General features: G+C 48.1%; 1 protein-coding gene across 1 annotated transcript; it reads left to right on the top strand.

Moving 5' to 3' along the window:
* Nucleotides 1–40,423: 40,423 nt before the first annotated feature.
* Nucleotides 40,424–50,926, top strand: LOC104865435. Its single transcript, XM_033763179.1, is given in 5 exon segments — nt 40,424–40,604; nt 40,883–40,995; nt 49,751–49,927; nt 49,929–50,658; nt 50,661–50,926. Coding segments are annotated over 5 exon segments (1,467 nt in total).
* Nucleotides 50,927–72,089: the final 21,163 nt, after the last annotated feature.

Genomic DNA, 72,089 nt, shown 5'->3' with positions numbered 1-72,089 from the left:
AAATGTACTACAAATATACTTCGAAGCCATAGTAATTAAAACAGTATGAAATTAGGATAAAACAGACATATAGACAAATAAAAAGAATAGAGGCCAGAAATAAATCCACTAATTTTTAGTCAATTAAACCTCAAATTATCAAGAATACACAAAAGTGAAAAAAATGTCTCTTCAAATAAATGTTGTAAGGAAACTGGATATTCACATGAAGAAGAATGAGATTAGACATTTATGTCACTGTATGCAAAAATGAAATGAAATAGAATAAACATCTCATTGTAAGAATTGAACCTATAAAACTAATAAGAGAAAAAAAAGTAAGAAAAGACTTTTGGATACTGATCTAGAAAATAATTTTCTGCAACAAAAGCAAAAACATACAAATAAAATTACATCAAATGAAATTTCTTCTGCAAAGAATAAACAGTCAACAGAATGAAGAGATAGGTACAAGGTGGAAAAGAACATTTTTCAGACCATGTAAATAAAGTGTTGATATATAGCAAAATATAAATAACCCAATTGAAAAAAATTGGCTAAGATCCAGAATAAACATTTCCCAAAGAATATCTACTGAAATGTAGTTGAAAAAATGTGGGACATCATTAATCATCAGGGGAATACAAATCAAAGCCACAATGAGATATCACTTCCCATCTGTTCAGACTGACTACTAACAAAAAATCTAAAGGTAAGTGTTGGCAAGAATGTGGAGAGAAAGCAGAACTAGTGTGCTTTTGACTGGAATGTAAATTAGCAAAGCCATCATGGTAGATAGTATGGAGGCTCCTCCCAAATCCAAAGTGGAGCTACATAGACTCCAGCAGACCCACTAGTGGGTGTATGACCAAAGGAAATGCAGTCAGACACTTAAAGAGGCCTCTGCGCTCTGAGGTTAGTGTGACTCCAATAGCCACAATGTGGAAGCAACCTAAGTGACCATCAGAAGATGAATGGAAGCCGGAGTGGTGGTACATGCCTGTACCCCCTGCATTCTAGGAGGTTGAGGCAGAAAGATTTCTACTTCAATCCTAGCCTGGGCAGCTTAGCCAATAAGCAAGACTTTTTCTCAAACATTTTTTTAAAAAGGTCTGGTGTCATAGTTAATTTTCTCATTGCCAAGACCCAATACCTGACAGGTTAAAGGAGGAAGAATTTATTTCAGCTTACAATTTGTAGAGGTTTCATTCCATAGTCAGCTGGTTCCAATGCAGGGCAGCATGCCAGAGGAGCATCACAAAGGAGAAACAGACTGTGGCAGAGCAGGCAAGGGGCAGCAAGCAGCATAGAAGCAGCAAACCTTCCTCTGCCTTTGATCCCATCCAGGCTACAAGCCTTTTGGGTGGTGCCACTTATACCAGGGTGGGCCTTTCCATTATCCACACCCAGAGCTAAGTTAAAGCCATTCGTGGACTGATCCAGTACCACACTTTCTTACCCCAGTATCACACAGCCTAGATCCAGTGCGTGATGCTTTACAGGGAGCATCTAGACACAAGCCACATGAGGTGGGGATTGTAGTTCAGTGCAGAGGCCCTGGCTTCAATCCCCAGTATCACAGGAGAAGGAAGGGAAGAAGAATAGGGAGAAGAAAGAGAAGGGGAGGAGGAAGCACAAAAAATGAAGAGGGGAAGGCAAATGAAAATGTGGCATATACACACAATGAAATATTATTCAGCCTTAAAAAGAAGGAAATTCTGTCATTCTTGACAGCATGGATGAGTATGGAGGACATGGTACTAAATGATATAAATGGAGCATGGGCAGGCAAGTACTACATGGCCTCTCTCACATGGAATCCAGAAAAGTCAAGTTCACAGAAGACTGAGTTGAATGGTGTTCCTGAGGCTGAATGGTGGGGTGAGGCTGGAAAGTGGGGAAATGTTAGTTAGACAGTGAGCAGTTTCCATTATACAGTAGGACTGCACTGAGCATGGTGACCACGGCTCATCATAGGGCCCTGCAGTTCTGTGGAGTGGCACAGAGTAGCAGCAATGTTCACTCTGTTCACAGAGTGTGGCAAGCAGCAGCTTAATGCTTCATCCTTGGATCCCTGGAAGCCAGAGCAAAGCCTTTGAGTTTCACTGGAAACTGCCCATGTCCTTCTGGTACCTGGGCTTTACAGATCACTCTGCTGCTGGGTGTCCTCAAGGGGAATCTGCTGAGAGGCAGCTGGAGACTGATGGGTCCTCGGCCCTGATCTGATGCCAGTGTGGGTGAGAGGGATGGGAGTAGATAGAGGACAACCTGGATGGAGAAGTGGGAGCACCAGGGGCAAGGCCTCTAAGGACTGCACCAGGAGAATAAGAGAAAGGAATCAGAAGTGGTGCATGAGTCAGAGATGTGGGCATGCAATGAGGCAAAAGAGAAGCACAGCAGAATTGGAAGGAAGGGACAGGACTGTGTTCTGGGCAATTGTGTTTGCAAGGCCAGGGAGGCTGTGGTCAACAGGACACTAGCTTTGGGGCAGAGGCCTAGACTAGAAATCACAGTGAGGAGTCATAGTGGATAGACAAGCTCACCACACAGGACTTCCTGGCTTTGTGGACACCCAGGCAAGACACTGAGCTTCTCAGAGCCTGGTTTTCCCGACTGGGATGCTGCAAGATCAAGAGGGGAGGACTTGAGAACCACACAGTGGCCCCAGGACTGAGTTTTGAGAGGGCAGCTTACCCTCCTCTCCAGTTTCCTCCTGGTCTCTGCTCCTTTCCTTCCCTCCATTTTCCCTACCTCCTTGTCCTATCAGGTGGCTCAAGAGCAAAAGACCAAAGCTGTCCGAAGATACTTGCTCTCTCCTAAAATACTAGCAATCTCAGTGGACTCAGTCCTGGGCTCTGCAGGCACTGAATCTGCCTCAGCCTGGGCTTCGGAACACATCCAGAGAAGGTAGAAGTGAGATCTGCTGCCCCAAATGTGAATAGCAGTTCTGTTCAAGTCCAGCACAACAAATGCATTTAGAAAAAGGTCGGGGAGCAGTATTGCTCCTCCCCGGTCAGCCAGGCAGTCACTGCCAGGTGTGTAATTTTACCTTTCATCAACAAATGAAAATACTTGGCTCCTTTTACACCAATTTTACTTCTTCTTTGGCCCACCTGGGACATGTACAGCTTTTGACATGTCTTAAAGTAAGTTTGCTTTGCAAAATTGATGGTAGTTAGGATGAGAATGGCAGGATTCATGAGAGCAGGCTGCACACTGGGGCTTGCTGTGTCCACACAGCTGGACTGGAGAGGGTGGAGCCACAGATCCCTGGTCCTTGGCCAGCCCAGGCACGGTAGCCCACGTGTTTGCTCTGGGTTTTTAGCATGATTTGTTGCTGGCCTCTGCATCTGCACCAAGTTAGGTCTCCACGCTTGGACCCAGTGTCTAGGAACTGCCTGCCTGTGTCCTTGTGCAGAGGCAGCCAGTCACACACAGCTAGAGAGAGTGAGACTGCCTTTAGGAGGGTCAAGATAACGCCAGACTCAGTGCCCCTGCACCATCCTCCTCTGTTGCCCAACACTAGGATGCCAAGGCACAAGGGCCAGGGCCAAGAGTGGAAGAGAAACCAAGTTCCAGGAGGTCTGTGTTGGCTTCCTGAGAGCCAAGGGCAGCATCCAGAATCCCCCTGTGCTCTTGTACCATCCAGAAGTGAATGCTGAATTCATCCTCAGCCTTTAGTCACATTTTTCTGCCAAAATGTAGATGGGGGGAGGGAGATGGGGATCAACTTAGATGGTAGAAGTACATTTTAGTGTGTTTGAATCACAGCAGCACTTTATTTTCTTCCTGTTGAGTGATTTGGCATGAAAGCTCTTGACTTCCTCCTACACACAAGAGAAAGCACCATAGCAGATTCCTCCAGATCCAAGTCTGGCCAAGTCTCTGGGTCACACAGCAGACAGAGGCCCAGAGACAGGCTTCATGGGCAGGGCAGGTGTCCCATAGAGTGGCATGACCATGTTTTCAGGCACTTGTGTGGCTCCAGCTGAGCCCTTGTCTCCAGGAGAAGCTGCATGGAGCCATCTAGACTCTGCCTTCAAGCGCTTCTTTCATCTGGCTGTGAGGAAGCTTCATGGTAAATTACAGTTGTTCTGAGCCAACTTTTTAATTATTTGATAAATATCTAATGAAGTCTGTATTTCTATCATAAAGGCATAGAGCCTCTTTGCCAGGAGTTTATAATGCAATCCCAGGTCAAGGTTTCTGAGCGCATGTTGTGTAAACATCTGGTGTTGGGCCAGAAACTTCTGGGGGCCAAAGACAGAGCTAGTCCAAAGCCCGAGGACACTGAAAGGCCCTGTGAGGTGAGGTGGCAGTGGTGCAGTGGGCTGCAAGTCTGAGAAGCCTCCTCCCTGCCGCTTCTCCACCCCTTCCCTGCCTACTGTCTGTGTGGCCTTCATGGGGCACTCATCTCTAGCCACGACACTCTCAGGCCATGTGGCGTGGCTGTGAGAAGCCGGGCTGTGCCTGTGGGCCATGGGTGGGTGCGTGTCACAGCTGTGGGATACCAGCCCTGCAAACTTGGCTGTTCTTTGTGACACTGAGGTAACCACCAACCAGAAGTGTGGTGCTCAGGGCTGCCCACAAGGGGCCTAGCACGGAGCAGCTGCTCAGTGAAGGAGCTGACCCAGGCAGGAGCACAAGTTGGAGCTCTACTTCTGATCTAACCTCGAGGGTGGGACTCTAAAATTCAGAATGGCCCATTACAAGAATTTGCTTGGGAATGACCGTACTTGACCTTTGATCCCCACCCACTCCTTAGCCTGCCCTCCTTCTCCAGCAAGAAGCAACTTCAGTTCCTTTTTGTCATCTATGTGGCTCACTCAGGGAATGTTCTAGAAAGACTGCATTTCCCCTCCTTGGTTGCAGACTTGTACTTCGTGATGGGAACTGCTGAGCGCCCCCTGCTGTACATGTAGTGCAGCAGCGCCCTTTGCAAGTGGTCCAAACAGATGCAACCTCAGGTACTAATAGACCACTGCCAGTCTGCCACTGCAGAACCAGATCTCCACAGTTGTGTGACGTTCTTGCTGTAGTCAGTGTGGTGTCACGGAAAAGACACAAACCTAACCAAAGATGGGTCTGAGAATGATTAACATTCAAATCTTCTGGTGGACACACAAATAAACATTTACACAGCAATATATCAGCAACTGCAAAATGTATAACAGAGAAAATTAAGCATGTTACTTAGGAGTGTGGATGGCAAACTGTCAGGGTGCTGCTCGGGGTGGCTTGGGAAGGAGCTGGACTTCCAGCTGGGAGGAAAGAGCCCTGAGCTGGCATGGCCAGGAGATACAGCCCCTGCACCCGGCCTTCAGCATCCTCATGCTCCATGTGCACAGGCAAACCGGGACACCATGCTACAGTCAGGCTTATGCACAGACTCTCTTTGAGACCCCCAAACTTGGACTGAAACTGTGAAGTCCTGTGTGTGTGTGTGTGCATGTGTGTGTTCCCCAAAAAGTAATTTTGTGTAAATGTTTAAGACTGAAAAAGATCCTATTTTATTTCTGAGTCACAGAAAAGGGTGAACACCCACAGTGCTTCGGGTCTCTTGATATAACTGAGAGAGGAGTGTGGACCCCTTGCACCTGACACAGCTAAGGGGAGGGAATGCGGAGTAGCAAGTTTACACAGCTGACCTATGCCAGATAAGGGGCAGGACCAGGCTTGGGGCTTAGATTCGTAGCCAAGGACTATGATCATGAATTTAAAAAAAAAAAAAAAAAAAGCCCTGCTTTGACAACTCCTCTCCACTAGCCTTTCTCTCTGTGTAAGGGAAATGTTGCCAATGAGACAAATAGACTTAGCACTTCACGCATGTATACTTAACCAGGTATGGGATGGTGAATTGTATGTTGTTTTCTTTTTTTTTTTTTAACTACAACAAAAAGTTTTTTTAAAGGAAAGGACACTTCCCAGGTCCTGAGCCAGACTGGGGTCCACTACTCCACTCCTGAGGGGCAGGACTTCCCTCCCACAGGACACACAGAGCCCTCTTCCAGCTGGGACCTGAAGGACAGCGGGGGCTACAAGCCACTCTCCCAACCAGCATTGCATGCCTGTGCCCAGCTGCAAAGCAGTTATTCTTGGGTAGTTTCTGCAATTTTCTGACTGAGCTCCTAGGTTGTCTCAGGCAGTCTTTCCCACACTGGGGAACAGGGGACAGGAGCAAAGAAACAGGAAAGAAAGTGAGCCTTGTATTTGGGAAATAGGAGTTTGGCGTTTGACTCAGTCTGCTGCTGTTGCTATTAAGCAAATCCCTGAGATTAGATAAGTCACAAAACAAAGAAGTTCAATTTTGCTCGTAATTCTGGAGGCTGCAAAGCCCTGGCCCGCCCGGTGACCCCATCTGGAATGGGAGGCTTGTGCTGCCCATAATGGAACTTAGAAGAGGAAGCACAAGCAGGGAGACAAGCCAGTCTCATGGTGACTAAGCCAGTCCCAAAGGCACACGAACTCACTCCCTCCCCCTGGAGAACTCACTCCCTGAGATACCCCAAAACACCCAGAACCTGGCTCCACCAGGCCGAGGGGCAGAGAGGACCCAGCCCATCACCTGCATCCTGGCACATGGCTGCAATACTCTACAGCATTGGAGTCAAAAGTGAGACCTGCAGGAAATATTTTTGAAAAGTGGTCGACAAAGGTCCAGGACTTAGAGTAACCACAGCCACTTCCACAGTGGGAAAGGAAAAGATGGTAGAGAAATGCCTTCAAACAGCTGGTGGGAAATAACTCCTCTGGCAGGAAATCTGTACCTAGACCAATTATCAGTCCTATGAGGCAAAATAGGAAGGTTGGGCCCGAAGATCCCAGAGAGGTCACTTTCCACCATGTCTCCAGGACACTTCTGAAGGTCAGGCTCCACCATAAGAGGACAGGGTAGAAAGGAGCTATCACACCCACACTTTGTGGGGGAGGCCCCAGGGATGATCCAGCGGGGAAGGTTTCCACACCAACCTGTCCCCCTGCCAGCACCCTTTCCAACCCACTGGTAGCCTGAGCTGGCTGGTGTTTAGCCCCTGTGGCCCCTGAAATGCAGATGTTCGAGCAAGACAGTGTTTGGGGCCAGGTCCTTGAGGGCAGGTGAGAATCAGTGAGGCTATGGGAGTGGGTGTAGCTGTGAGTTCAGAGGTCTGGTCTTTCCTGGAGGAGGAGGAAGGGCCTCCAAGCTCTCATGCTCTGCACACACTAAAGAAAAGCTGGTAAGGACCCAGGACAGGGTGACAGTCCACACCCAGGAGCAGGGAGCCCAGCCGTAACTGTAGTGGCCTGGCACCTGGATCATGACTTTGGACCCTGGCACTCAAGAGAAAAGCCTGGGGTGCAACCCTGGACAGGATGCACTATTATGGCAGCTGAGCCCACAGAGGTGGTGATGGTGTGCTGCTCTGAGCTGGGGGTGGCCATCTGGTGCAGGAAGGCAGGAGTCATGGAGTATGCGTCTCTAGCCTCAGTTTTGTCAGGTTTCCAGGATGGGCTCAGGACTGGGCTCAAGAGAGTGCCCTTAATGGAGTGGGCTCAGGTTTTCCACTTGAGTCCTGCGGGCTTCTGTCAGCACCCAAGGAGACTGGATGTGGGATGTCAGTGGCCAGGTCCCTCCCGGAGACACTTGGTGGTGCAGGACACGTCACCTTCCTTGTGAAGCACCGCACAACCCATGTTGTTCTCCTTCTATAGCAACTGCGTGCAACTAATTGCTAGAGGCACAGTGAGTCCCTGGGTTACAGAAAATAAGGGAAACTGAGTCCAGTATCATTTAGAGGCAATGTCCTCTTTTTGTCAAAATGCAGGAAAGCCAGAGCCAGGGATTTAGCCCAGTGGCATCGCATCTGCCTTGAAAGTTCAAGGTCCTGAGTTCAACCCCTGGTAACCCCCCATGACTCCCCCCAAATAAAAATCCAAGAGAGCCAAAACTTAATCTCACCTCTTAGCAGGTCAGAAGGAAAGTGGAGACACACCTTTCACAATGGGACAATGCTTTCTATTTTCTTAAACGTAAGACCAAAATGACAAAAGACTGCGGAGCAGCCTGCAATGTCACCTGCCTTCTTGGCCTAGAGGTTCTCTTGCAAGTGACTTATCGACTCAGTAGTCTGGAGGCAGCCAGCTCAGTGACAGCACTTGCAACCCAGCCTGTGTCCTGTCCCCTGGGAAAGGTGGAAATCAGTGATGGCCGAGCCAGTGAGCGGAGAGGGGCAGAGGCCGCCCCAGTGGGGCGCTTCGCAGACTGCTCCCTGTCTGCCCTCCTGGCTAGCTATCAGACCACACTGGAGCCTTGAGCATATTTTTAGCATTTCTTATAAATAGTTGAGTTAAATCTTTATTAAATTTCATATGATTCACTCCATAATTATAGCTCAGTAGCTCTCAATGAATCGTTCAATGCTAATTTCTGGATTTAAAGGAAAACTTACAGGTACACTCAGGGTGTTCACCTAAGACAGAGGGACCCAGTATGTCATAGGGGTTGAGATCCTGGTACAAGGCTGGACAGACAATTACCTCAACTACACGGAGCCAGGGCCCATACAAGCCCCACTCACTGCTCCTCCAACACAGTCCTCAGCTGGGCGCCATGGTGTTTCTCTTCTGCCTTTCCTTTTTGTCACAAAGATTTTGAATCCCAGCCTTCCAGTGTGGAAAGAGTGGAAAGAGTTTTTCTAAAGAGGTTAAGAAAAACAGTAATTACACTTTGGGACAATGATGAAAGAAAAGCTGGATGGATGGCATGTTTTGTGCCAGCTTCACATCTAATCTCCAGAGGTCAAATCTGGGGAAGCCACAGGCCGTTCAGAGTCAGGCCACACCTGGGCACCACGAGACAGAGGAGCCAGAGACACACCGAGCCACTCTGAGGTTGCATCTTCCTGGCCTCTCACAGTGAAGAGAGCCCTTTCCACCGACCTGGAGAAATTTCGAGCCACTCTCACCCTTTGTTCCCTGAAAACCTGTTATTCCATCTCTACCAAGTCTGTCCTCTGTCCAAAGCAAACTTTTGAAATGACCCCAGCATCGAGCAGCCTTGATGGCTAGCAGTGGCTCCACTTCTCGAACGTTCTGCGGCAGGAGCAGGGCATGGAACTTCCCACAGGGTGAGCTGAGAATAAAGGAGAGCATGCAGCGGAAAGCAATGCAGAGTGCACAGGGGATGCGCAGTACCTGCCATTGTTGCACTGGTCTTGTGGCTTACTTGTGTCAGATTCACCTGACCTTCACCAATCACTGTGAGATGAAGGACAGTTCTGTTTTACAGAGGTGAAGGTGCTTGCTCGACTTACAACCACAGGTCGACAGCCTTCCCTCATGAACCCAGGGCAGTATCTGGTAAGAGAAGGTTGAGGGGAACCACATGAAATGGCAGACTGAGCCTGGGGAGATCACACTGCATAGGGCCCTTTGCAAGTCCCATGTCCAGAAGCCATCCTGGAGAAGAGGCAGTGGGAGGCAGAGGGGAGGGATGGAACCCTTGGCCAGTGCAGCAGCCATGCAGGGCTGAGCCAGCCTTGGCTCCAGGGCTCCACAGTATGTCCTACAGCACAGATTCCATGCAGGAGGAAGCGTGGGTGACCATCTGGCTCCAGGGATGCCTGAGGTGGAGGTCAGCACCCCTCCTTCCCAAGGATAAACACGCTCCCTCCCTCAAAGATGCAGACAAGCTCTGCTAAGTAGTCACCCGCAAATTTGTTTTCTTTGAAGGACACAGGGAACAAGTTTTCTGTTGTATAAAACCAAATCTGTAGCCCTTGATTCCCAGCTGAATCACTGAGGAAACCCACCTCCCTGCACATGCTGTCCTCTCCCTCTGCCTCTGGAAGGGCCAGCGGACACAGCCCTCTAACGGTGCTGGCCAGCCCAGGCTGGGGCCACCATCCATCCTGCAGCACATAGCAGCACAGTGCCCACCAGCATGCAGAGGGCAGCCACGTTCCTGGGTGGTCCCTGCAGTGTCCCTGCCAAGGCTGCACAGAGCTCTCCATGGCCCTGCCCAGTTTCATGGTCATCAGCGCCATCTCAGTCTCCCCCAAAAGCAGAGACAGTGGAACCATTCATGTACGTGGAGACCTCTCCTTGATGTTCTCAGGTCACAGGGAAGAAGTGCTGCCTAGGGAAGCAGCTCATGTGTTAGGTGTCCCTGTTCATGGGCAACTCCAAGTTTTTGAAACCATAAGAGGAGCCGATGGAGGATTTAGAGGTGCAGCCAGTGCAGCAGGGCACAGGACAGGGAACAGCCACTGTCTGGTTTGCAGCCACCAAGATCCCACAGCCCATTGCTCTATGTCACTGCTGGCCTTCGTTCTCCTTAAGGGCTCCTTCCATGGTTCAACACAACAGACCCCACCAATTATGGTTTGTCTTGATGGAAAATAAGTCAACATGTCCTGAACAGCATATCAGAGATCTACAGGGGCCAGCTACCTCCTCAAATCTGTGGCCCCTCTCCCCATTCCACAAGTGACCAAGGCTTGTGGCCCTGTGGTGTCTTCCCACAGCTTTCTCATGCACAGACAGGGAGGTGCAGGCACAGATTTCTATTCTTAGTCTGTTTTACTCTAAAGATAGCACAATGCGTGCTTTCTTTAAGACCTTGCTTTTTCCGCAAGCGTGCAGGTGAACTCTGCGAGGTGAGACTATCGGGGAAGGGGGCTCTCTATGCATCTACACCTTAGAAACATGGTGCTGGATCACCGCTGTAGGGAAGGGACAATCAGCCATTTGTCTACTGACATGAAAGTTAGGGAACTTAACACTTTTATATTCCTAGCCATGGCCCTTTGTTCCTTCCTCCCATTTTTATTTTATTTTATTTATTTTTTTTGGGGGGTACCAGGGATTGAACTCGGGTCCTTGCACTTGCAAGGCAGGCCACCGAACCTCTGAGCTAAATCCCCAGCCCTTATTTTTTCCTCCCAATTTTTGCTAACTGCTGTGTTTGAGGCCTCAGCTGTAGATGGTATCTATTGTCACCCACTTCATAGTTCAAGGAGATGAGTACAGCTGCCTTCTACCTGCAGCTGAATCCAGTCTCACTTCTCTTCTCTTCTAGGAGACTGCAATTTTTGCTAAAATAGTTCTAAACACGGAAAGGGGAAATGTCACTGCTATTTTGTCACTTTATCAAAGTTACTCACTGCAGAGTAAGTAGCTTGACAGTATTCCCAAATTAGATGATTTAAAGAAAGATGTTTTGCCATGAAGTCTGAATGGATATTTTTTTCTCTACACTTTACAGCTGCTCAAAATCAAGTAGGGTTTTAGTGTGCTTTAGACACTCAGTAATTCACTGCACAAATATTAACTGTGCCTTTGTGGAGAGCCAGGTCTGTGTACACCTTCATTAATAGGCAGATAACATACTCCACCCTCTGAGCTCATGTTCTAATCGCATATAAAAAGTACAGGCCTCAGACAGAAGAAGGCAAGAGTATGGCCCATGTGAGTGCCACATCACTGCAGGAACGAAGATGCCCCTAGACGTCCCAGAGAAGCTCCCATGCTCAGAGACATCCACAGCAGACGACACCACTGTCATGCCCACACCCACAGGCCCAGGGATGAAAGGGAGGCTCCAAACACTGCCAGTGGCCCAGTGGTTCCCAAGCCCATGCTGTGGTCACTTCCGTGGTCCCAGAACACAAAACTGGAATAGACGTACTGAGAGCTGCTGGCAGAATCCCCACATCAGTTTCCAGATCGGTACATTGTAGATGGAACAGTAGAGTAGAAGCCACCAGCACTACCTCTACCCAGGGAAGGGGTAACTCAAGTGCAGCATGGCACCTGGGTGACTGCAGGGTTAGTGCCCCGGCCAGGAACTTGAAGGACTTGGGTGTGGTGACTGGTGACTGGCACCACAGCCCCACTCAGCTCCCTGTGTACCCTGTGCAGGGGATGGGCTGCTCCCGGAGAATAGCCATGGATTATGATAAGCTTAACCAGTGGTGACTGCAACTGCACCTGCGGTATCATATGCCACTTCTCTGCTTAAGCAGATTTACCCACTCCCTGGTCCCCCACACTGCTATTCATCTGACAAACACCTTGTTCTCTGTGTCTGCCCAGCAATACCCTGTCCCTGTCCCAACATCGATTCCCCAGCCCTAGGTCACAGCTGAGTTCACAGTGTCCAGGGCTGTCTCTCCCTCCATGAGGTACCAGACCAAGTGGACAACAAGTGCCAACTAGTCCGGAGTCACTGGTGAGACACTTGTGGGTCAGATGGTGGAAACGAGATCTGACAAAACATCAGAGGCCTTCTACCTCAGTGAGATTTCTAGGAAGTCTGTGGTGCGGGACATGTCCAGAGGGCCTGCAAGGTGAGGGGGTACCTGCCCCCACTCGCATCCAAGAGTCACAGTGTGCAACAAGCCTCTGGATCTGTAACAGAGGATCTGTTACAAATTTTCTTCACTGGGGTGTGTTACTCTGATCCAGTAACTGTGTGGACCAAACAGCAGCTCATTCTTACTGTGGCCTAGAACAGAGAGGCTCTGCCACCAGCCAGGCTGCTGTGCAGGCCGCTCTGCACTTGAGCCCCAGGGCGGAGGAGAGGGAGCTCTGCTGGAATGCTGGGCAACACTTGGAGGCCTTGGCCGACAGCTGCAGGTGAGTCAGGTGCACACCCAGGATGTTTTCCTCTGTGAACAACTGCTCCCTTTCCAAAAGAGCTCCTGGCCTGCTGCTGTTGAACCTTGGTGGTGATAGGATGCTTGACCACAGGCCTCCAAGTTGCCATCTCCTGGAGCTATGGTTCACAAACTGAGAGTCACCGACCTTCCAGGCCATTGAGGTGCATGGATTTGGTGGCATGCTGCCAAACGCAAGTGGCATATATGTGAACAGCCTACACAGCCTGGAGGCATAGAAAAGTTCCATGGAGAAGCAGCTGGATTCCCACAGCTGCTACTCCTGATGCAACTGATTTTCTTCCTCCCAGCCCTTACCTAAGCCTTCATGGGGTGCCCTGTGGTTCCTTGAGAGAGTGAGAGAAGACTAGGCCTGCTTTATAGTTGTTACTACTCTGTAAGCAGGAACCCCGCAAGGGGACAGCACAGCCCTCCAGTTCCTCTCTGTCTCTGAAGGTCAGCAGTAAAGGAGCTTCTTCCTGGTGCTCACAGCACAGGGCTGTGTACTTTCCCAGCAGGAGAAACTCTAGGCCAGCAACTGAACAGCAACTCATGCTTTCTATTCAGCTACATGGTCAAAAGGGACATGATTAGAAAATTGAGGGGAAGAAATTTTCAGGAAATAACTTGTACATACCACTTTGATCAAAAAATGAGAAGATGTTGGGTGTCACATCAATGTCACCAAAGAGTGACTTCAGCAGAGTAGGACTTTAATAATCTGGTGCATAGGAGGATCCAAAAAGACAGCAGTCGATGGACAGTGAATAGATCACTGCCATCATGGAAGAACAGGATCTTGTCCTCACTGGAATAGACACTCTGGGTATGGGTTTGCATTCCACGTATACACTCTCAAAAGTGCCTTTGCTTTACTCCCAGGAGGCCTCTCTACCCTCATGATGTTCCACACAGCACTGCTTCCAACTGAATATACTTCACAAGGAGCTCATGCTCCTGTGGAAGTCCCTGGCCTTACCATGTCACCACCACCTGTGAAGCCACTGGCTTGGCAAAACCACACAGTAGCCTTTTGAAGATGTTGTTTCTGCATCAGCCAGGGGTCAACAACTTGCAGAGCTGGGCAGGGTTCTCCAGGAGGCTGTGACTGCTAAATCCACTTCCAACATACAGTGATGTTTTTCTCATAGGCAAGATTCATGGATTCAAGAATCAAGGGGCTGAAGTGGAAATGATTCCACTTGCTGTTAGCCCAGCCACCCACTCAGAAAAGTTCTGTCCCCTGTTGCCATCGCCTTGCACTCCTCTTCCTTACAAAGGAAGGAATGCTTCTACCAGGAGACGCAATAATGACGCTACTGACATTGTGAGGCCACTTCCTCTTCAGGCTCCTTCGTCCCCTGACTTGCAGGCTAAGAAGGGTGTTCTGGCACTGATAGGGGGATTGATTCTGACTACCCAGGGGAAATGAGGTGCTTTTCCACAGTGGAGGAAGGCTATGTCCCTGGGGTATGGGAGACCCCTTAGGGAGTCTGCAGTCGAGGTCAGCGGAAAACTACGAGCATCCATTCCAGGAGAGTCACCCTAAAGGTACAGCGTCACGACAGCTGAGGAGCCTGATGCAGGCAAAGGGCATACAGAGTGGGCAGTGGTGAAGGGAGCTACACTGCCAGGTGTGACAGTATGGTCAGCTAAAGAAAAGAGGGCTGAAACTGCCAGGAGTGCTTCATCCCTGTTTAGTTGTGAGTGTGTGGGCACATATGCATTTCCTTAATTAAAATGTAATCCCCAAGTAAGGACATAAGGTCATATTTCTGCTTGTGACAGATTAGTAACAAGATATATTTCTTTTCAGCCTTCTTTTATTCCCCCTCAGTAACCTCACATGATGTTCGGACTTTGTAGTACAGTATTTAAGCTTTGTTTCTCTTCTTCTATTATTAAACTTATATTATTAACAGAATCTCAAGGAGAGTAAACATCACCCAAGGACTTCACCCCTCTTCTGGGAAAGGAGTTGTCATATTTTTGGTGGTACTCAGGAAAGTTGTATCATGGTAGGCAGAACAATGCGCTTATTCTTCTCTTTCTTGGAAGTGAAGTATGGTGGAAGGAGATGTGTGTGTAGACGCCAGACTCCCAAGGGGCGGGCTGGTTGTGGTTAATTTTATGTGTCAGTAGGCTGGGCTGTGGGGTGTCCGGATAGTTGGACAAACATTATGCTAGGTGTGTGTGAGGGTGTCTGGAGGAGATTTGTGCTTGAATCCATGTTCTGAGTAGAACAGATGTGCTTATGATGTGGGTGGCCTGGTCCAACCAGTGAAAGGCCTAGGACAGAGGCTCAGGAAGAGCACAGAGGACACTCCTGGACTATGGAGCTGGGACACTAGTCTAAGTTCAAAGATTTGAATGTCAGATTCTCCAGAGTCTCCAGTCTTCCAGCTGTGGCTCTTGGGAATTCTCAGGCCCACCACTGCATACCCCATACATTATAGTAAACAAATACACCACTAACATCTTTGTTCTCTTTTACCTGACAACCCCGATGTATGCGACCCACAGGAGGTGCATGAGGAGGTCTGAGCACTAAGCCACGCTCCTGCCCAGGTTACAGGCAAGGAGGGGAGAGGGCAGAATGAGGCTAGGAGACAAGGACCAGTCGGCTGGAGGAGCACAATGTAGACAGGCTGGCTGCACCTCAAGTGAGGAAAGCATCTCAGAAGGGAGTAATGACACCAGATGGTAGTAAAGAGGCCCACAGAGTGCATGACTCTGGAATCAGCCACAAAGAAGCCTTGGACACTCTCATCTGAGCAGCTTGGGCAAGGGGGTCATGAAAGAATGGAAGCAGAAAGCGGGATGAGTAGAGGGTAACTCTGCAGGGTTCTGAGGTGCACATCAAAGGAGATGTGAGACAGGAAGGAGAGAATGCGAAGTCTAGAGGAAGACTGTCTTTCAGAATGGGAGGAAAACAGAGCTCTTCCACAGCAATGGGAGTAGTCTTGTGTGGGGATAGCCATCAGGGGAGGCAGACGTGGGCAATGATGGGTGAAATCCAGAGGCAATGCAGGAGGGGCTGGAGCCTGGCGAGGGTGGCTGGAATCCAGTGCACAAGGAAAGGAATATTCCTGAGAGCTTTCTTTGGCTAGAGGTTTTCGTGGCCTTCTGCCCATTGACACTACAGCCTTCCTCTACCGCCCCTCTGGGCTCCCTATCATGGATACCTTGATGCAGCCAACTTCCTTTGTGAGGATTCTCTTCCATGGTCTCTGACTGCCCCTTCCAAGAGGGTAGGTGGTGTTTCAGACTCCTTGCTCAGTCTCCTCCTGCTGGCCTTTTTCCAGCTGCATTTCTGAATTAATTCTGTTTCTGCTTAAGTAACACATCCTTCATCGGTTGGGAGTCCTTCTAGGATTTTCTGCAGATAACTGGTATTTTTTAGATCAGTGTGTATGTACAAGCTAAAAATTTTTTTTTTAGTTGCTCTAAAAACAGTCTGATTTTTTTTCTACTAACACTTACTAAGAGTTTGTTGGGACACTGGTTTTTTACAGCAACATTTTTCTAAGGCTGATTCTTATTTTCTTGAAGGTAGCACTTTTTCTCCTTCTGCACACTTTAGCTCTCTTCTGATTGTCCTTGAAAGTCTAAGGGTTACCAGGCTGTGATTAGTTATGATCATTCATAGTTTATCTTCTCCTGAACCCAATGAGATCTTTCAGCCTAGCACTTATTTCAATAGTACTGGGGCTTACACCCAAGGTCTTCACACCGAGCTGCAACACAACTCCTTTGTAATTTTTTTTTTTCCTCTGAGACAGGATCTCACTAAGTCACCAAATTGCCCAGGCTGGGCTTGAACTCCCAGTCTTCCTGCTTCAGCCTCCCAGAGTTCTGGGTTTGCACACCTGAGCCACCATGCCTGGCTTCAGGTTAGGGTTTATAATTCCCTTCGAGTGGGAAATTTTGTTCTACTATTTGCTAATGTTTTCATAACTTCTTTTCTTTTGTTGCCTCCTATCGCTCTTGTGAGAAACACACCAGGAACCCTACCTTAACTAATCACAGTTCTTAATATTTTATATGCTTCCATCTCGCTTTCTTAGCTCTTATTCTCACAATCTGACTTTTGTCTTCCATTAACTAATCAAATCATTAATTATTCTCACTCTATTATTTTGCACTTTGGGGGAGTTTAAAATTTTCTTTACTGACATGTGCAGGTTCCAGCACTGTTTCCTTATTTTCTTGTTATTCTGTTTATGAAGATCCTCCTGTCTGTCTGACATGCTTACATGCTGGTTTACTCCTGGTCCTCCCTCCTGCTTCCTCTGCTATGCGGTCTCCTCCCTTTCTACAGCTGAATCACATGGAGTAAGCCCTGGGATGGCACCATGCTAAGAGGAGACACAGTGCCCACCACCTTGGTCCCCAGCTGGACACTCAGTTCTCAGCAGCACTCGGCCTCTGTCTTTCTCCCAACTTCTTGCTCTTCCTCTCCTTCTTCAGTGGTGTCAAGACTCCCATGTGGTCCTCAGCTCCCTACGCAGAACAACTCAGGCTCTCCTGCCTACCACTGGGCCAGGCTCCCCAGCCTTGCACTTGCCACAGACTCCACTGGGTGTCGGCCTGGACGAGGTCACCATCTGGTCTTGACAGAGGCCTTGGACACTGTCTTTCTCAAGAGGTAATCGTCCCATTCATAAAGCACTTCCCCTTCACAGCTGGCAAAAGAAGGCCTCGAATATCCCGAAGCCAAGTGCTAAGCCTTTCCTAAGATCCTCTGCACAAAATAGGAGCACAGGGCTCCCTTTGCTCACCAAGTCATCCAACGCTGTGTTAATTCTTTTCCCACCTTGGGTCTGGACTGGCCCCCAAGCCTGTGTGTGGAAGGCTGGGCTCTCAGGGGGGTGCTGTTGGGGTGGCAGAGCCATTGGGAGATCTTCGGTTCACTGAGGGTGGGGCCTCAGGGGACTTGGGACCCCCAGGCTCTCTCTTGCTCTTTCTCTTTGCTTCTTCACCATGAGGTGAGCAGTTTCACTCTGCCCTGACCTCCTGCCACAATGTGCTGCCTCTCCAAAGGCCCAAAATTATGGGGCCACTACATCATTGACTGAGACCTCCAAAGCTATGAGCCAAAATAAACCCTTCCTCTTTGACAAGCTGATTGATTTGGGTATTTTCGTTATGGTGATGGAAAACTGACTAATGCATTTGCTGATGCTGACTTTGCGTCAGTGAGGAGAGTTACTGCCCTCATGCCCTCTTGCATAGAGTGGGAAGGAGGCAGAACACACATGGGGTTCTGTTAACTTGTTGTCCTCTGTGGGTCTAAGGGTTTGAGTGTAATCTCTTATATTTCTGGCAACAGAGGCCTCAAATATAGCACTCTGGAGAAAGCTCATTAGCCTATTCCCAGGTTAAAGTATAAAGTTTAGTACTTTTGGGGGGGGCAGTGAATCAGTATATATTAATCTCCTGTAACATCTTGAATGCATTGTACAAAGATTGATAGATCCCTGCTGTTCCAGCTGATTTGCAACTCCGATCTATCTCCTGGAAAAGGCATTTTGCTGATCACAGAGGACAGCAGATAAAAGAACACAAGCAGAGGAACACAGAGCCTGCATTCTGGGAAAGATGAGTCTGCATAAGTTGAGTGCTGGTTTGTGTATTGCAAGACAGCAGTGTTTGTTGACAGGGCGGTAGAAATCTTTGAACCAGTACACATTCGGTTGCCAAGGCGACCTGCATCAGATGAGCTTGTTGAGCCTCAGGCTTTGCTGGGTGGTCCACAGAGGGGCTCTGAGGGAGCATGGCATCAACCTGCTCCATAGCGGCCCCCTTGTGCATTAACCCCTGCACCCTGAGGTGTGTCGGCTTGAGCCTGTCCTCTGCAAGTGTGGTTTCTGTGCACTCAGGAATGGCCCATGGAAGATCAGTCTATTGGCTTCAGCAGTGGCCGGGCTTGCTGCAGCTCGATCAGTGGCACACCTCCCAGAGCTCCACTCACAGGAAGCATTCGGAGCTGTTATCACAGGGGCTGGGAAAACCAGCAGGCAAAGTCCCCTCGTTCAGGGCCCCAGGTTGTGCCTGCAGGTCCCTTAAACATGTTGCTTATAAAAGTGCCTCTGTGCCTTCCCAGACTCACCCAGAGGTTCTTGTTGGTAGTATGTTCGTTTCAATGCCAGGATACGTTCAGACTCTAAGATCTGTTTTACCTATAAGTCCTGTCTGAGATCGAATTTTCACTACTGTGACTATCCTACATGGGAATAATCTCATTGTCAGGAATTCCCCAGCCAGGAGTCCCCTGAACAACAAGTGTCCAGTTGTCCAACAAGAGGTTAAGTGGGTATCTACGGTGGTGCCATCTCTGCCCTGGGCTTGATCAACCAGGAAGTCCTCAGACAGCTGCCTGAGACTTTGGTTCCCAGTCAGGAGTGTGTCTGTGTGTGTGGTGGCCTCAGCACACTTCATGAACCAACACAGGCCATTGGAGCAAGCCCTGAGAGATGTTGATGTCTGTGTGTCCAGAACAGAATTGAATACTTTCTGCTCATCATCTTAGGAAATGTTGAAGGCATTTCTGCTGATACAGACTTGACACATACCTTTCCACAAAAGCCACTAAGGATGGAGGGGCTGGACCATGGCCCCCGCATGACATGAGCTAGGGGGACCTCTCACCCCAGGAACTGAGATTGTGACTCGATTTGGACACAAAAGCTTGGCAGAGGCTATCGAGTCACAATAGCCTCCCCCACTATGACTGCCATCCTTACACACAGGGCACAGACCTTCCTACACACCCCCAGAGGGACCCTGGCTCTGCTACCACCCTGACCCCACACTTCAGGCCCAGGGATCTGAGAGGACCGACACCAGCTGTTGACAAGCTGTGGGCTGTTGTCTGCCTGGGCTCACCTCTTGTCCCAGGGATGCACCCCACCATCCTTTCTTAGTCAGGCAGCTTGAGCAGACATTTACTGTTCACAGTCCTGGACGCTAGAATTCAGAGTCATCATACCAAAGAACTACATCCTGGGAAAAGTCCTCCTCTTGGTAGTGTCTGTGGGGATGGCCACCATCTCACTGTGACCTCCTCATGTAGGGACACTGGGCCTTGTTGTCTCTTTCTTCTTATATAGGCACTAATCCTATCAAAGGACTCTACCCTCATGATCCCATCTGACCCTAATCCAGAGGCCCCACATCCTGCTACCACCACCTTACAAGTGAGAGAACTTTAGTCTTTGACCTTGTCAGGACACAATCCAGTCCCTCACAAATCCAGCCAGCCATAGTCACACAATTGTCATCTCCCTGTGTCTGTCTGTGTCTCTCTCTTCATGTCGTGAGGAGAAAGTAAGGATCCACCTTACCCTGGAATGGCCTTATTTTGACTAACTACATCTATAGCATCCTGGTTAGTCCATATGCTCGACACCCTGGAGCTTAGGACTGCAGTGTGGGTTTTGAGGGGACACTGGCCTTCTGCTTAGGCAGGTGGGTTCTGTACTCAAGTTGTCCAGCACCATTGGGAGTTTGAAATGACAGAAGTGATGGGAGCCAGCCCTCAGCTGACCAGGTCACAAGCTCTAGTGTTGACTGGAGACAGAAGTTTCCTGGAAGAGAAATGAAGGGGGCAATCAAACTAAGGGGCCCTGCGTGGACCAGCTGATCTGCATCAGAGGCCTGAGCTCAAGCCGAGCAGTGAGGACAGAAGAGCAGGTCCTTGACAGTGGTGGGAGAGTCTTCAGAAGCTGCTTCCCCAGACACAGGCAGGAGGAGGCTGGTGAGTCTCCCTGTGGCACAGCCCTTGGGAGGAAGGTGGCTGCTGGGACAGCCTGATCTATGGAGATTGACACCAGTGTGAAACTGGGTCAGGACCTATCTACTGGGAAGTCCATTACTGAGCTATTGCTGAATCCATGATATTATTATCTATTAAAGAATCCTTTACACTATTAATCTAAGATAAATCTGCTATGCCACTTACCTATTGGTGAATCCACTATACAATTAATCTGTTGATGACTCCATTACACCATTAATTTATTTGTGAATCCATCATGCTATCAATCTGATGTATCCATTACCCCATTATCTACTGATGCATTCATTAATGTATTGAATCTAATAATTTCACTATTGCTTTATTGGTCAGTCCATTAAGCCATTGATCTATTTATGAATGCATTATATCCACCATTGGAATTAAATAGCCTCTACAGCATTTAATCATGAGCCGATTCATTCATTTAGTTCAGGGCTTCTTTTAACTGTGGATCAATTCATTCACCAGAGATCACTGTGAATCAAGAGATCTGTATGGGCCTCCCATAGTCTTTAGTTCTAATAATAGGGCCATAATGAACACACTGTTGGTATTTTTCAGGACCAATGACATGAGATTTGTCAAGGCATGATAACTAAGCTACAAGAGAGACAGTATTCCTGTGTCCTGGTGTAAAGCCCACTGTGATGGTAACAAACATCCAGAAGACCAGTGCTAATGGGTGACCAGCCCTCTGACCCGGGGCATCTACCAACCAGCCCACCAACATCACTAGCACCATGCACGGGCCATACAGAGAGAGTGGCCCCAACTGCCACCACTGGTCGCCATTAGCCCCAGCAAGTTGCTGTCTGCAGGCTTCTGTGACTACATCTCATGCCGGGCTGGACAGGACAGCTGCCGGTTCACTTGGCTTGAACGTCCAAAGGCTCCCATGAAGCCACTACCTCTCCACTCCCTGCCCAGGAGGGAGCAAAGCAGAGACAGGGATGACCTGTGCTGCCTGCAGGAAAATGTGGATTATTCCAGGCCCAGTTGAGCCCAGACAGCTGAGCTCAGGATTTGCTCTCTGGCCACAGAGCTAGAGAGTGGCAGGGGATTCACCACATCAAAGATGAGAAACAGACCAGAAGGTATCAGTTTTCTCAAGGGCAGACAATGGATGAGCACAGTCCACCCCACAGGGACAGCTAGAGACGTGGCTGGAGGAACACAGACACCCATGTCCCCAAGGGCTGACTTCCCATAGACTAGGATGTGAAATATATAAATTTATTTGTAGACTTAAGATTTTATCTCTGTGACACCTATGTTAAAAAAATACACTGAGGAATTATTTGGTATTTTGTCTTCACATAACAGAAAATCTGCACCCTTGAGAAATGGGTACAATCCAAGCATGCTTTTCTCATACTCAGGAGGCAGGGTCATTAGTGTCATCCACCAGTTGCTAGAAACTGGGCAGTGTGTGTTCACATCTCTATAGCACAGGCATAGGCCAAGTAGAAAGGGAACCAAGAGGCATCTGCCTGGCCTTCGGCCAAATAGGCACCCTGTTCCCATTGGCACTGGATTCTGCTCACTGATGGCCTTCTGCATGACAAGCCACACAGATGCCTAGTGATCATCTCACCATGCCCATGGTCAGGTGGCCAGGGCCGCTGCTCTCCCAGGATGAGGTGGAGGTGTCAGTGGCTGAGATTCTCAATGGGGAGTCGGGGATACCTCCCAAGCACTTTGGTTATTGCTGGCATTGGGCCCTCAAGGTTATAGGATGGGTGGCTATTGGCAGGGGCACTCTGACTCTGAGGAACCACGCAGGCCCACAATAGGGAAGTTCAGGTTTCCCAGACTGACAGGAGGGGTTGCTCAGGTGTCTCCTCTCCCCCACTGGCTTTCCCATGGAGGGCCTCACCTGCCCAGTGGTTGGCCTGACTTCACCCCACATGTATAGGTTCTGTCCACAGGGGACCATACACAGATGGGGCTCTCCCATCACTTCAGAGCTCTGACCCACAGGCCATGTCGAAGCATGGCAGGACACATGAGTAAATTTTTTTTAATCATAACAGAACTAGTGATTGTTCTCAAAGAGTCAAAGATATTTCCTTTCTTGGGACAGAGCTAACCCTAACAGAGAACAGTGGCCCTTGACTTACAAACTCAATTTGTTCCTGAGAACTGGTTGTAACTCAAGTTGGTCAGCTGAAGACTCAGTCTCTTTTCCACAGCTTTGCAAGCCTCTCTCCTGTGTACAGGCAGATCTCAGTGTCCTTAGAGACACTGGCCCAGGATTTCTCAATGAACCCCACACAGGAAATGATGTTGTCATGCTTCTTCAGAACTCTTTATGGATTAAATCTGTATCTGAGACCATCTGGAAGCACAAGTGGCCAGCATTTGGGTGGTAACTCAAGACCAGTTTTAAATTAAAACTAAATTTCTGGTTGTGACCCAAGTTGTCCATATGTGAGGCTGGTTGCAATGCAAGGATCCACTGTACCTTTTAGTGAAGTGCTTTAACTTTTCCTGAGCTCATGACCCAGAACATGAGTGAACAGTGCAGTCTTTGGTGCCAGACTTAGGTTTCTGGGATAGCAGGTGAAGAGCACAGGTGGGCTCAAAGCCCCAGGTGAACACCCTTCTGGACATCAAGTCTGGACCAGAGGACCTGTGGAAATGTGCTGAGCAGCAGGCAGACTCCAGAAGAGTGCTGCTTTTCTCCCCAAAAGCATCTTCTAGCTTTTTGAAAGCAACTTGCAAACTATTTATACAAACTAGGGACTTACTTATAATGGGAAAAATATTCAATCTGCTTCAAAATCTACTTTCCATCATGACAGATGTACTCTGAAACCTTGTTGGAAGCCTGGCCCGTGTAACAGGGGTCCAGGAGGGCAGTGCAGCAGGGTACAGCCTCCCACTCTGATCACAGGTGACACAAACCCCAGCTCCTCAGCAGGTTTGAAAGTCCGCATGCACACTGAGCACATATGGAACAGGATCCCAGCAAAGATGCATGCTTGCTTCTGATTTATTTGCATCTACTTCAAGAAATGTCAGAGCTGTTTAATGTCCATGATGGCTCACAATGGCCCTTTACTCCTCTTCTCTTAAAAGCAGAAGCTTGTGATTTGTTTTGAATGAAACAACACAAGACATGCAGACCGTCCCGGTTTGCACCTCACTTGGGAGCTCAGGATGGCAATTGTGGCCATCTATGTCTCCACAGCAGCTCCCCCTTGTTCCTTGTGGTGTGAGAGGGGACAGCCCCACCATGCACCTCCCCGTGGGCACTCCCAGTGTGGAGAGCAGGCTGCAGACTCATGGTGGGAAGAGAAGGACACATTGCAGTCAGGGGACCACATCAGGCTTACTCCTCCACACGTCGCCACCTTGGGCTCTGCAAGGCCATGCATGGCTGCACGGCATCATCCCAGTTCTCAATGCTGTCCTCACTAGGCAGTATTAGGCAGGACAAGACCGCTCTGTTCACATGCATCCTGCATATTGTGGCCTTGGCCCACTGTGCCCATTCCACTTTATCACAAAATAAACATGTCCCTTCAGGCTGCCACTGTGTCCCCTCTTTTCCTGGTTTCCCTAGCCCCACAGGAAGGAGGATGGACAGTGGGAAGAAGAGGCAGGTGTGTCTAGGAAGTGAACACATGGGCAGGATCTATGGATGTCAATCAAACCATCAGGTGTGACAAATCGCCACCTGTTACAAAAGCCTCCCTTGTCCCGGCCCCATGAGACCTGCCCAGGGGCAGGTGCAGAGTCTGAGGCCCTCCAGAGAGCATGTCCAGCCATGGTGTGACCCTCCTTCACATCCAACCATTTGAAGTAATTTTACCTATTCCTGCTGTTTTGGCTCTTCTATGGAAACAAGGGCTCTGTCTGGTGACAGACACAGGCAGGAGCTACCCAACATGCTTGACATCTGGGGGCACTGCCAAGGTGAGCAGAGGTGTACTGCATGAGGTGTACACCCTCCTCATACACCTGAGACTCCACAGCCAACATGGCACACCTGGCTCCAGACACCTGGGGGCTTCTCTTTCCTTTTCACAGTCTGCCATGTTCAAGGAAGACATTCAAATGTCCCAAATAGCAAGCTCCACTCTCTTGTTTTTATCAACATCAGGAGAGTTTTAAAATTTAAGAATATATGGACAAAACCAGGATCATGAGGAAGAGGAGAAGGAAGAGTTTGTGCCACAATGGGAAGAGATTGAAGGGAAGGGAGGCGAAAGGGAGTGGGAAGTCACTGACAAAGACCACACTGTTCTGTCCATGTCAAATCTTACTTTCTCGGTTGCAAAAGGAAAGATCACTGTGGGTCTCCATGGAGGGAATGAGATGAGGAAATCATTTCCTGGAGGGTCACAATGAGCTTCGAGTCTGAGATCAACTCTGAGACTTGGCCACATAGTGCCACAATCAGATGAATGCAGCTCTGAAGAAATCACTGGTGATGTCCTCTGACACCATGCTCTTCCATCCAGGTGGGAAGGAACAGTGGTCCAGGAAGGCCTAGTAGTGTTGGCAGTATCCTTGGTGTCCTTTGGGCAAGGTGAGGAGGCTGTGGGGGTGTCCTCTTGCTGTCCTTGTCAAGCCACAGTGACTCGGGCACCCAATCTAGGTGATGACGTCTAAGCTATGGGCAGCAGAGCAGCACTCCCTCTCCATCATCCAGGGACACACAGTAGCTTAAAACGCCCTTCAGATGTCCACACTAACTAGGACTCTGTCCTTCACTTACAGACCAGGCCATCAGAATGTCACCAGCCGGGTCTAATGTGATGGGTGCTTTAAAAAGATGCCTGCAAATCTTCCCAGGGCCTTTTCCTGTGATGAGCACATTTCCTGCCCATGATAATGTTTACATTTTGGGGGTTTTTTTTATGGGTACCGGAGATCAAACTTGGGATTTTGCACTTACAAGGCAGGCGGTGGAACCACTGAGCTAAATCCCAGCCCCAATATTTACATTTTGTATTGGCCTTCAAGTTTTAGGTTTGCTCCTCAAAACCTGCATCCTAAGCAAAGTCTCCTGAGCTCCAGCCCACAGAGCAGTGATGAATTCTCTGTCACCAGGAGCATGTGGCCAGCCTGCTCCCCACTGTGGCACCTTGCAGGGCCTCTCTATGCATCGTGCTCCCCCTGTCTGCGGGCAGGTGGCAGTCACAGAATGGAGCGAATGACAGGCACAAGTCTAGGCAGAACACGATGGAGCAGAGAAGCACATTGAGCACACAGAAGCCACTGAAGACCCAGAGGGCTTCCAAACATTTTTTTTTTTTTTTTTTAGCCTCAGACACAGATTTCTTTCTTCAAAGGAAATCTTGCCGAGAAAAGTAAACCAAAGGAAGTGATAGAGCAGGCCTGGCATGGAGCTCAGCCAACTCCTCCTCTTGAGAGAGCTCAGCAGCCCTGAAAGGACACTCAGAACCAACCGTGGCCTGTGAGCCTCCCTGGAGGGCCTGGGCCAGATGGAGGCTCTGGCCCTGGCCAGACTCACAGAGCCAGCAGACAAGTGGAGGGAACCCCCACAGCTGGCTCCTCCTTCCTGGTGTCTTGATGACCTGTGTGTCAGCTCCCCACACTGCTGATGTCCTGTGTGGCCACAAGGATGGACAGGGATAGGGCCACAGCACTGATGGAGACACCTGCCTGTCCATAGCAGTTCCTAGCATGGGGTCCACTCTGAGAGGTCTCATCAATGGCTTTTCCCAGCCCGGATCTCAGAGGCACGCACGCCTACACAATCCCAAAGCAGAAAAGATTGTGATTCCCGGCATCCAATGCTCAGCCTGCTATGCTCACTTGTTCCATTGCAAAGGAAGGGGATGCTCAGGACTCTCCTTTCAAATGCACAGAGCAGCCCTGCACACTGGATATCCAAAGAAAGAGAACAGCAGAGACCACAATTAGACATTCATATGTACTCAAGTTGAAGGGAGGCCAAAGTAGGCCTGCAGTGGGATTTTCTGTTAAAAAAAAAAAAAAAAGACAAGTTAAAACTAGACAGGAAAGTGCCCGGGGCTGCCCAGCTGCATGAAGTGTGCAGAGTCACGCACAAACCCTCTGTTAGATACAACTGCTAATATTGTTACTAGTGATGCTGTTTCTCTGCAGTGGAGAGCATAAGAACTACTCCATGGCCCCTTTCTCCTCTGGTGGCTTAATTTTGTGCATGTGTCCCCAAACTTACCGCTGAATTCTGACAAACAAAGGAGTGCAAAATCTGAAAGTAGGTCTGCAGAAGTGTCTCCTAGTTCTCAGTCAAATCTAGGCTCTCTCCTGGCTCTGGCCCTGAAAGAAGGAAAGCTGTACCACTGCACTGAGCTGGGGTTTATCAGCCTGGGTGAGCTGCAAGCCCAGCCAAGTTCTGGGAATTGCTGCCAAGCAGAGACTCTCCACTAGGCTCGTGCTCTGGCTGGCTAGAGAATGTCTGACCAAGAACAGAAATCTCCCAGCAACCTGGGGCCAGTGTTGGTAGAGGACCCCACAAGCTCCAGCCCAGTGTGGGGTCTTTGTATACCCTAAAACTCAGTCCATTGCTTCTAAGACAGTGGGCCCACAGTTGACTTCCACCTCAGCACACATGTGTAGCAGTGTCCAGCCCACATGTGTGTACAGATCCCTACACTGTCTCAACCCTCATGTGCGGAACTTCAGGCCCCTTTGCACAGGAATGGGTGACAGTTTCTAATTCCAGAGATCTGCTGATTCCCACTTGGCAGGAGGAAGTGGTAGGAGGAGCATGAGAGGTGAGCATCTCACCTGGCCAGGCACACCTGGCCTGGCCTGGTACACCTGGCCTGGCATGCACACAGCAGCCACCTGGCACCTTGGCCCAGGCTCCTAGGTGCTAGAAGCTTGTGGGTGGCTCACATCAGTTTTCAGGACCTGACACAGAGGGAGCGCCAGCTCCAACTGGAGCAGTTTTCCAAGCCTGTCTTATTTTCCCACTCCATGCTGATACTTGTCTTTCAGGACATAAATGCAGATGTGTGCCTGGCTGTCAATGGATAAGCAGAAGCCTTCCCCCAGTTGGGCCAGGGGTACAAGCATTCCACCTCCTCCCAGAGGCCAGCAAATGTGCGACCCTCAGCTTGGTATCATTGCAGGACTCATTCACAATCCTGTCATTTCTCTCTAGTGTGAGGCTCCAAATGTTCTCATTCGTGCAGTGGGGAGACTGTGGCCATATCTCCAGGGGAATGGGGTGCAGGTTCCCGGGTGCTGTCTAGACACTGATACACAGCAGGCCCCTTTCTGTACCTTTCTACAGCTATTCCACATAAGTTTGTTGGATGTGCAGTTACCCATCACCCCTCAGCTCTGCCTACCTCCTTCCATGCTTTCTAGGTTTGTGTGCAATCTCCATTATGTGGCAAAGGATTAGTTTTGATTTCTCCAATCTAGGAAAACTGGGGGAAACATCTTTTCTTGCAGGCAAGTTTATTTTAGATGCAGATAAACCCATCTTGGCTGTTACATCAAAGCACATGATGACTGTCACTGCCCAGCCTGCTGATGTGGGTCAGGGCAGAGGCCTCCAAGGAGGAGGAGCCCCAGGCCAAGCCCGGGTCAGAGCTGAGCCCAGATCACGTCCCACACTTCAGGCCAGGGACACTCCGGGTACACATCTGCGGCCTTGGTTACTTGAGTATTTTAGGCTGTTTTTCACATAACTTTGGTTTGATTAAAACCCAAATGCATTTGGCCAACCACACACCCCTGTAATTTTTCGGCAGATATTTATTTTCAGGGAACTGTGAGCCATGCACTGCTGATCCCATTCCTGCCCCACAAGGGTCTGGGCAGTTGGGGCTCCTGCTGTGCTCCAGAGCACCACTCCTCCAATCCAGGAAACCCATTTCCAGAGCCCTGGGTGCCCACGGACAGCCTTATGATGAGTGAGGACGTGTTCCAGCTCTGAGCAGGGCTGAGTTTTTGTTTTTCTTGTAACTTATAACCCATGATTTGCAAGTGGTTTTAGACTTGGAAAAACATGTTTTCCCTTCTCTGACTGACAGAAAGCTTGAGTCTGAGGGACGCACCCCAGAGGCTCACCACCAGGCCCCGCCACCCAAACTCTCCACAAAGCCAGGTCCCTGCTTTTCCTGAGCCAATTAATTCAGACCAACTGATGAAAAGGAAGGGAAGGAGGCAAAACTGTCATCACAATGTCCCTGTGAGTATGTCTTTCTTCTTCTCTGAACAAACTTCTGCAGCCATAGCCTTTCTCAAAGGGAAAACAAGAAGCACTGTGTCAGTCATCTCCCCATCTCTATCACAAAGCACTGAGACAACTACAGTGTACACACAAAAGGGTTATGCTGGGCCCTGGTGGAAGCCTTGTGTCTGGGAGGCCCCATCCTGATTAGGCAGACCCATTGCCTTGGGCTTCTGGTGGGGGGTGCTGGATGGCAATAGTGGGAACATGCAGAGAGAAAACTGCTCACCTAACCACCAGGAAACAGAGGAAAGGGCAGAAACCAGGTCCCTTCAGTCTCCTCTAAAGGCACATCTCCCAAGGACCCAAGGACTTTCACTGAACACCTCCTCTCAACAGTGCTACCCTAGGGATCCAGCCTTCAACACATGCACTTTTGGAGAACATTCAGCATTCAAATTCTAGCATTCCACCAATGGCTGTCAAAGGCTCACATGCATCTTACCATGCAAAATGTGTTCTGTCCTTCTCTAAGAGTCTCCAAAGTCCCAATAGTCCCAGCAGTGTTTAGATATCCAAGTCCAAAGTCTCCTCTGAGACTCAAGGCAAGTTCAGCTGTGAGCCCCTGTAAAAATCACAGAAAAGTTATAGATTTCTAAGATACATGGTGGGATGGAACAGAGTAAACAAAGTGTTCTAAAAGTGAAGAATGAAGGAACATAAAAGAGGCATTCAATCAAAGCAAGACTAAAAATGAACAGAGAAAATTTAAAATGCTAATTTTCCCTTTCTAGCATCCAGGGCACACTGTGGTAGGATGTGGGCAGCCTGCCCCATGTCTTGCTGGTGAAGCTCATGTGGCATCTTCTAGACTGGCTTTACATGATCCCCATAACCTTCCCCAGCAAGCCCTGCACACTGCTGACTGTTCACTGCAGCAGCAGCCTCACCCCTATAGTTCCGCACATCACCCTGTTGGGCTGCTTGCAGGGCCTCCTTGATAGCCCTGGTGGAAGCCTCAGCCTATGACCCATAACTCTTGCTCTCTGCATGCCTGCCAAACTAGAGTTTCCTAGATAAGGTCAAGGTCTGTGACCACTCTGAGTTCTTCTGGGTTCCCTTGAACCATGGCTGTTCTAGCTTTGGGACATTTCACTATTTGAACACATGGAGGTGAATCCAAATCCTGAGCATTCCCTGGCAGGCCAAGCACTCTGGGCCTTTTGCTGAAATTCTGCCCTGAATAGTTACTGAAATACATTTGTCTTTCCATATCTTTGAGCCTGTAATGGCAGCCTAAGGCCTCATTTCTACTACTGTCCAGGTGCAGAACACTTGGCTCCTTTTCATCATACCTATAACCACACCCACCCCTGGTTGTACTTCACACATGCTTTTCTTCTTCCCAAGCTGCAAATTTTCCAGATCTTTCCACTCTAGTCCTCTTCACTGCTGATTATTCCTGTAAATTTGTCTAAAAGCAGCCAATAATTTTCATTCTGTTGCCCAGGTGTTATGCTGCCTTGAAATCTCCTCTGTCAGATAAAGTGATCTCATCACATTTACATTCACTCAGCCTCCCACTCAATCAGTTGCAGGGCATGAATGAAATGCAGCCAAATTCTCTGCCACAGTGTAACAAGGATGGCCTCTGACCCAGTTCTTAAGAGAGTCCTCTCTCCCATTGATCTAAAACTTCCCAAAAATAGATTTCCTGTCCATTTTCCTACCAGTATTCTGGCCTTCTGAGGCTCCACCAGAACTGCTAATCAAGCTCTGCTTAGAACAAGCAGCTTATCCTTGCTAAAGTCTGATCCCTTGACTACTCCTGAAAACTCCTGAATGCCCAAATTCCTCTGCATTGTCAAATATAGTTATAGGAAGCAACCCCACTCCTGGTATCAATTGCTTGTGTTCATCAATCTTCCATCCCTATAATAAAATAGTTATAACAAAATAATTTAAAAAGAGAAAAAGTTTATTTTGAATTTCGGGTTTGGAGCTTCTAGTCTACAGTGGTGCAGATCCATTACCTCAGGTCCTAAGGAATATACCACACAGCAATGGTGGAGACCAGGTGATAGAAGAAATTGTTTATCTCATGAGCCAGGATGCAAAGAGAAACTAGAGACTGAGAGCCCATTACCCCTTCAAGATCACACCTCAGTGGACTAAGGATATCCATTAGGCCCCCACCTCACAAAGACTCCGCTGCTTCCCATAAGGTCTTCCTGGGAACCAAACCTTTACACATGGCTTTTGGGGGACATCATCTAAACCTTTGCAAGGTGGGACATAGATGGAGCTATGGCCTTAATTTTGTGTGTGTGTGTGTGTGTGTGTGTGTGTGTGCACTCGTGCAGGAGGAGGATGGACAGCACTAGTGACAGCTCTTGGAGGAGAGAGCTGAAGAATCAAAACAACCAAGGCCCAGATCACCTACGGAGTTCCAGAAGCCTGGCATGGTGGGGTCCACCCAAGACACTCACAGGCCCTCCGTGGGAAGGAAATCTCCAGACAGCACTTCCGTAAAGTGCACTAATCCTAGGAGATGTTTTATAATGAAGTTTGCACATTACTCATATGGTGAGTGAAGCACATATAGCCAGGCACAGGACACCGAGGTAGCAGGGTTAGGATCATGTTCAACTCACCCATTCCACACTATGCCCCAACCAGGTCTTCCCTGCACATGATTTTTGGTCTCTCCATATTAAAAATGATAGGAAGGAAAAGTGAAGAGCCCTTTGCCATACATGTAGACCCCACCTATTTATGTATCGAAAGTTCCATGAGCACCTTGGTAGTCATCCACCACGTGTCTGGAAAGATTCCAAATGAAAACAGTGCTGGGCACTGACCAGTGGTGTCATTCATGAGCTCACTAGGAGTCTGGCAGCCCTGCAGTTCATGAGAGGATGTCTCATATAAAAGTGACCACAGTGAGTAAGTCATCTCTCCTTTATTTGATTCCTTTATTTTCATTGAATGACTGTCACTTTCTGTTGAGCTAAGTGCCCACAGCCCAGCATCTTAAAAGTAGGTAATTTTCTAAATCAGGATCCTCAAACTGGACATTTGGCAGCAGCAATGTCCAGGCCCCGGCTAGTCAGTTCACTCCTAATCATCAAGGTGGCGTTGGGCCATATACCACTGGAATTTCAGGACTGTGGAAAAGTTAACACGGAAGGTCTGAACTGTCCAATGCACATGTCTGGGTTCTCACAATAGGGAAGCAGTTTACCAAGTGTGGTAGCCTGAGTAATGGCCACAGAAGTCCACATCCTAATAACAGGAACCTGTGATATGGCTTTCTTGGCAAAACAGACTTTGGAGATGTGAACAGGTTAAGATCCTGGACCACCTGGGCGAACCTGAGAAATACATATATCCATGTAAGAGAGAGGCAGGTGACACTGACTCAGAAGGAAAGCAGCTTGGAGGATAGAAGCAGGCATAAAAGTACTACACTTTTGAAGTGGAGGACAGGGCCATGAGCTAAGGCTAAGGGATGCCAGCAGCTTCTAGAAGTTGGAGGGGGAAGGAAAGAATTCCCCCAAGAGCCTCCAGGGAACACCAGCCCTGTTGACACTCTGACTTTAGCTCAGAGTGAGACTGATGGTAATTTCTGACCTCTAGAACTATAGGTTAACAGATTTGTATTGGTTGTTTAAGCCACTAAGTTAGCCCTACTTTGTCATTGCAGCATTTAAAACTCACATGCCCATATAATTAGTCCACAAACCAGGGAGGCCCAGTCACATTCACACTGCACTTCCTGTGATTCACATGGCCTCACCACACTTGCCAGGGCATCATTTTCAGGGTGGGATCAAGACAGGACCCCAAGTGGACAAATCAACCAAATTAGACAATTGAACCAAGTTAGATAATACACAGAGGGGAAGAGGGGAAATTCCTTCGTCTGTTTTAAGAGCAAGAAAACCTTGAGGAGCCAAGTTGACCCACAAGGGATGGAGAGAAGTCAATTCCCAGAGAGACACAAGCTGTCTAGAGGGATCTCCAAGCAAAATGCACACTCCACAGAAGGACTGGAGCAAGGGAAAGGAGGTCACAGAGCAGGCATCAGAGCTGTTTCCAGTGGAGCTGGCCTTGGTGTAGGCTCCCCTGCAGGTGCTGACTCACTTCACAGCTGGGAAGACAGTGTCGAAAGCTGCTGTGATGCCCATGGAGTCCTCACAGTGCTGAGCAATGCTCTCTTGTTTCATGCCTGAGATACAGCCTCCTGGGTGGGTTGGCCGGCCCAAGGCCATGACCAGAGAGAGGAGACAGTGGCCTGCAGGAACTGGTATGCTTACTGAGGGCTGGTGGGATAGTCATTCTGGCCAGAGTGTGTGAGGGGCATTTAACCCAAGAACAGTGAAACCTGCACAGCCTGACTGTCAACCACATAACTGAAAGGAAAAGGCCCTGCTCCTGCTCTTCCTCAGAATATAAGACACCTGGTCTGTGTCAGCACTGCTTTGAGGTGGCTGAGCCCACTGCAGGGGCCAAGAGATTCAGGGATATGTTCGATCACTGCCACATGTCCAGTTGCCTGGGCTGGGACCCAGTGCAGGCCACAGATAAGGAATTCCCATGGCAAAAACCACAGAGATGCTGCAGTTGTTTGAGACATAGAGCAGGGATTCAGTCACAGAAGGACTATTGGGCTCTGCTGGATGCAGGTCTTAGAAGGGGCAGCCTCACCAGTCACCAGCCAGCAGGCTCTGAAGACAGATGCCACTGTACTTGGACAGCAGAGGCACAAACATGCCACTTAAGAACTCCCTGATTCTTTCTCTTAGATCTGCGACTGAAGGTTGAAGGGAAGAGTAGAAAATGCCCACAGGAAAAATTAGCATGGCCATGGAGGTTTAGACAGCAGATGGTCCACACTGGAGCCCAGGCTTTTCTGCCCAAGAGCCACTGTGTCCCCAGCACTTGACTTCGCAGTAGTTCTGGTACAGGGAATGAGTTAAGGGAAGAATGAAAACAGCACAGGGAGAATCCAGGAGTACAGGTTCTAAACAGTTCTGTGCCCTTGCACTTCGGGGTGTCAGATCCTTTAGAGTTTGGGATTGAGTACATACTTCACTAAGTCAACAGATGACTTAGCATCCTATGGTATGAGAATGGAGAGCCAAAACTGAAACAAAACAAAACCCCTTGAAAGATGCTTTTATTTAAAAACAAAATATCTTTAACCATGAGCATATGGAACAGGGGCCACCTCTGTGGTACAATCCTGTACTTTTAAATTGCAACTGTAGAAAAATTATAAATGTCAGACTTTATGAGGTCCTGGAAAAAGATGTATTAGGTTAGATACCTTAAATAGTCAAAGGCATGGGTACTGTTACATTGAGCAACATCAGACCTTTACAGAGAGATGTGAACAAAAGGAGAGTTTAAGAAAAGGAGGCCATTCTTTGAATCGTTCCATCACTCCACATCAACCCTTCCAGACGCACTTGTGCTGGGAGTCCAGATTCAGAGTCCAACCATGAGTCCCACTGGCTCTCCCCACACAGGCAGTTCAGTTCCCAAGCTGAGTGATTTGTCCAGGCAAGGTCCAAGCATGCAGCTGACAGACTGAGAGGAAGGGTCAGGTGAGGGAGGCACTGTGCAGCCCCAAACTCTTGTGTACATAACACCGGCCCAGAACAGTTCCTCTGTTCTAATTTATTTTGTGGTTATTGTTTTGTTGTTGTTGTTGTTGTTGTTGTTGTTATTGTTGTTTGAGACAGTCTTTGCTATGTAGCCAAGGCTGGCCTTGAATTCACAGCCATCCTCTGCCTCAGCCTCTCAAGTGCTGGGTCTACCAAGCGTGTGCCACCACACCTGGCGGCTCTGTTCCAATTTCAAAAGGAAATGCATGCTCAGAGAGGGCTGTCCTGGGTTTTAAGTACAAATAAGAGTCATAGCTGAGTGTGCTAAAGCAGTATCCATGAGCCATTTTCCAAAAGGAACCTCCATTCTGGACACGTGAGGGCTGAGCACAAGAAGCTGAGCGTGATCTGAGATCACCCTCTGCATGCATAAAGGTGCTGACATGATGCCCACAGCTGCCCTTTCAGAGCAGTTTTGTGATTCTGTCCTGATCAAACTTCCTCGGGCAGGATTGGATACATGGCTAAGGGAAGACGAAGGCTGTCCATTTCTGTCACTTGTATGCACCTGTCCATATGGGTCCAGGAGAGTCACTGGGTCTGGGTGGGGTTGGTGAGCAACAGGGGACAAGACTCGGCCAGCTGAAGGAGTTGACAGCAGGGATCTGACTGGAGGCCTATCTGGCACAGTGTTCCCATGTGAGAAGGTTTCCTATTACCCTGGCATCTGCTAGGCAGCAGGAACGCTCTTTCTCTAATCAATATAGTTCTGTGGAGCAGGTGCTATGGGCTCATTTTATAGATGAGTTTGAATCCTCCCCAAGCCATCCCATGAAAGTAACAGAACCAAGCTTTGAGTCCCTGCTCCCATCTGGCCCACAGCCAAGCACTATGCTCTACCCTGGTGGCAGCTGTGGGTCCCTAGGACCCTGGACCTGGTAAGGTGTGCAGTGCACTCTCTCCTGCCTGGGGCATCTGGGTCTCCCATGGTTGTGCTGGCAGACTGTGCCCAGCCAAGGCATCCTCAGGCCCATGGTTCTGGGTGGAGGGGCCGAGGCTGGCTGGTGTCCAAGGAGCCTCTGACTCACAAGCCCAAACCACTCAGCTCACGGTTTTTTTGGCATCTGAAACTCTTCTGCAGACACCATCCTGGGAAACCTCAGCAAATAAACAGGTAAGGGGAAGCTGGGACAAGTCAGACCCGTACCCATGCCCACTCCTGACTCAGAAGGCCAGAGGGTCAGTTCCCACATTGAGGACATTAAGCAGCTGCCTGAGAGTGTCTGTGCACAGAGGGGACCCAATCAATCCTAATCCTTAAAGGAGTGGCTTCCACACTTTGTCCTTTGTGCAGGAACAGGGGACTTGGGAGCGGGGGATAGACTGCAAGAAGGAACTCTTTGGAAGCAAAGCAAGGAGATGCTGGTGTCTCCCTTGTGTGCCCCCTCACAGTGGTGGGTGTATCCTTCATGTGGCTCTCGTGGTCACCACCTGACGACGGATGGCCATCTGAGCCACAGGGCTGGTCCTGAGCTGATGGCTATGCTTCAAATTCTGTGGCAGGGGCCTCAGGAGGGTGGGGTCTTGCTGTGAGCAGCCAGAACTGGAGCCTCACGTCCTCCCATCTGCAGCAGTGCAGGGAGGCACAGAGGCAGAGCAGGTGACCCGCCAGGGCCCCAGCGTCCTCCCCACAGTGTCCACTCTGGCCTTTACCACCATCAGTAGCTCAGGTATGGGGACTTGGGCATCGCACCCCATTGCCCCTCCTCCTTCTCACCCCTCCCCTGAGTCCCAGAACAAGCAGCCCTGCATCTGGCACTCAGCCTCCGTAACACGTGAGAGAACCCCCAGGACCGGTTCTACCATGGGATGCTCCTGGGTGTTCCTCACAGATGGTCCAGAAGTAGGGGCCCTCTGTTTGTGCTGTTTAGTCACAGTGACTTGCTTCAGGAAGATATAATAAAAAAGGAGGAGGACAGATTAATTTGCCACTCATGCTGTGGACTCACACGTGGCCAAAGGTGGGCTGTGCCCGGAGTAAAGACCCACGGTGGGTTTGCACTTTGAAGGTGGAGAAAGGTCATGGAGAAGCACAGGCAGCCCTTTGGTGGCCAGTGGCTGTGAAAATGCACCGCTGTCCCACACTAACTGGAAGTGGCCTGTGCCCTGGGATTGCAACTCAAGAGGAGAAAAAGGCAGCAGGTGATGGAGGAATCTGCTGTGAGCTTGGCGCCCACAAATGGAAACTGATGTCATGTCCTAGTCCTAGGTCACTACGTGGGCCCTCCTTCAACGGTAGCTGGGGTGTTTCCCTGAAAGAGTTACTTCTGCCCAAGTTCCTGTCAGCATTCTGATGGGAAGTGGGAGCCGCAGACGTCCGCCTTTCTAGGTAAATAAAAATCCATCCTGGGGAAAGCGAATTCTCATTAAGAAGTAAGTCAACACAGGTGTTCCTTAATTGCTGCAAGGCAGGTGACGGTTTGTTTTCTTTCCCCTTCACAATCGCCTCTTTTGATTCACCTCAGCTCACATCTGGGCCGATGACCCCGTGTGGATGGGGAGGAAGTATCACCTGGCACTTGTTAGGTATTAAATTTCCTTATCAATAACGGCCTGCCACGCCCACTCACCCCGGCACCTGGGCAGCAGTGAGGCCCGTGAGGCAGAGCCACTGCTGGAGCTGTGAAGGAGATGCCCAGCCTCGAGGGGGCAAACACCCACCTCCAAGCCACCTGATTTCAGGGTTCAGAGGTGCCATGAGACCTGATCCTGTCGGCAGAGGCCTGGACCCTCCTCACTGGGGCTCACCCCTCAGGTCAGCCTCAGTCTTCGATGCCATGAGGCCAGTCCGTGGGGAAGGGGACAGTGGGCACTAGAGATGGAATGTGAACCAGCTGGGCTGAGTGGGGGTCAAATCTGCACGTGGCTCAACGGCAGAGGCTCCGAAGTGGGGCTGATGGGGGGCTGAAGCACAGGCCCTGGGGAGGTACAGCTCGAGGCTCCGAAACAGTGAGCTCATTCCAAGCCTGTGTCTGGCCACACACCTGGCCACATCCCACGAGGAGGTGCCTGTGGGCTCCACTTCTGATGGCTATGTGGGGGTGAGCATGTATACAGAGGGCATGAGTGTGGGGAGGGGTGGGTGTGTGCGCCTGGGTGAGCAGGCAGGCATGCACACGTGTGCACGTGTGTGGGTATGGGTGCACACACATTCATGAATATCCATATGGCTATTTATGGATATGTGCATCGTGACCCTGTGCGTGCATGTGTGGGTGAGCGTTGCATGTTTATGAGTGTGCACAGGTGCGTACATGGGTGCACACACGTGGCTGCATGTCTGTGTGGGCGTCCATGGATGTGTGCATGTGTGTAATGTGCAGGTCAGTGGATTGTACAGGGCATCTGTAACTATACACACATGGGCTTACATGTGTGCACATGTGGACATGGAAGTGTGAGTGTGCACATATATGCACAGGTGCACGTGTTTGTGCCGATGCACCCCAGGTGCTGTGCCTGGCCTGCTGCCCACTGGCTCTGGAGCCTCCCAGCTTCTGCTCTGCAGCGCATGTCCTTCAGCTCTGACCAGGTTTCCTCCTGAGACACTGAAGTCTAGATGAAAACTCTGGTTCTCACAGCATCCTGTCTTCACTCATTCTTCCTGAGCCAGAACCCCCTGCCGGGGCAGCCTAGGAAACTCTGGCCTTTTCAGAATCAGGAAAGGAACATGTATACAGCTCGTCCCGCACCGGGAAGTAGGTTCAGAGTGGCTGGGCACGGGCCAAGCTGGTGCTGGATCTGAGGGAGGGACTCTCCAGGTCAGTTTCCCCTGGAAGGAGTGCAGGGTCCTGGGCTAGCCTGTTCCTGAGGCCCTAGCGCCATCTAGTGATGCATGTCCTGCTGCTGCAAGCCCTGAGCTTCTGGGGGAGGGGCCCAGCCCTCAGCCCCTGGCCAGGCAGCCTGACACCTGTGAGGGCTGCACTTTGTTTCCCAGGACATGAGCAAGTCCTGACCCCTGGTACCTTTGAATGCAAGCACATTTGGAAATGGGGTCTCTGAGTCATCATAGGATGCGACTGTGCTGAGGCAAGCTGACCCTTCTCCAACAGTTGCGCCTGTAGGAGAAGAGACACAGTCAGAGACCAGGGAGGAGGATGGTCAGTGGGAAGGCAGGGCAAAGCCTGGAGCAGTGCAGCACTGACCTGGTGGTCCTGGAGCCCTCACAGAAGCCGTAAGAGGTGGGAAGGCCCTTCCCTGGAGCCTGAGGGGCAGTAAGGGTAGCCCACACCCCAAGACTTCCGGCCCCAGGACAGGGAGACAGTGGGCTTCTGTGGCCGAGTCCCCATCTGGGGGTGCAAGAACACACTGCTTTCTTAGGAGACCTGACTTCGGGGTGGGAGAAGGGATGAGGTGTGACACACAAATGCCAGCCTTCACCCAGGAGGCCACGCTGAGGGTCAGGCTCTCTCTGCTGAGCAGCAAAAAGAGGATGCAGCCAAGGGCAGGTCCCTCTGGGACTATGCAGAGACCTGGTCTGTCTCAGAAGGTGAAGCACAGCTGCTGGGCAGTGGTGCCAAGGGGCCTCCAGGGAAGGCTGCTCGTCTCCAGCAGCAGATCAGTGGCTCCATGTACTGAGCTGGGGAGGAGGTGCTGCAATGACGGGGGACAGCCCAGGAAAGACCGTTCCTCCACACCCTGGGAAAGGTCAGTCTCCTTGTGAGAGCTTTGTAGTCCAGAAAGAGTGTGGTGGGGAAAGACCACACAGCTCTGTTCACAGTCAGTCTTTTTAAAAGCAAATACGTTTTTTAAGCCAAAACAGCCCAGTGCAGAGCTTGGACTTTACGTCCAATGGAAAAGTCCTTCTCAAGATAAGTAGCATTTAAACCACATTTTAAAAATCCAAACTAATGCGCTATCCATGGTGAACAAAATACCCAAAGTTTAAACAAAGATGGGACTGGATTTATTGAACTTTCCTTCCAGTGTTGAGAGCATCTAGGAAACAGCTCAGAAAGTCACACTTGCCCTAGGACACAGCCCCTGGTGGAGCTCTGGCTGGGAGATGCAGCCCAGAAGGCAGCCATACCTGTCCATCCCTAATGACCTTCCAGAAATCCACCTCTGCAACTGAAGAACATAGCATCACTAGGTGTCAGAGGAGCATCCTTCCCTGAGACCTCTAGAATCAGTGGCACCAGGAGATCATTGGAGGCCATGGGGCCAGGAGGAAGAGCCATTCAACATGGCTTGAATTTATGTTCAGTTTTGGAAGGGAGCTGATTTTCCTGCCTCGCCCTACCAACAGTGAATGCATTCAAATTATCAGTCAGTCTCGGCAAAGACACAAAGCTTTTCCTCAGAAGACCCCTCTCTCCCTGCAGCATACACTTGCTCCAGAGGTTCTGGGCCTGGCATCACGATGGTCACTTCAGTATGGCCTCTGCCTCTTTGTTTACAAACAGCAGAAAGGAGGTTCAGCAGCCTTTCATTATTGGATCAGAGGACTTGTGACAAGCCAGCTGTGCACAGCAGTATCTCGTGTGCGTGTCATTGCTCTAAGTCAGTCAGCAGCCCAGGTCCTGGGGGCCACGCCTGCCAGCCCTCAGGAGCACAAGAGGGGACAGAGCCCAAGGCTTGCTTCCCAGCCCCACCTGGCCGCTCGACATTCATAAGTACAGTTCCCAGGGCGCTTCGGGTAAGTGCCTCTGGGGCTCCTGTGTCCAGCAGCTCTAGCCCTGTGCCCCGTTGTGCTTTGCTCTATGGTGTCCTGTCACATCCGGGTCTGTCTCAGCTGAGCAGGAGACAACCAGCTCCCTTAGGAGGCACAACCGTCCCAGCTTACTGAAGAAGGGCAGATTTGAAGTTGGATATTGCAGAGCTTTCCCAGGAGCTAAAGACCTTTGAGCATTTCCAACAGCCCCAGAGCGCCTTTCCTGCTTCCCAGACCTATGTCTGTCTGGGTACAGGCAGCCCAGCTGAGAATCATCCACCATGAACAAGTGTGTCCCCTGGTGGCCGGCAGTGGCCTTGCACAAACTGGATGCTGCCGTTTGAAGGCTCTGAGCTGGCGAATCAGTGACTGATTTGGGTCTCCTGCCTTCAAGAGGGCATTGTCCATATCAGTTAGGGGAGCCATTGACCCCCTCTCCACAAGGCACCCCAACACAAAACCTCCAAGCCCACTGTGCTGCCGCCTCAAAAGAGCAGCATTCTGCACTGTAGCCAAAGCGACTCCGAGCACGAGATGGCGCTCACACCTAGGCTCGTGGTTCAGTTACTCTGCACTAAATATCTGTTGACCACAAAAGCACCTGAACTGCAGTTGCAAGCAGCACATGATGCCAAGTGTGTGCCCTTGGACTCGTGTGCAAAGCACACCGTCGGCTCCCACCTGGAAGGCGAGTGTGCAGGGGGCTCCCCACAAAGTATGCTGTGTGACACGCCAAGGAGAGTGACAGCACGCTAGCCAAGGAGACCACACTGCAGGCTGGAGGAGGCTGCTTGGCTTTCAGAGGCCAGGCCTCCCACTCCCACTAAGCTAAAGGAAGATGGAAGCATATTCCTGCCTTTTAAGAAAAACTGTGTCAGTGACATGTTGATGGGTGCATGCTGCATATTTGGGCTGAGTCCAAGCATGAGGAAACCTCTGAAAGCCAACAGCAGGTGGTGCACTGGGACTCAGATGCACTCCCTTCCTTCCCAGAGGAGGCTCTGAGCCCCTCCGGCCAGTGTGCTGAGCTCGGGACACCATGCAGGAAAGGGCCCAAGAATCCTAAAGATGGGTCCCTGTGGGTCCCTGATCTCGTTACTGGCCAGGTGGGACAGGGAGAATGAGCAGGTGCAAACTGATGTCCAGGCCTGGAGCACACTAGGGCGGGGGGTGCGCCATGCAGTCCGGTGGTTTGGTGCCCATCTGGTGACATGTGCTTTGAACACACATCCAGGATCCTAAGAACAAACTACACTCAGGTGGGAGCCTCCTTCCTCTGCCTTGACAGTGAGACCAAGGGCCAGAGCTGGGAGACATTTACACTCCATCCCTGTGAGGTTCCCCAAAGTGCCCTGTCTGTTTTCCCCAACAGTGATGCCAGGATAGGCCAGAAATGACTGGGTCGGGGGTAATTTGGGGCTTCTGGGACAGGGACTCCTGCTTCTCCCAGCAGACTCTGACTTTAGGAGTCTCCACAGAGCCTAGGTGTTCTAGAACGCCAGGTGAGCTGTGTTCTCCCTGCAGAACTTCTCCCTCCTTACACCTGGCTGACTGTTACCTGTAGCTGGGTTGAGAAACCACAGCAGGATAACCCTTCTGGGGGCTCAAGAGTGCCTGTCCCCAGCAAGGGGTCCTGTTAGAGAAGGGAGTGGTGCTTCTGGCCTCAGGCTTGAGAGACCTAGAATAGCTCCTGCCTCCCATTTTTCCATACAGCTTTTTGCTGTGGAAGGAATTAGGATGCCACTGTTCCCCCTAGGCAGTATGTCACTGCACACTTCTCCTGGGTCTGACAATCATGCCTTTCAGCTGCAAGCCATCTGTCATTCAGCCCACACTTTTCTCATTTGCCAGAACCTTGCAAAAAAACCAACTGCAGCTGCAGGATACTAGGAGAATCACAGGGAGCCAGCAAGTGTGCAAATCACTCTGAAGAAGAAAAATGAAAAATACTGCTTTGAGTGGCAGTAAAATTTGACTGTAAGTAAGGCTTAGAGGGAGCTGTTTCCATGTAGCGGCTCCTCTAAGAATAAGGCTTTCCTCCACCCAGGGTCAATCAGTCTCACCTCCCTTGAACTAGCAATATGAGAGCTGTTTCCCATTGCTCAGGCCCGCAGTCACATTCATCATCCCTGCTGATGGCTTGCTGCTTGTGGCTGCAAAACGTGAAGCTGAAAGACATCAGGGTCCATTGTTGAGGTGAGCAAAGCAAAGCAGCAAGATCATTCATCACACACAGGAAAGGATTGGGGGCCAACAACAAAATCACCTACCCACTCGGTTCTGCTTCGCACGTGGAAGTGCATCTGAGCAGGGCTCACCAGCTGGTCATCAGGAGCTGGGAAACTCAGGGTTCCCCCACTGCAGCAGCACCCCAGGAAACACAGGGGAGCATTGGGAAGCTTTGACAAATGAGTCGGAGCAGCCCAGGCTTTCACATTTTTAAAGTTCCAGGTGATTTTCAAGCACAGCTAGGACTGGAAACCAAAGACAGCACAAGGAGCAGAGCCCAGCTCTGTCCCAAGCAGAGTCCAGAGTTCCCAGGCACCCTGTGCTAGAGACTCCAGGACAGGTGTGACCTGACTCCTGCTCTCCGTGCTGTGTCACTCGGGACTAGGTCCCTCTCCATACAGCCTCCTCGAGGGCCGGTCCCTCATCTGAGTGTGCCAAGATGGCCCTTCCTGGGACTCCTTCATTCACCAGGAATCTGGAACAATGCTTTATTCTTCAAATAACATTCACAGAGCAGTGGTTTCACACATTTCAAATGCTGGAATAGATTGACTTGTCTTTTCCCCTCAAATCAGGAGATACATGTGCATTTTGCAACAAATAAAAATATGGAAAGAATAAATGGGAAAGTCATTCAAAGTCCTATGACTCCCAGATAAGCCAATTTGATATGAAGTATGATCAAAAACTATGGTAAATATTTAAAGGTTTTAAGTGACACATCACCATTAACCTCCCCCCTCAAAATGCTTTCCTTCACGTCAAGCACTCAGCCCATAGATCTGGCCACTTTCTGAAGCAGTTTACAGTTTACATTTGCAGTAATTTTTGTCAAATGAAAACATGTGGTGTGTCTTCATCGACTGGATCCAGCACTGCGTGACTTCTGGCTCTTCCCCAAAGTTAAAGAGACCGTGAAAGGTAAACATTTTGAATTAATTTGGGACATTAGAGCAGCCACTCTAGGGAAGCTAAAGATAAGGAAGAGGACTTCTGGAATGACCTCAAAAAGTGGGAAGCGTGACAGAGTGTGTTCAAAGTGAGGGGGACTATTCCGAAGGAGATCAATATCAATATGTCTTTTGCTGTAATAAATTTTTAAAATTTATATATTCACTGTTTTTCATATTCATATTCATATTTTACATATTTGTACTCGTGTTTTACATATTCACTGTACTCACTGATCGTATCTTATATATCTTCATTACCCAACAATAATCATTTTAACGTGCCCTTACAATACTTTTATTTTATATTTTTGTACCCAAAATAAAATGCTTTCTGGTGGCCATCTCTAGTCCCATTATAGTAAGTCCTACCATCAAAAGAATTGCCTCCCTAGCAGTGCTCAAAAACTGCAGAAAATAATAGGAATCTGTACAACCTCCTCCCTCTGCCTGCTTAAGTGCTTTGTAAGGACTGAAGGAAGTGACTGAAGGGAGGAGTGAAGGCCTAAAGGGGAGGGGGCCCTAGGCTGTGCTGACAAGGTGACCCAGTATTCAGGGTCTGCAGGGTCTGCTGTGGAATAGCAGTTCCCACAGGTCCCTGCAGACACTGGAACACCAGGGTGCAAGGAGGCAAGCGCTCTCCCTGCTCAGAAAGGGCCCAAGAGAGACCAGGGCTCCTCTTGCTTTCTTCCCAAGCCTGTGATTTGTATGGACGGTAGAAATGGTAGGAGATCACCGTGTCATACGTGGAATCCCTGCATCTCCTTACCACGGGGGTGCCAGGCCAAGTGAAGCAGAGTGTGTTCCCCCTAAGTGGGTGTGCGCTTCTGTCACAGGACGCAGCTGCCATAGTTGAATGACTGGGGCTACGGTTGTCACAGGTCCCTATTCCACAGGACCCACTGAGGGGAGGGCAGCTAGGTGTGCCTGGGGACGAGTGGAGGAAAGAAGTGACCAGGTCTCCTGGCAGCCTGGCCCTGCCCCCACCCTGCCACTGCCTCTCCCTGGAGGTGCCTCTGCACTGATGATGGCACCACCTACTTGAGGCCTCCGTGCTCAGGCCAGGCCACCTCAGCCTGGGTCAGGCCAACATTCGGCCTCCAGATGCCAGAAGCCCAACCTGCAAGACACAGACAGGTGTGGGCTTTAAGTGAGGACCTGGCTCAGATCCCACCAGGCCTTGAAACACAATCCAGACCACATGTCCCAGCCCTGGCACCTGACAATCTCTGTCCTTTCTGTGACACTCATCAAACTGTTGTGGCTGAGTGGAACAGCTCAGTTTTACACCCAAGTGTTACAGATGTGTTACATGTGCAGTAACTTGAAGACTCAAGAACCCAAAAGTCACTCAAAAGGATAGAGAAAAACTTTTTATTCGCCAACTGGCTCAGAGGAGTTGAGCCTTGAGTTACAGTGAGAGTCCCTTTGGGTACAGTAGGGGAAAGGAAGCTGGGAAGAACCTTTTAGGGTGGAGACACAACTAGAAGTCCAGAGAAACATCAGGTACTAAGAGTTACACTGTTTGAACAGAACACTTGATACATTGAGTAGGTACATTTGCAGCATGAACAGTGGCAGAGCTGGAACAGTGTGGAGCTCAAAGAGCTATATTTCTGGGACAGAGCATAGTATGAAAAAACAAACATGGAGGCAAGGCACAGGCCTGTCCTGTTGTGCATTATTGCTACGTCATTTCTACATCAAAACGGCCAAGCCCCTCTCGGTGACAGCAGCTCCATGAAGGCTCGGGGTGGCACCATTCTCACTCCAGATGGCTGCTCTGCCACCTGGTGACTGGGCTGGGCCAGAAGTATGGCTTGTTGGGGAAAATACTCTTCTCCAGCAGTGTAAGCTCAATTCTTTTTAACTCCACAGCAAAGCTCACCCAGGTTTCAGGATTCACAAACTTCACAGAGGTTCCGGACAGTGGAATGGAATTCCCCAAGCAAGAACTCACACTGGCTGTCCCCAGCCTTCCTTGGCCACATATCCAGAGCCACCACTGTCCTGCTGCCCCCAGGTCCAGACCTGACCACACTGCTGCACTGTACAACTGTCCCACCAACAGAGTCTCTTTTCCTGTCCCCTACCCTCAGTCCTGAGAGCTTCTCCTTATCTCTGCTTAAACCAGAATAAGGAAAAACTACCAAAAAACTTCTCCCACAGCCCTGCTCCTTTTCTTCAGTCAAACTGTCATTGTATTGGCCCAGAGCTCCTGCCTCCATGACATCTCACAGGCTCTGGACACTTTACCTGAATAGGAGTTAGTTCCCACACAGGACTCAAGTCAGCAGGCAGTCTGTGGGCCACCTCCCAGCTCCCATGTGTACTGGCTGCTTCAACACCGTTTACAGAGATACCTCTGCTGGCTCTTCTCTCCACCTCTGCCTATGCCCCACAGGGAGTCTCCAGGGCCACCCCCAAAAGTCACCACATCTTAGGAACTCCTAAAAGGGTCAACTTCCAGAACCACCCCTGAGAATCACTACCTAAGGCCACCTCCCAAGAACACCTCTCAGAGCCACTTAAAATACAATGGACTTCCTCAGAAAGCGTGAAATGCAGCCCACTCCCTCCTAAAGAGAATCACAGCCACTCCCTACTAAGCTCCTGAGTTTTGAGGAATTTAAAATGCAAAATAACTAGTTTGTTTCCCTAAAAACTCAGTTTGCTTTAAACCCTACATGTTGAAGAACTGGTTTAGAGAGTCAGTTCCAATTGGCTATTTTAAATCCACAGGGCCCCTGTGATAGGTGGCTACTAAACAACTGAATGATTCCTGTACTCTGCTTATCTCTAATTATCTCTGGATTGAAAGGCCAAGTGGCCACCTGCTCAGGACCCTCCTAGAAATCCAAGAGCTCTTCTGTTCTTTTTCTAAGAAAAACTCTCCTAAACTCAAAAAAAAAAAAAAGAATGAAAGAAAAAAAGAAAGGAGGAAGGGAGGGCGGGAGGAAGGGGAGGGGAGGGGAGAGGAGACAAAAGAAAAGTTCTCAGGGACACCTCCCTTGGCCACCTCTGATGACCACCACCTAGAAGCACTTCTAGTTATTACCCAGCTTCAAAGACTCAAAGGTCATCATAATTTTTCCTGGCTTATTTCTTTACAATCAATTGTTTCTAATTAGATTCGATGCTTTCCCTACTGGAGGATATTTATGCAGTTCTAATTATTCTAACACAACACTGAATAAATATCTCTGTCCAAATGGTAATATTTTACCTCATCCTTGATTCTTTCGCTGGTAGAGGGCTTAACAAGTTTCTGTACAGCATAATTCAACCAGGCAGTAAAAGTGCTGAGCAACCCTCCCCTCCCCTGTGTCCCACGGGGCTGTTTAGCACCGAGGCTGTGCAAAGCCCGATTGCTCTGTCCCTCGGGGCCAAGCCTCCAACCCATCAATACTGCTGCGGGTTGCAGCGATTCTCCCCATGGGAACCAGACCATTTCAACCCCAAGTATATGCTAAACAAAAATCAGTCTCACATGCCAAAATCATGTGAGACAAAAAAAAAGAAAAAGAAACATGTTTTTATTATATAAATAAAAGCACATTCTAAGAGGTGTCAATCCTGTCATCTCTAACACCTGGGTCCCATTTCCGATATTGGCTAAAATTTGAACCATCAACTTTGTTAATGGGAAAACTCTCTATGCTCCCTTCACCCTGTGGAAGCGGGTGGCTCTCCATGGCTCTTAAAGAATGTCTTTTAATGCCCAGTAAAATGCACTGATAAATAGTGGATCTGAAGCAATGGAGCATTTTGAAAACATGTGAGGACCCAAAGCTCATTGAGCCCCTCTTTCCCTCTTGTATGGTCTTTCATTTCTGGGACAAAGCACATGACCTGCAAAGCTTAAAGGAAGAGAGGCTCACGGTTTCAGAGGCCTCAATCTGTGTTCTGCTGGTTCCCACTCTGGCGGAAGGTCACGCCAGAGGCACGCTGCCCAACCTGTGGGGTCCAGGAAGCAGAGAGGGGAAGGAAAGCTGAGAGGGAGGGGCAACGACCCCATACAGCTCCCAAGGTCATGACCCCATGACCCGCTTCCTACAACCAGGCCCCACCTTCTCTAATGGCCCACTGGTAATGGATCCCATCTCCACCCCGACACATGCCACTCTGCCCCCATCATAGCAGGCTGCCCACACTTTTCTAGAGTTCTGTATGCATGGAATGATATAGCAGGTGCCCTATTCTGGCTGGCTTCTCTCACTCAGTGTGATTCTTTTAAAATTCATCCACAATGCTGCATGTGCCAACACTCATATTCCTTTTATCTACCCTATAGTGTTCCACTGGGTCAATGTACTTCACTTTATATTCTACCCTTTCACCCATCCATGGGTATCTGGGTGCTTTCCTGTTTCCAGATCTTATAGATAAGCCTGCTATGTGTACCTGTGGCCATAGAAAATGTCTGGTCTGCTTTCTTTTCTCTAGGTAGATGTGCAGCAGCAAATGGCTGAGATGTGTAGCAGGTTCACACAGACCTTGCAGAAAATGCCAGAAAGTCTTCTGTAGTAGCCCCTTTTCATGCCTGCCATGTGTGCAAGAGTTCCAGGTGACCCACAATCCTGCCCACACCTGTCTTCCCCATGCATTATAAGAGCACATATTGTAAAATGCAGGTAATGATGCCTCATTGTGGTTTTCATTCATGCTTCCCTGGTGCTCAGTGATCTTGAGCATCTTTTTTATTTGCTTCTTTGCCACCCATCCATCCACTTTGGAAAAAATTCTGTTCAGATCTTGCACCTTTTTTCTATTGGAGTGTTTGCTTTCTTATTAAGTTTGGAGATTTTTTTTTTCCCCTATGGTCTCTTGAGATGCAAGGCCACCGGAAGATATGTGATTTGTAATTATTCTCTCCCAGTGTGTAGAGCACCTTTGCATCAGGAAGGGAAGGATCTGGCCTCTTATTTACACACCCAACATCCATGGCAACCCAGCGGCCCTGCCCCTCAATGAAATAGGCCTGCAAACTGTTACATAATCAGCACTCCCCGCCATTGCTGGGGTTTTGGTCTAGGAGGGCTATGTACTGACCCCTTGTGCTACAGCACAGGGCCTGCTAAAGTACAGACTTGCTTTGGTGTTCCTGTATCAAAACTGAAACAAACGGCATCTGTAGAAGGGCAGAAGTTCCTCCTTCTAAGGAAGTCTAGTTTACTTAATGTTTTGGGGTGAATGTGTTGTACCCAAGTCGTGAAATCCCCAAGACCACCAAGGAGTCGAGTCTGATGTAATTACATGAGGAGTTTATTGCAGGCTTTAGCCTGGCAAACTCAAGCCTGGACCTCCAGTGGCACCATCACAGTGGCTTTCAACTGCAGGCCCCGACCCATTTTCAAGACATGCTTATATAGGACTGAGGATTGATACTATTTTTAACTTTTCATTACTAAGGATTATTACTGGCACACTTGGGGCACCCATGAGGGGAATTATTGCATACCCATGAGGGAAATTATCTCATACCCATGAGGAGCTCAGTGAGTGGCACTCTATTTCTATTCTTAAGGAACACTTTATAAACTTACACAATTAGGCAAACTCTCCATACTCAGCAAAACATATAATATCTCTAACTAAGCAACTATTAGGGAGGAGATAAGTTGATTCTTGGGTCAGAAGAACAGGAACAGAAAAACAGGGAGGAGGCTGTTATAGCCCTTTGCCCAGAAAACTTAGTCTTTATATTCTTAGCAAAGGTCAAAGGGAGAGACCACCTTGATCAGAAAAGTTGGCTCTCACAAATGCACTATTTTGTTTCCTTCTATCTGTGATCCTGTGTTGGATATCACATCTAGGAAGTCTTCACTTAACCCAAGGTCATAAAGACTCCCTCCTGTTTTCCTCTAGTTTTATATTTTTAGGTTTTCTACTTAAGTTAATGATCTCTTTTGAGTTAATTCTTGCATGGTGTACAAGGAATGGAGCAATGTGTTGGCGTTTGCTTCAGCACCATGGGTACTGTTTCCCTGAAATTCCTCGAAGCACTGTTTGAACAACTAGTGTCAACTTTAGCATGGATCGGTTTCTAGACTCTGATCTATCCTATTGATCGATTTAAAACTTTATGCCAGTAATACAGTCAGGATTGCTACAGATTTATAATAAATCCTGAAATTGGATAGTCAGTCTCCCAAAGTTTTAGTTCTTCTTTTGTCATAGCAAAGTGCCACAGCTCAGTGTTACAAGCTATCCAGAGGCCTCTGGAGGTGAAGAAGCTGAGGGCCCTTGTGGGGATGGGGGGATCCTCTGATTATGCTGGCCCAGAGGACTGGAGGAGTTTGGACTCTGAGCCCCAAACAGCAATGGAGGCAACCTTATACCGAGATCTATGGGGTAAGGGCTAGGTTTGGGAGCCGGGCATGCGCATTTACAGAAGTGGAGGGGAGGAGTTAACAGAACAACTTTAATCATTGGTAGGGACATCCTGCAGCTTGTACAGTTACATTTGTAGTTATTACAGGTGAACAGTTACAGCACCTGAACTGTTACATTTGCAGCGCAGATAGCTTTAACAAAACATCTTATGATTCCCAATAAAAATCACCAGGGGTCCTGGGAGCAGACAAAGGCCTGCCATGTTGTACATTATTTCCTCATTTCAAAGTTACTTTGCTGAGGAGCCACCGGCAAGGGATCAATGAGGAAGCTCTATAAATCCTAGCTGGAAAGAAGTAGAGATTACAGACATCCTGCCAAAATTATTTCTTCAGAATCCAGACTGGTCCAACCCTATGGCCTCAAGACTCTGCTTGAGGGAGTTAGCAGAGCTATTCTCAAAACCAATCCATCAAACATCACCCAGTTTGCAGCAGTTTATTTTAAAGAGCTTACAGTGTTTAAGAGAAGGGAATACTTCTCTGGATATAAAAGATCCGGTTAAACAATCCCATCAGGTGAAAGTAGAGAAATGGTCAGAAGGAGCGACAATGGAGAAGAAAGTGGAAAGCATAAAAGAATCCGAAGGGACGTCTGTGGTCTTCCAAGAACTTACACAGATGGAAAAATGCACAGAAACAGAGGAGAACAGTGTTGCTGGACTGCAATTCATTAACAAAACCACCCAGTTTCCGTTAGACTGTGCCAAGTACCTGCAGCCTGAAGAGACACCTGAAGCAGTTCCTGGTCCTCCTTCCAAACCAGCCACCCCCAAGGCTACCACCCCACCCCAATTGCCATGTCCAGCACCTGTCTCAGCAGAGTTCACTTATGTCCCCGCCGACCCAGCTCAGTTTGCCGCTCACATGCTAGCAAGCGAAGCAGAACAACCACCACCATATTCTAACAACATGTGGACTCTTTATTGTCTAACTGATAAGAATCAACAAAGCCGCCCATCACCGCCACCTGAACCTGGGCCTTTCCCCCAAGCAACCCTCTATTTATCTAATTCTAAGGATCCACAGTTTCTGCAGAATTCACCAAAAATTACTTCTACTTACGTGATGATGGAGGACAGCAAGAAGACTAGTCCCCCACCTTTTATTTTAGTGGGCTCAAATGTTCAGGAAACACAGGATTTGAAACCTCTTCCTGGACATACTGTTGTCTCACAGTCACATGGTATAAAGAGATAGCTACCATACAAGTACCCATTGCTGTGGCTACAGACCAGAAACTCCAGAAATACACCCAGAGTCCCCAGAATGCTAGTCCTCCTACAAGTGGACACGATGGCCCCAGGCCACAAAGCCCAGTTTTTCTTTCTGTTGCTTTCCCAGTAGAAGATGTAGCTAAAAAAGGTTCAGGATCTGGGGACAAACATATTCCTTTTGGAAGTTACGGTATTGCTGGAGAGATTACCGTGACCAGTGCCCATGTTCACAGAGCAGAAACTTAAATCTGGTAGGTAAATTTTCCTAGCATAATACAGGGGTCTTAAACTACTTGAGTTCTCAGTATTTTGATGTGTCAACCTAGAGACACTGAATTGAAGAATAATGGGCTGCACATTTATTAGTGACTAGTAGGCAGTTGGAGACAACCCATCAAATGAAGCATGCCTCAATATGTAAAGCAAGCAACCCTGTCACCTTCGGAATATGTGGTAGATTCTGAGAGACGGATTTTTAAAAGGAGGACAAGATAATATAGATGGCATGGTTAAGAGGAGCACCCGGAGAGCAAGGTAAGAGCCGATACTACAGGGGTTAATACACGGCACATTCAGTAGATATGCTGGGGAGATCCTGGAATTTTTCAGTACTTAATGATGACAGTAGGGTGAGCAGAACATGGAACCTACGCACACACTGCTGGCCTTTTCTATCCATGTGGCTATCTGGGCATGAACTGCTAGGATGCTTTGGTGTAAAAGCACAGGTAACTAAGAATTTAGAACAAGTTGAGGATGACCCTTTCATTTCTGAAATTTACATTACTCCTAACAGATGCTGAAAATCATTCAAGGTGGAATCAGCCACCAAGCATAATCTATCAATAAACTTCCTGCAAGCATTAAAAAAAAAAAGTTACTTTGCTGTTCAAAGGGCTTTGCATTTCCAGATGTATGCCAGGTGCGACATCAATTTTCACCATAAAATACTTGTGGCATTTCAATTGGAATTACACCAAAGCTATTTACTGAGAGCTGGCATTGTAGCAACACTGAGCCTTTGAGGCAGGGACAAGGTATCTCTCTGTCCCTCTGGGTCTGTTTCTCCTGCAGAGTTTCATAATTCTGACTGCTTAGGCATTCATGTATTAAAGTTATCCTTAGCTACTTCATGTCTTTACTGTAAGTGCGATTGCAGCTCTATACTTCCATTTCTTGATATTGTTTGCTAGTTTATAGAATTATAATATATTTTGAATATTGATCCTGTACCCTATAATTTGCTAAACTGATTCATTCTAGCAGTTGCTCTTGTGGATTCCATTGCATTTTCTTCCCTGAAAATAAAATAGCTTGTTTCTTCCTTGATGGATTTTTTTCATGTGTAAATAATATAAAAAAATAATATGAGTAAATAGAACTTTTTTTCTTGCCTACAGCAGTGGCTGGAATTCTGGCACAACACTTGAGAAGCAACACTGAGGGATGTGCTGGGTCTCAGTCCCAAGCTCAGGACGGCAGCCGTCTCTCCACATCACGGTGGCATTAGCTGCAGTTTCCACCCCCTGCACCCTTGCTGCGTGGGGGACGTCTTCTATTTCTACTTTGCTGGAAGCTTTATTTTGTTTTAATCAGGGATGGAAGTGGATTTCTTCAAATGCTTATACCACACCTGCCAAGATGATGTTTTTCTTTACTCTGCGAGAAGCCCTCATTGTAGGTAACCTGGCAGACACCAACCAAACCAAGTCCTCAAAACAGACCTTGGTACGGGGGGACTGGTAGCCCCTGACATGAGGCAAAGACAATTCAGCCCCTGCCTGTAACCTGAGAGTAAGCACCAAGGAGAATTGAGGCCCCTCATAGAGTGTCCTGCAGAACAACTGGCCAAGGGTTTGACAACAGTGATGGAACCATACAGCCTTCCTGGGCTCCATAGGGATCTGTGTTCTAGAGACAAGAGTATCCTGGCCATGCACACTGAAGTCCATGGTACAGGAGGGAGAGCCTGGCACTTACTCTGTTCATATTACAAAACGCAAAGTTTTTTGTTCTTTAACTCCAACTCTTCTGCAAGTGTGGGATTATTTGAAAAATAAATGCAGTTTTGGAAAGTTAATTTCACTCTATTCCCCCCAAAAACTGAGTTTCTGGGTTCTTTTCTCTTCGATTGTAAAAATAGCAGACAGAGAAAGTAGAATGTCCCCATCGAGACCCTCACCAGGGTCCCTCTGTTGCAAGTGCTCTGGTCCATTGGTCCATATGTTCAGCTCTAAGGCATGGCCCCATTTTAAACAACTCATAGCTTTATTTTCTGAATCCTCTAGCAGCCTTTGTTCAGAAGAGTTCACAGTAGCAGTTCCCCCTTTCCAGGGAGGGGTGGCTGCTGCCAAAGCGCCCCAGTCTGGCTGTGAGCACCCTCAGAGGGTTGCTCCAACACCAACCAACTGTAGAGACATTGGGGGCAACAGTGGCTATGTTCACTCTGACTAAAGTCCCCAGGCAGCTGTGAAAGTTTCAGGACCTAGTCAGCTAGCTCCAAGGCAGGGTGGCCTGACAGAGGACATCAAAGAGGAGAAAGAGCTCACAGAGTAGCAAGCAGGATGCCATGTGTCTTCCTGCTTCTTTTCCTCTTTATTTCATCCAGATGGCAAAACTTTTGGTTGGTGCCACCCACGTCCACATCCAGAGCGGGTCTTCCCTCTTCAATAAGTCCATCGTACACACCCAGGACTATGCTAATCAGTGGACTGATTCAGTATCACCATGATCCAGTACCACACACCCATGATCCAGTCCCTCCTAAAAGCCCCACTTATGAGCTCATGAGGTTGGGGGGGCATCTAGATAAAAGCCATAATGGATGTCAAAGTGATTCCTCTGAAATGACACATGCACTGAGAACATTTGCAGTATGAATATTAAAAAAAATCTGTGCTGCCCTGAATGAGCCCTCGTGAAGCTTGGTCTGGCAGTGATGTGAGTTTTGTGTAATTTCTCATGATACAACTTTAAAAGTGTGTGATATGATATCTAATATAGCCCAGCCTTATACACAAAGATTGAAATCACTGAAATGCAGCATGAAAAGCTCTGCAGAGAACTTTACACTATCAGAAACCGTAGGATCTTCAGTAGTGCTGGGCTTGTGCTCCAGTGGGGGTTTGTAGTTCATGTGCAGAAGTCTCACTGGCCTATGCCAGGAGCAGCCTGGGTCCCCAAGCTGGGATGGCAGGAACCTTTCAGGAAAGACAGCCCCCTAGAAGGTGGGAAGCCCACAAATGCAGGCAGGGCCTTCTACATAAGCAGCTACTATGTCAGCTGCATTAGGCCATTGTACCTGGTGGGTTTTCAACTCCTAAGCATACTACCCAACCCAAAACATGTGCTCAGTAACTCACTGACTGACAGAAGCACGCTAATTAGCAAGTCTAATGATTTTTTCCTCTCTCTAATAACAGTAGACTTGGTGGCTGGACAGTAAGGAGAGCTGGATGAATTCAGGACCAGCCATCATCATCTTCATCCCTTGCTTATGCCTCGCCATAATTAACCTACCCCTGCCTCGATTATCATGAAAGAAAACAAATCAGCTGCGGAAGCAAGGCCGGCAAGCAAGACCACAAGAAGTTATGGGGCCAGAATTGCTGCTGATTAAGCTGCAGCATCACAGCTTGTGTTTTGAGAAGCTGGTATCACATCTTTGGTGCTGACCGCAGAGGACTGTCCACTGCCCGGTCCTCTTCTTGGGTCCTGGACCTGTCCTGAAGATATAGATGATGGGCTCTGGGGAGGAGCAGGTGCTGGAAGGCAGCACTGCAACCAGGCTGGATGTCCTGAGAAGGTGTCATTCGCCAGAGAAGATGCCCAGAGGAGGGAGGCAGGGAGGACCAGCGGGTCGCCTCTTGCTGAAGACTGTGCTCCCAGGTACTCTGCTTTGTCTCATGCTGCCATGTCTAACCGGAAAGCTGGTCCGGTCTACCCTCACCCCACAGCAGAGGAAGGGCAAGCTGGGGATCGCAGGGCTGGTCATGTGCACCCAGGGGCACCAGAACCGAGCCCTAAGGGAGGGATGGAGGGAAAAACTCAGAGAGAGGCCAGGGCAAGGAAAGCTGGTTTTCTCCTTTGACACTGGTCATGGTGCAGGGACGAGGCTGATTTGACACGAAGTCACGAGAACGTTCACGGTTTGGAGTACCCAAGGAGTGCCAGGAGTTTCCACTCTAATTTCCAGGAAAAAAATGGGACTCTTCTGTTGTGTTTTGAGAAATTAATTTTCCACCTCCCAGCCTGGCCAAAGGCCCAGCGATCCCCCGCATGCACACCAGGGGGCGCCCAGCCCCGCCAAATGGAAGCTGACTGCAGAGACCAGCTCAGACAACCCAAGTGGTCCGCGTCCCTGCAACGGATTTCCGGCTGAGCTCGGAAACGTGGAAGGTTTCTGTGCGCTCTGGCTTGGGGACCCAGTCTGCACGGGGTGGCGAAGTTCTAAATACAGCGTCCTGCCGTCTGTACCAGATCCCACGCAAGCTGCACAAATCAGCCAGGAGTTTCTCCTAGGTGTGGGCTCCAGGATGCCCACGTCCCTTGTGAAGGAGGGCAGGATGCACCCACAGGGGGCGATTGAGAGCAGCATCAGAGCACAGGCTCCCCTAGTACACGACAAGCCACTGGGGGACACCATCACCCCAAGTTAGTCCTTGCTTCTTTGCATCAACTCAGGCTATTTATTCACACCCGATATTTCCAGTCAAGTAACAAAGGTACAATTTTTAATCGCCAGCACTAGAACGTTTAAAAAACCACAGAATGCTGTGGGGACAAGAGGCAGGCATGTTGCCCACTCAGATACTTGCTGGCTGTAACGTCCTGGGGCTTCTGGCTGCATCTGCAAAGCTGCTGAAGATGGCCCACAACAGCTGCAGAAATACTGATATCCTTTCACCTGTCCAGTCCACAAGAAGAATCTCACCTAAGGGGGGAATAAAATATGTGAAAAAATCATCATGTATAAGGATATCCTTCAAAGTGCCATTTCGTACAGTAATAGTTCAAAAAGTCTTTGGAAGTCTCCAAAGGGGTGCCACTCTAATTGAGTTCTCCACCCAGGGACGCCTGTGGAGGTCCCTAGGTTTCATGTAAATATATTCATAGTTTATTTTATGATTGAAATAAGTAGAACTTATTTCTAAATGTGTTAGATCATGTTACGAGAATACTGCATGTTATTCTACTGAGACTGGCTTTACACCTCTAATTTATCTCAGGAGAGAGCTCACTGGTGGTGGAGCGGAAGCAAGCAGAGACAGGGAGGTGAGCAGAAAGCAGGAGTCCCCTGCACACCCTGGGTGACTCAAGGCCCATCAGGGATAAAGGGAGGAACCCTAGGCTCAAGCTTAGCTCTTTTCTGCATCAGCGGCTCTACCTGTTACAGAGATGCAAGGCTACCTCAGATCTCCAGGGCTTTTGCAAAGATTCAAATGAAATATTTGCTGTGAAAACCCTGTGTGTAGCAAGGACCATACGAAAGAATATCAGTGGCAATCAATGGCAGTATGTTTACCCCCTGAAATAGTACAGATATTTCTTGTTTAATGATCTCTCTCTGCTTAACAATGGTTCTGACTCACAAATGTGTGATGTTTGGACTTGTGGTCTGCCGCTCAGACTTATGTGTCCACTCTCATGACACAGGAGGATGAGCGGCAGTACAGCCTTATGGAGACTTCGGCACAGTCCCAGTTCTATGTTGCTATGCATCATAGTACTGAGTGTCAGAATTGATGTGAATAACAGGGAAGGCACCAAGTTGGAGTTTCCTCTGACCATGGGTTTGTTCAGCATATTGTAATATATGTACCATATAGGATTTCTCGTTCAGTGACCAATTAGTCACAGGACCATAACTCAGTGGTTAAACAAGGAATGTCTGTCATCATCTATGCACCAAGCATTTCTTCCTCAACTGTGTTAACAAGAGGATGAATGAGACATTGTTTCCTCCCTTAAACCTTTCTCAAATCTAATCTGGAAAATGTCACACACTTTGTCCCCTACTAGCTATGCTAATCAACATGTTTGCATTAGCAGGACCATCCTTAAAGAAGCTTTGTGTCACCCTACACAGAGGTCATTTATCTTGAAGTCAGTGTGATTTTTAAAAATTATTTCCCAGGTTATTCTATGACCATCATTGTTTTCTGGGGGAAAGCAATGCTCCTACTCTAAAGAAAGCATTTTGGCATTTGATTCCACAAACAGGAATAAAGAGGGTGGAGGAATGCCGTAGTTCCTCGTGTTTGGCATGTGCTCTTTCTCAGTGTCATTGTGGGGCAGGTTCATGTGATCTCAACCAGCCTTGCCCTGTCTCTGTGGAAATCAGCTCATCTTCCACACACATGATGGGAATGTATATGCACAGTGGCACTCCTCAGGAGAATAGTGCCAGAGATTTGTGACACTTGGAAGGAGTCACTGGTGACACATACTGCTGGCGGATTCACCTTTGTATGGGGTGACGCCGATCCCTCCCCACACCTGGAGTTCAGGGGAAGGAGGAAACTGGGGACCCCGGGGCCTGCTAAGTGGCTTGCAGAAGCATCAAATGAGGGTCCAGCTGAAGTCCGGGAAGGGACAGAGTTTCTGTGCCCAGTAGTCGAAGTCCCCTGAAGACCAGCACCCAGACCCTCCCCAGGGACATGTGATGGGACAGGGGCATTGAGGTTTCCCTGTGGGTCTCCACCGTGCAGCCAGAGTGAAGAGAGCATGAGGCTGGGCCCAACTGAGGCCTCTATAGTTCTTACCTGAGGGCCATGCAGCCATTCATAACAGCAACCCACTGTCCTTTTGCCCCACAACACCTGCCTTGCCTGCACCCTGTGTCTCTATGGAAACACTAGCAAATGTGGGGAGCCAGAAATCAGCCACACTGCTTGCTTCTGCTCTTTTCCTCTGTCGCTCTTATCCTAAGCTATGGTGGCCAGTCGGTCTTGCGCCTCTGCTGTGGTGAGACAGTCCTCACTCAGACAGAGGGAGACATCCCAGCCCTAGCCAGAGGCATAGAAAGGGGAGGGGTGCAGAGCTGCTGGCCCAGGGCAGAGGTTATCCCTCCACCCACTGCACCAGGAGGAAGCAGACACTTCAAAGCTCTGCTCTTCCCTCCTCCGACTCACTACTGGCAGGGTGGAAACACCTCACGATGCCAGTATGTTAGATCAAAGAGTAAGTCTGGGGTTCTAGTGTACCTATGCCATGGACCATGTTGTAGCAGAGCCAGGCAGGAGGATTCTGAAAGCTCTGACCACAAAGAAATAATGCGTGTTTGAAAGGATAGATATGCTACTTACCCTGACTTGAGCTTTACCTAATGTATATATGTACAGAACCATCACACTGTTTTTAAAACTCTGAGATTAAGGGCAAGGGTACAGCTCATGACAGAAAGCTTGCCTAGTGTGCACTAGGCCAGGGGTTCAATTCTTAACACTGCAAAACAAACTGCTAAGATTTTTAAAGCAAACAAATGCATTTCTTCCAGAAATTCTGTTTGATGTTTTAGTCTGAAATCCCACCTGGATCCAGTCCCACCTGAAAGGCTTTATTCTTCTGTCAGGAGGACGTGGTTTCACAAGCTGCCAGAGCACAAAGCCATATGGGCTCCCCAGTGTGTTCCCAAAACGTCCCTGCCATGAAGAATCGAGCTCATTGTGTCATCAAAGAGTGCTTGTCTGTCTCCCTCAGGACCAAATAAAAAGAAAAGAGCAGCCTGCAAGAAACCCAAGCAGCTCTGCATGAAGGGGCAGTGCCATCCACCTGCACTCCAACACCTTCCCTGGAGCAGGGCCAGCGGGAGCCGTCTCTGGGGATCCTAGGCTTCCCAACAGAGATGACTTCTGTGCTGGGGAGAGCGGAGCCATTCACTGATCCTGAGCCACAGGTGACATTGGCCTCATCCCCTCCGCGTGAGGAGAAGACAGTAATTGGCCGCTGGGGGAAGCCAAACTGCAGCTCTTGGATCCGGAGGAAATGGCCCAGAAGACAGGTTAGGGATCTCGGGATTTTAGGGAGCTTCCTGTTGAATGTGAACAGAGTGCCTGGCCAGGGCTCCCTTCACAGCCTGAAGCAAGAACAAAGCCCCTCACCACACCCTGCGGATGCAGGTGTAACTGCAGGAGGGGCACTGGTGGTGCCTCAGCATCTCTCCTCCCACCTACCAGCAGCACACTTCTGCTTCTCCTAGCATACCCAGGAGTCTTCCTGTCTCCCCACTGCCTTCTGTAGTCTTCCAAAAAGTCCAGCAAAGTTTATTGGTGTGAAAACCCAGCCTCAATGATTCACATTCATGGGGCCGGAGAGACTGTTTTGGGGATGGAAGGATGTGGCTCTGGATGGGTGATAGTCATGCAGAGATGGGAAGCCAGAAACACATTGCTTTTGCTGTGCACAGATGTGGGTAGGACGTTAAGGGGTGGGTTGCTCATTCATCAAGGAAAGACATATATTAAGTGGAAGCATGGAGAGAATGAGGACATTACTTTATTTACTTAAATTATTGGCAAATTAAATGGCCTCATACAATTCATTCAACTGCTGCTAAAGGGGAGAAACCAGAGGAAGTCTCCATCACCCAGAAATTTCTGGTAGAGTATTGACTTGGCGTTCCATTGGCATCTGTCACTTGGTGGCCTGTACACTGCATCTAAGGCAACCAGGAGGGGAGGGGAGGTGCCTGTGAAACTCATGACACACTAAGGACCTGCCCCTCCTGTTGTCCAGCAGACATTCAGTGACACATGATCTAATGTATTTCTGTGTGTGTGTAGGTGCAGATGATCCCAAGAATGGATGCAGCAGTCCCTGGAAGAAAGGGAAGATCCTGAGGCTGGCTACATGGTATTTAGCTGAACTCTTGATGTGGCATCTGCTTCCTGGTGTTGCTACACACAGTCAGACACAAGGGAATAAAGACACTGTCTCCAGCACAGTGAAAAATCTGCTGCAGCGGCCTGGGTCACATAGGGCAGGGGTGGAGGACAGACAACCTGCCAGTGGGAGGTAGAAGATGAGAAGCTGAGGGGGACAGGCACAGAACTGGGTCCAGATAGTAGGGACCCAGGCTACAAGAGGAAGGAGGTAGTGGGAGGGACAACGGAGGGGCCTGAAGGATGAGAGGGACCAGGACACCAGGTGGGTGAGAACGGCACAGCTGCCTAGATACAGCTGAATAATCAGGCCTGAGGGTGGGGAGAGGAGAGCCAGGCCTGGAGCACCCCTGGACAGCCCTTGGACCTCCTCACAGAGAGCTCTGGGAAAGGTGTGCTCAGGACAGCGCGGGGCAGCTGTCCCCATACTTCTCTGAAGGGATCCTGAAAACACAATGGGGGATTCAGGGCTATACTGCCAACAGGCAAGAGGTGGCAGGTCTGTCAGGGGGGTCAGGTGAGGAGACAGAGCACAGCTTTGGACTAAGTAGGGACCAGGACATATGCAATGGCCACCCTTGTACTCAGGGACTGAGGCCCCAGGAAAATGCAGGCTGAAAGGGTGGAGGAGGTACTCACAGCTGCCAGAGAGCAGGGGGAGCTGCACACTGTCCCCTCAAACTGGGACCTGGCTCAGAGGAGGCCAAGGTGGGCAAGCTGGTGTGAGGCAAGACACACTGAACCTCATGGCGGCTGGGTTGAGGTAAGACTACAGCCCCGGAGTGGGGAAGGCATGCCTCCCCTGTCCTCAGGCATGACAGGGGTCCCAAGCAAGATGGACAGAGGTGGCCACTTCCACCTGTCATGCAAAGTGGGGAGAAGGGGCCGTGAAGTTAGCGGAGCACTGGTCCTTTCACAATGGAAGGGACCAAGTCCAAGCTGGGGAGTAATGACTAAAGCATCCCACCTCTGCAAGCAAGACTGTCCTGTCCTCAACCCACATCCAGACCACCTGGCAGCGGGCACTAGTGAAAGATGCCACTCTCAGTTTGCCCTATATTATTTCATTTTAATACAAAATAGAAGCCCTCAGAAAGGATTGTACATGTGCTCGCTAAAATGGTCACTGAATTAACTCTGCATATGGAGATGCTGGAAACTCTCTCTCCTTTTGGCCATTAGTATTTCCCGTGATACTTTTATAGTGGGAAGAAAACAATGTTGTTTTTAAAAAATAAACCAAATTAATTTAGAACTGTGTGATAGATGGGTACACCCAGTTCTTGCTGAGTAGTAGCTTTGGGTCTCTAGTCTGCTCATGCCCCGGGCGGCCACTGGCTGTCTCCAGCATCATGCTCTGCACCCAGAAAACTGAGGAGCTATAGAAGCACAGCTATCAGGTCAAATGCTGGTAAAAATGAATTGAGAGTTTTCTCCCAGGAAGAACTGTTTTTCGATCGCCTGGTCAACTTTAGTTTGTGCCTTTTGTTTTTTGGGTTTTTTTAATGCAATATCTTTTAAAATATTATTTTCTAATCTTAATGAATTCTGTTTGAACTCTGTCATTTCTTGGTTTAATTAAGAAAATGTGTCATTTTCCTCATTTGCTGAGTGTTAATAATTGACACTTCAGTATTTGAACCCCATCCTGTTTTAGGGCGGATTTCAAGCTTCTACCAAATTACATGTAATGGTCAATATTTGACCCTTCAGATTAAAACCCAGCAACTTCATGTGGTTGAGGTCAATATAAAGCAGGTGTTTGATGTAAAAACAGGCCACGGAAAGTTATTTGGATTTTATTCACATTCCGCTTGTTTCTAGGTGAAAATATATCATGTTTGGGGTATACTGGTCCAAAATATCATGGAGTTCATTTGTTTTACATGAAAAGCTTTCCTTGAACCAATAGCAAAACTTCTGCCCAGCAAGACCCAGTACATTGCTAAAGGCCATACTCAATCATTAAGTCTGATTGATAAAGGCAAGAAAAGGCAGTCATTTCAAAGTGCTAATGAAGACATGCAGGTCTGCAGGTGTGCAGGGTAACAGGCAGGTCTTAAACCCAAATCTCCACATACATCTTCTGAAAATATCAACAAGGAGCATAGTCTTGCCTTTGCCATCCCAGATCCCTGCCAGACCATGGCCAGTCCGCCTGAGTCTTTTGACATCCCGCAGGGTCGGAGGGGTTGGACATGTGCTGCTCTTCTGGTCTTGATGCATTTACCAAAGGAAACCATGTACCTTCCAGAAAGGCTGAAACAGACCTGGACAAGAGGATAACACACATTGGCCCGATGTGACAGGAGCTCTCATGCACAGCTGGTTTTGTGCCACCTTGAGAACTAGCAGTTTCCTTAAACAGCTGTCTACCCTGTGACCCAGGCACTCCACTCCTCCATGTCCACTCCAGGTCCAGGAGAGAAGCGCATGTCCCCAAAGTCACATGCAGAAAGAGCCAAGGACACTCGTTCATGACAAGTCACAGACTGGGAACAGCTCAGACCCAACTATGGTCTATGGTATCTTGGTTAAGAGGAAGGAAAGATGGAGTCACACTGGCCCAAAACACAATGCTAAGCCAAAAAATTCAAAAGGAAAGAACAGCTGTGGGTTTCAGTGGGCCGGAAGTTCTAAGACCAGTGAAGCCAACTTATGTTGACAGAAGCTAAGGCAAGTCACTTGGCCTGGGGCCAGGACTGCACAGGGCTGAGTGAGGGGTCGCTGAGGGGTGGATGCTCCTCTGTTTCTCCAGGAGGAGCGAGTCACAAAGGCATCACAGTCAACTACCCCCACACCTGTCTACTTCACTACATCCTAAATGACTCTGTCACCAGTACACAGAGTCCAGCAGGTCTAGGTGCCTCCAACCAACAGGGTTATACAGGTGTCCCAGCCATGCTGCCTCCAGTCACCTCAGTGAGGAGGCAGACAAAGTATCCCTGGGGACAGAACGGATGCAGTCACATCATGGAGACCTGAAAATGTGTGACTGGTGCTACAGACAGTGACAAGGGTGTGGCTGAGCCAAAGAAGCCAGACACGCAAGACCCACAGAGTGATGCTCTTTGTATCAAACCCACCCAGAGGCAAAGTAGCCCATGACCTCAGAGCACATCCAGGGCGATGTTACCCTGTCATCTGCTGAATGGTTTGTCTCCTGATGGACAGAAGTGTCCGTGTATCCATCTCAGGCTGGACAACAGGCTGTGGAAAGAAACCACAAACCTCCTGTGCCCATTCAGAGCTGGTCCTCTTCTGAGAATGGCCTCACAGGGTGGACATGTGCAGACCCCGCCTACCTATTCTCTCTGTTTGTTTGCACTCTAGGCTGAGGCTGTACCTGGCAGGGATGGGTGGGGACAGGCTAGTACATCTCCTGTGCTGTCAGATGTGGGACTGAGCTGAGGGGGCCTAGGGAGATGGACACTGAACCCCACCCTCATTGGAGTCAGTATGGGCCAGCACATAGCTAGTCCTTTGACTGACACCAATATGAAACTGTCTGAGGGTTACACTTGCACAATTGCATAAATTAGCCCAGAAGTTTCCCTTTTCTCCTCCTTTTCAGTCCTAACTGAGTGCCCGAGCATTACTGGTATTGTAGAGTCTGTAAGATAATGATAACAGAAATATTTGTGTGATGCCCTACACGATTTGCTGGCCCAAACCGGACAAGTTAATATGAACACAAGAACAGAGTACTCATGTACCCTGAGGAAAGGGGACACCCTGCCACTGGAAGGGTCCTATTCCAGCACTGTTTTGGCCTTAGTGTGGGCACTTGATTTTATTTTCATTAATTTCAACAAGTCTCTTTTCAAAATGGATAGCTCCCCTCCCCAAAAAAATGTATGGCTCCCATTTAAAGAGACTGCGCCTTCACATGTGTAAATACCGAATAGTTTCTCTGGTGTGAATAATCTGCAATAATACATAAGATCCTAATAAGTTTACTGACATTTAGAAATGGGAAGAAAGGAGCTAAAGGTGTAGGGAAGGTGGGATGGGTAGAGGAAGGGTAATAAGGGAAAAGAAAAAAAATGTGAGATAATGAAAAGATGGAAATAAAGTGTTTGTAGATGGGGAGGGGAGGAGAGGGTGAAGGGAGGGCAGGAGTAAGGAGAAAAAATGAGAATCAAGACTTGTCATGTAGAGGTACAAGATCCCAACAATGAATGTAACTGTACTGTATCCCTAAAATGTACCAATAAACTCAAGTAAAGCTGAAAAAAATAAAATAAAGAGACTGTGCCTTATATGATTCATCAATTGGGGTCCACACACAGGACAGCGTTCTGGTGCTAATTCTTTGTGCTGCTGAACTTATAGACCATGAAGATCTTTTCCTTTCACTACATGAGTCTCAGTTGTTCTTGTGGGTGCTGCAGTGGAAGAAGTAAAAACTTAGCAGCACCCATGAAGATGCTCAAATGCTCCAAATCACAGCATTGTGCACTCGGTAATATTGAGATAGCATTTTTACCAGTAAAGTTGAGGAAAAAAAAGTTTGCAAATGAGGACTTCCAGTGTCAGCAACAATACAGAGTTTGGAGTTTTCCCTCTAACATGTTGCTAGAAATGGTCTTGGAAATCCCACCCTAGAGAATACAGCCAATAGGAACAAAATCAACAGTGAGCCTTTATGTGGAAGGGTGATTGTCATGGCATTGCTGTGAGAGAAAAAGAAGTAACTAACTGAATGTTTATCAGGAAAAGAATGGCAAATGGGCATCCATGCAATAGATGTCATTCATTGGAAGGGAAGATGAAATAAAATGAACCTGTACAGTAACACATATTGTGTGAAGGGACAGATGGAAGATGGATGGGTGGACAGAAGGATAGGCAGATGGGTAGGTAGGTAGTAGGTCGATGGATGGATAATAGATCGAAGAGAGATATGTAAGTGGACAGATAGATGCATGATGGGTGATGAATAAGTAGAAGATAGAAGATAGACATATAGATAGAAGTTATATAAATACACAGAGATATAACTAAAGGATGAAAAAATAGTTGGTAAATGGATGATAGAGAGATACAGGTAGTTATCAACAGAAGATAAATAGATGGTAGAAGATAGATTGATAGAAGTTGATGGATAAATTATAGATACTAGATAAAATCTAGATAGATGATAGAAGATAGAAGACACATAAATGGATGGACAGATGCCAAATTCATAAAAGACTACATAGCAAAATTTATAAGAAGTTTTGAGTAAAAGGGAATAAAGATATAACATTAATTGCTGGTGTTTCTTGTTTATTATTTTTGTAATAAAAACAATATTATTAAAAATTATACAATATAAGGCTGATGTAATGTTTCAACTTGCTAGGAAAATTCTTTTCATTATAAGCATTTCTCAGAAATGAATATGAATCTAACTGTTTGCTATATACTAATTCTTTTTAATTAGTGTGTGTTTACAGTATATAATGTTTGTATTCTTTGTAGGGAATTGGTCCCTGCACATAGCATATCTTAGTGCCTTGTTGCATCCCTGTCTCTTTCCGCCTCACCACTGTACCTCTTCATCCTCTTCCCATCTGAGAACAGTCTATCTCCCTACTTCCTGTTATCTTTTACTTTGCTTCTTAATTTATACTTTTGAGTTTCTCATATAAGAGAAAGACAGATACACTATTTAAATTTTTTTCTTCTAGCTCAGTGATGAACAGAATAGCCTCATATTTATCCAGCAAGTAATATTAAGTGGCCACTGTGAGCTGAAACACACAAGAGGAAAAGCACAGACGTCTGACATCAACACTCTCACATCCAGTGGGGAAGACAGACCTCAAGCAGGAGCATAGTCAAGAGGCCAACTGCACTTCACACGAGAGCTGGTGTGCGGTGCATGAGAAGAAAAGCAGGAGCTGAGGCCCAGAGCACCCAGAGCAATCCTGCAAGCAGAGGGCATGGTTCATGCAAAGACCCTGACCGGGTGAGAGACAGAAGGAGGTTGAGAAAGGCCAGAGAGGGGCCAGACAGAAGAGGCTCTTCAACCTAAAGGGCTTTTGCTCTGCGCAGGCTGGGAGCCATGCAGAATTCCAAACAGAGGAAGAACCAGGACCGCCTTGCCACAGTGTAGAACCAGACCACAGGGCCAACCGTGGTCGAGGGCTGTGCAGGTCCTCACCACACAGCAGATAGCATGAGGGAGCCCTGGCCATGCAGAGCTGTCTGGCTGAGGGGTCTCTGAATCTGGGGCACCGTTCAGTTCCTACCATGCCCCATAGTAACTGCAGGGAATGTTCCAGTAATTTGCTGAAGTTTTGTGGTTAATATTTCATAACACTAACATTTATTTAATTAAAATTGTGTCCTTATTAATGGAGGTTAAAGGCCAAAAAAAAAAATCACTTAAGAGCACCAGTCTTAATCATCTCATTTATTTTAGGCACATAGCACCTCATTCTTTGTGGATCACTTCCAAATTTTGCAATTGCCGTGTTTAAATTCTCATGCTAACAGATTCCCCGTGTGCCCTCCTGAGCAGCTCCCTAGAGTGAAGTCCTAGGTGTGATCATAGGGCATGTGCACTCTAAGGTTTTGGCCTTTAGCCAAACTGCCTGCCAGGGATTTCCTCCTGACTGCACACCCACCAGGTGTGCAAGGGGGTGGGAAGCTGCAGTCTCTGCCCAACAATGGCATTATTTCTCCTATGATTCTACCAATATAATTGGGGAAAAAGTTTTGTAATAAAGATTGTATTGTGCTTGTGTGTGTTATTGCATAAATAAACTATCAACAAGAAAATCACATTAACCCTAAGGGGAAAATCACCCATAAGCACTGCAGACTTCAGAGTCAATGCTGGAGAAATTTATCTGGCACTCTCACGCTGGCACGAAGGCTTTGAACATAAACAATCACAGGGAGCTGTGATTTTAAATTCAGCCAGCTTAGACTAGACAGTCTCATGAACCTTTCCTTCCTTTCTGCTTTGTGCTCCAAATTATAATCTGTAACAGCTCATCACATATCCTGGGGCCCTCTAGGGATGAATAAGAAGGGAGAGAAGAAAGTTACCACACAGCACTGAAGTAAAAAACAGAAATAGTATTCAGAGAAAGTGAGAGATAAAAGGAGCTGGGGTAGCCACAAAGCAAAAATGTTATACTGTTTGAAAATCCAGAGACAAAGACCTATTAAAAATATATGATTGGGCCCGGGATTTCCCTCAGTGGTTCTGCTGCCTACCTCATAAGCTCAAGGTCCTGAGTTCGATCCACGGTACCAAAAAAAAAAAAAAAAAAAAAAAAAAAAAAAGAAAGAAAGAAAGCAAAAGAAAAAGAAAAAAATGTATGATCAATGGAATTTGAGGAAACATAAGAGCAGCGTTGGAAGCCAACACTCAAAAAAACTTTCAAAAATTATGGCAAGGGAAATATGATAGAAAACAGTAAAATCCAGGAAGAGTTAACCTCAGACACATAAAGAAGAATGTAAAAGTTGCAGTAAGTAGGAAAGCGATATAAAAGAAGAAAATTTTTCAAACACTAGGAAAAGGAGTAAATGTTCCTGCATGTTTCCGAAGCCCACTGCGAGCTCAGGGCGGCTCCCTGCAGATGCTCGCTCGCCTGTGCGGTGCCCGCGTGTCCAGTGGAAGCTTGGCCTGGCATCTGGAGAGGGAGGCCGGGGGTGAGCTACAGGAACAAAGGACTCCCGGGATGGGCTTCGCGCAGGCAGGTGAAGGCCTCAGAAGAACACTGCGTGCCCTAGCAGAGGAGCTCCCGCACCCACAAACGGGAGGATAAACATAAAGCTGCTCCTAACCGGTAGGGGTGCAGTACTGCGGAGCCTCAGGGCAGGCGGGGGAAGCAGGCCCAGGAAGGCAGTGGGCACCGCGCTCCAGGCCCAGAGCCGGCCTGGGAGTGGCAGGCAGAGGGAGCTCTGGATCTGGAGAAATGATCGAGAAGACCTGAGCGGCCAGGCTAGAGGACAGGTAGGGCAGTCATGGCACACTCAAAAACACGTAGGTGACAGTAGAGAGCAGGAGTAGCTGTGCTCCTTGCAGATCAAGGAGATTTCAAAAGAACACTGATGAAGAGAGACAAAGAAGGAAATGGGAACAAAGTGAAGTAAAACCCTGAAATAACACATCTGAGCAAACCAACAAAAGAAGTAACAGTAAGTATGAACAATTATAAAATTATTTGAAAACCTGTATTCATAATTTTAAATGTTAAAAGATAATCCAGGGACAGATGGTTTCATTTATGAATTCTACCAAATATTCAAGAATGATACAATGTAAATCTTACACAAATTCTTACACAGAATTCTTAAAGATGAGATCATTTTATTCGTTCTTATGAGGTCATCATAGCAATCATTCTAAAAACCTGAAAAAATACAAAAAGAGAAAATGATAATTTCACCTATGAATATAGATGCAAAACTCTAAAACCAAATATTATCAAAATCACCCTGGCAACATGTAAACAGAATAATATGTTATAACTACATTGGCCTATTCCTGAAAGGCAGAGTTGGTTTATATGTGTTAATTCATGAAATAAATGAGAAAAATAAAGAAAATAGTGTAATCACCTAAAATTTCTTAGAAAATACATTTGATAAAATTCAACATCCTTAACAGAAATAGAATATAAAAAGTAAATAAATTTTGTTTATCTATTTAAGAAGTAAAAATTCCCTAGCCTTATAAAAGCTGACTGTAAAATAAACGTATCAGTGTTAGCCTGTTAGCTGAGAGGCACTAGCAAGCCCCACTACTTACTTGCAGGTGACAACAGGTACTAGGTATTGTCATCAATACTGTACCTGAAGCTCTAGCTGTCAACATAAAGCAAGAAAAACAAGCAGAAAGTGTTTGGAGCTGAAAGAAAGAACACTGCCATCAGCCATAGATGATATGAGTGTTATGAAAAGAATCCCAAACAATCTACAGATAAATTATTCAAACCAACAAGATCACCAAAGCTGTTAAAATGACTTTTTATATGTCATCACTAAAAGTAACACAAATTTTAGAAAGAGAACAGTAACAAACATCAAAAAAAAATTTAAGGGAAGCAGGGAAAGATGCATGAGATTTTTTAACAGAAAATTATAAAATAACATTTAGAGTCATTAAAACTACTCTAAACAATGGAGCATCCCACATCCATGGATTGCAAATCCAATGTGATAACGATGTGATTCCTCCCTAGTATACTCCAGAGTAAACACAGTCCCACCAACTCTGCCAGGCCCTTGCTGCAGATTCACTTGCTGATTCTAAATTTGTATAATATTACGGAGCTTCAGCGACACTGTGACACTGAATAACAGGCCAGTGAGCCTGCTCTGCTGAACACCCATGCTCCATAGGAAGACACAGAAATAGGGCACTCACAAGGACACAGCAGCTCCCAGCCACACAGAAGACACCATGCAAACAGCCCCAGCCAAAGGACCCTGGCCTGCTACAGAGGACAAAGGTGGCAGTAGAGAGGCTGGACCCTGACTTCATTCATGTTGCCTTAGGGTATGCAACCCTCCCGCCTCCATACACAGCTCTCAGCCTGCTGCTCTAAACAGGACCATAATACGTGTTTGATGGAATGCTACTCAGCTTTAAAAATGACAAATGTGAAGCATTTGTAGGAAAATGGAAGCACCTGGAAAATATAATGTTGAATGAAATAAACTAGACACACAAACGTTAATGCTGTGTCTCTCATTTGAGAGAGGCAAAGTACAAACAAAGAGAATAATAAAGGATAGATAGGAGGGGACAAGGGGATGGGTATCTTGCAATAGGGAAGGGGTCCAAGGAGCAAGGGCGAGGAGTGAGGAGGAGGGGAAGAGGAAATGAGTAGAATGAAACTATGCTCAGGAACCTAATAACATCAATGAATGTGAACATTATATGGCAAAACATGAGCTAAGATTAATGATATCAACAAGAATGAAAGCTGGGACAGGAGAATTAGAGGAGGAAGGAGGGAGAGGCAGGGGAGATAGAAGAGGAAGAGGATTAAAGAAAGAAATGAGCTGTATTATGGGCATGAACCCACTCCCCAAGACAATAGCAGGCTACATGTACTGTAAACATGTACTAATAAAATAAAAAGAACCTTAAAATAACAAACATTCTGGAAGAAGCATTAAATAATACCACGAATTTGTATGAGCAATTTTATTTTCAAAAGAGCAAAAAAAAGGTTAACAGTGAGTAAGACTGCATAAAAGTAAGAACTTCTGCTCACCAAGGGACACCAGTGAGGTCCCAGAGGGGAGACATACAGTGGATGAAGGGCCTTCATGCAGTTTGCATCTCCATCACTCCAGGGCTCTGTTTCTCACTGTCTACCCTCTTTTGCTGTCTCCCCCCCCCTCAAATGTAAATTAGGATTTTTTTTTTTTTACCAAGAAAAGCAGCCCGATGAATCATCTTCATTACACTCCCAGTACACTCCCAGCATGGACAGGGGAGCTGAGTGTACAGGAACTTGAACCCAGGATCTCCCATGTCCCCAGCCTTATGCTTTTCCTGCAAAAATAGGCTAGATAAATAAAGGACTGAGGAAAAAACAAAGTAATCATAAAATAATCTAAAAAAACTTAAAATACTTTTTATAATTAAAACAAAACACTAAAAAAAATCATAGGAAAAGAAGACACTTTCCTTGTTCTGGTAAAAACATCTGTGAAAATGTTCCCTACACCCTACTTCCTGCAGAAAGACTGGGTGCTCTCCCTCTGGTCAGGAGCAAAAAGTGTCCTCCTGTGCTTTTATTCAACTCTGACTTGGATGTTTTAGCCACAGGCAGGAGGAAAGCAAAATAAAAAGCACCTACATAAGGAAGGCAGAGGTAAAACCGTCTGTCTTTGCAGGATGACGTGACTATGGATAGAAAAGCAAAGAAATAAAAGATAAAGGCTACTAGAACTAACAAAGATGCACACACACAGCAGTTATAGGATCACTGAAATAACTATTTGCTTCCATATGTGGGCAGTGAATATTCTGAAACTTCGAAACAATTCCACATACAACTGTACCAAAAAGATGAAACTATGTAGAAATAAATTTAGCATATGTGCAAATCTTGCATGCTCAACACTACAAAACACTGCTGAAGAAGACTCGGAAAAGCCAGCTCATGGTTATGGTTCTGAAGATTTAAAATTCCAGCCTGTCTACAGAGTCAATGCATTATTCCCAGCTGGCTTTTTTGCAGACATTGATAAGCTGATCCTAAAATTCTCGCCGTCAATGTGAAGGACATGGAATGACCAATGCAATCCTATAAAGGAAGAAAACAGATGAAGGACTCACACTTCCTGGCCTCAAGACTTACTGCGATCGATCAGTGTGGTATTAGAATAATGATAAAGATGTACATCGATGGGATGGAATCCAGAGGTTTCTTTCCTAGAGTGATTCTCAGCAGGAGTCCCAGACAATTCATCCAGGGAGAGAGCTCTTTCCAACAAACCATGCCAGGTTTACTGACAATCCATGCTCTAAAGAATGGAGTCGCCTGGCATTCACATTAGGTACGAAAGTCAACTCACACTGGGTGAAAGACTTAAGTGCAAGCACTGAGACTTAGAATGCTCAGAAGAATACATAGGTATAAACTGTGACCCGAGGTGTGACACCAAAAGCACAAACAACAAAAGAATAAACAGGCAAATGGGTCTTCCCCAAGACTGAAAATGCTTTTGCTGCAAGGAAATGAAAAGGCAACCTGCAGAGTAGAAACCACATTTGCAGATCTTGCCTTTAATGAGGGAATGGCAGGTCTGAAAGAGGAAATGCCCAAAGACAGTTACATTGCCATAGAAAAAAGATCACCCTGTTTTAAGACAGGCACAGGGTCTAAATAGAACGTTCCCCAGAGAAGACACAGAGCATCTGAAAAGATGCCACACATCCACAGTCTGCAGGCAATGCAGAGCACACCCCAGCATGGCCACTGCCCCAAACAGCTGTTTTGGGCAGAACCTGTGGAGAGATCTAGATGCAGCCAAACATGCCACCACTTTGGAAAGCCCTCTAGCACTTCTCCAAAAGGCTCAGCATAGCTCGAGTAGGTGCCCAAGTGAAATGAAACACGTTTCCACTCAAGAACTTGCACAGGAAAGTTCTTGCAGTATTCTCCATCAGAGCTAGCGTGGAAGCCACCCAAATGTCACGGGCAGATGACTGGATAAACAAAAGGTGCTATGCCATGTGAGGAGTGGTACTCAGCCATGAAAAAGAATGATGTTCTGAATCCCAGATGCTGGCAGGAGCCACAGGGGTGTGCACTATGCCTACCCTGGAAAACAAGGTTGAGGAAGGAAGCCATGAAAATCCACTCCGCAGGATTCCATTTAGTGAGGTCCCACAATGGGCTTGAGTGGCTCCCTGGGATGGAGTGACCAAGGAAGTAGGGCAACTGCTAATGTGTGAGGAGGGGCTTCCCTTAAGGGCGGGCTGGGTGTGAAAATACTCTACAAGTGGTGGTAGTGAGCGGCGCAACTTCGTGAATTCACTAAAAGCTACAGAACGG

Source organism: Fukomys damarensis, unplaced genomic scaffold, assembly GCF_012274545.1.
Source record: "Fukomys damarensis isolate Sample0158 unplaced genomic scaffold, DMR_v1.0_HiC HiC_scaffold_14, whole genome shotgun sequence".
NCBI classification, from domain to species: Eukaryota; Metazoa; Chordata; class Mammalia; order Rodentia; family Bathyergidae; genus Fukomys; species Fukomys damarensis.
The sequence above is the reverse complement of the archived record's forward strand: the minus strand, read 5'-3'. Positions and strand labels throughout refer to the sequence as shown.